Consider the following 72,089-nt stretch of genomic DNA (forward strand, 5'->3'; position numbering starts at 1 on the left):
GAGCTCTTTCCGTGTGCCATTCGGAGTAATTAACCATCATATTATCAAGAAGCTTTGTTGCTTCACCAAGAGTGATGGACATAAAGGTACCTCCAAGCAATTCGAATCCAATAAATTCCGTGAAGAAAAATTTAGTCCTGCATAGAAGGTTTGGATGATCATCCAAGTAGTCAGTCCATGGGTTGGGCAATTTTTAACCAGTAGATTTCATTCTTTCCCAAGCTTGAGCAACATGTTCATTATCTAATTGTTTAAAATTCATTATGCTACTCCTCAAAGATATAATTTTAGCAGGGGGATAATATCTACCAATAAAAGCATCCTTGCATTTAGTCCATGAATCAATACTATTCTTAGGCAGAGATAGCAACCAATCTTTAGCTCTTCCTCTTAATGAGAAAGGGAACAATTTTAATTTTATAATGTCACCATCTACATCTTTATACTTTTGCATTTCACATAGTTCAACAAAATTATTGAGATGGGCAAAGAAGCATCATCGTAACTAACACCGGAAAATTGCTCTCTCATGACAAGATTAAGTAAAGCAGGTTTAATTTCAAAGAATTCTGCTGTAGTAGCAGGTGGAGCAATAGGTGTGCATAAGAAATCATTATTATTTGTGCTAGTGAAGTCACACAACTTAGTATTTTCAGGGTTGGCCATTTTAGCAATAGTAAATAAAGCAAACTAGATAAAGTAAATGCAAGTAAACTAATTTTTTTGTGTTTTCGATATAGCAAACAAGACAGTAAATAAAGTAAAGCTAGCAACTAATTTTTTTGTGTTTTGATATAAGTGCAGCAAACAAAGTAGTAAATAAAATAAAGCAAGACAAAAACAAAGTAAAGAGATTGAGAAGTGGAGACTCCCCTTGCGACGTGTCTTGATCTCCCCGGCAACGGCGCCGTAAAATATGCTTGATGGCGTGTATTTCACACGTTCGTTGGGCAACCCCAAGAGGAAGGTATGATGCGCACAGCAGCAAGTTTTCCCTCGAAAGAAACCAAGGTTTATCGAACCAGGAGGAGCCAAGAAGCACGTTGAAGGTTGATGGCGGCGGGATGTAGTGCGGCGCAACACCGGAGATTCCGGCGCCAACGTGGAACCCGCACAACACAACCAAAGTACTTTGCCCCAACGAAACAAGTGAGGTTGTCAATCTCACCGGCTTGCTGTAACAAAGGATTAACCGTATTGTGTGGAAGATGATTGTTTGCAGAGAAAACAAGTAAAACAAGTATTGCAGCAGATTTGTATTTCAGCATTAAAGAATGGACCGGGGTCCACAGCTCACTAGAGGTGTCTCTCCCATAAGATAAAAGCATGTTGGGTGAACAAATTACAGTCGGGCAATTGACAAATAGAGAGGGCATAACAATGCACATACATGACATGATAAGTATAGTGAGATTTAATTGGGCATTACGACAAAGTACATAGACCGCCATCCAACCGCATCTATGCCTAAAAAGTCCACCTTCAGAGTTATCATCCGAACCCCTCCAGCATTAAGTTGCTAAACAACAGTACAATTGCATTAAGTATGGTGCGTAATGTAATCAACAACTACATCCTCGGACATAGCGCCAATGTTTTATCCCTAGTGGCAACAAGACAACACAACCTTAGAACTTTCTCGTCACCGTCCCGTGTGTCAATGCGGCATGAACCCACTATCGAGCATAAGTACTCCCTCTTGGAGTTAAAAGTAAAAACTTGGCCGTAGCCTCTACTAGAAACGGAGAGCATGCAAGATCATAAACAACACATGTATAATAACTTGATAATTAACATGACATAGTATTCTCTATCCATCGGATCCCGACAAACACAACATATAGAATTACGTATAGATGATCTTGATCATGTTAGGCAGCTCACAAGATCCAACAATGATAGCACAATGAGGAGAAGACAACCATCTAGCTACTGCTATGGACCCATAGTCCAGGGGTAGACTACTCACTCATCACTCCGGAGGCGACCATGGCGGTGTAGAGTCCTCCGGAGATGATTCCCCTCTCCGGCAGGGTGCCGGAGGCGATCTCCTCGGATCCCCCGAGATGGGATCGGCGGCGACGGCGTCTCGGCAAGGTTTTCCGTATCGTGGCTCTCGGCATCGGGGGTTTCGTCACGGAGGCTATTTGTAGGCGGAAGGGTAGGTCAAGAGGCGGCACGGGGCCCCACACCACAGGGCCGCGCGGCCAAGGGGGGGCCGCGCCGCCCTATGGTGTGGCCCCTCCGTGGCCCCTCTTCGTCTCTCCTTCGGACTCCTGGAAGCTTCGTGAGAAAATAGGCCCCTGGGCTTTGATTTCGTCCAATTCCGAGAATATTTCGTTACTAGGATTTCCGAAACCAAAAACAGCAGTAAAACAAGAATCGGCACTTCGGCATCTTGTTAATAGGTTAGTTCCAGAAAATGCACAAATATGACATAAAGTGTGCATAAAACATGTAGGTATCATCAATAATATGGCATAGAACATAAGAAATTATCGATACGTCAGAGACGTATCACTCCTCGCGCCATATCCCCTGTTGTTGCTCTTCCTTTTTCTTCGTACCGGCTTCCCTCTGTGAAATTGTTGACGAATAATTCAGCTAAAAATGTGATAATTACTACATTGAAGGTAAAAATGGAACCAACCGTCAGTGATACTAGTAGGAGACTTGTGAGAGACATTGAGGAAGGAAATTCGTTGCTTTGGGAGAAGCTAACTCATATGGATCTGAAGTTGAAGAAGAGGAAAAAAAGAAAGATAGCAATGAAGAAGGCATATTTGGAGGATCTTAGAAGTAGAGATAGGAGAGAGCTCATTTTGGTGTCAATCTTAGTTACTTGCTTCTTATTTTTTAGTGTTTGTGTTGTGATGCTCAAGCAGTGAGTGTGTGAGTGAAAATGTATCCACTGCTCAAGCAGTTTTCAGTTTTTAGCATGACAATGTATCATGTTGGTACTATTTGAGCAATGAAAATGGATATTGAATATATGTGCTTCCAGTGTTTTAGTTCTAGTATGTTTTGTTGTTCAGTTGCATATGTTGTTCAGTGATCTGAAGCATGTTTAACACCAACACGGCGGCGCCGCCCATTTATGGTCGCCGGCGTCAACTCCTGCACGGCGGCGCCGCCCATTTGTGGTCGCCGGCGACATGTACACTTTTTAAGCTTATTTTAACAGCATTTTGGCAGCATTTTGGCAGATAAAATATAAATCACAAACATGAGAAAATATGTAATCTTAACAGCAACATAAATAGATCCAAAAAATAGAATTTAACACTACATTGTCACCAGCTGGGCATTAGAAGCATCTCTTCAGTGCATTACAATTTGGAATGGAGAACTAGAGGTACATTGCATTACAAATTGGAATGGAGGTCTAGAGGGACAAGAAGTTGTTGAAATCAAGTGGCTCCTCTCCAATGTTCATATCCTCATTGCATTGGTCATTTAAATCTGGTACTGAATTGGGTTGTCTGTCATCTCCAAATAGCATGTAGTACACACTTCCAGGTCCAGTTCTGTAACCTGTTCTCTGAATGTTACCTGTTGCTGCATCATCATTTTGGCCTGCAGTTCCACTTGTACTAGCATTTGCAGCTCTTTTCTTTCCTACATTTTTTGTAGATTTAGCTGGTCCTAGTGTTCTCCCCCTTCCTCTGCCTCTTGCAGTCTCTGCACTTATCCCTGCCCTTCCTCTGCCTCTTGCAGTCTCAGCACTTCTCCCTACCCTTCCTCTACCTCTTGCAGTCTCAGCACTTGTCCCTGCCCTTCCTCTCGCCTCTTGCACTGTCAGCCATTCTTGCTCTCCCTTCTATAATTGTAGTAGTCATTCTTGCAGCTCCTTGTGGCATGCTCTCTCTTGCAGCTGATGGCGTGTATTTCACACGTTCGTTGGGCAACCCCAAGAGGAAGGTATGATGCGCACAGCAGCAAGTTTTCCCTCAGAAAGAAACCAAGGTTTATCGAACCAGGAGGAGCCAAGAAGCACGTTGAAGGTTGATGGCGGCGGGATGTAGTGCGGCGCAACACCACAGATTCCGGCGCCAACGTGGAACCTGCACAACACAACCAAAGTACTTTGCCCCAACGAAACAGTGAGGTTGTCAATCTCACCGGCTTGCCGTAACAAAGGATTAACCGTATTGTGTGGAAGATGATTGTTTGCAGAGAAAACAGTAAAACAAGTATTGAAGCAGATTTGTATTTCAGTATTAAAGAATGGACCGGGGTCCACAGTTCACTAGAGGTGTCTCTCCCATAAGATAAAAGCATGTTGGGTGAACAAATTACAGTCGGGCAATTGACAAATAGAGAGGGCATAACAATGCACATACATGACATGATAAGTATAGTGAGATTTAATTGGGCATTACGACAAAGTACATAGACCGCCATCCAACTGCATCTATGCCTAAAAAGTCCACCTTCAGGTTATCATCCGAACCCCTCCAGTATTAAGTTGCAAACAACAGACAATTGCATTAAGTATGGTGCGTAATGTAATCAACAACTACATCCTCGGACATAGCGCCAATGTTTTATCCCTAGTGGCAACAACACAACACAACCTTAGAACTTTCTGTCACTGTCCCGTGTGTCAATGCAGGCATGAACCCACTATCGAGCATAAGTACTCCCTCTTGGAGTTAAAAGTAAAAACTTGGCCGAGCCTCTACTAGAAACGGAGAGCATGCAAGATCATAAACAACACATGTATAATAACTTGATAATTAACATGACATAGTATTCTCTATCCATCGGATCCCGACAAACACAACATAGAGAATTACGTATAGATGATCTTGATCATGTTAGGCAGCTCACAAGATCCAACAATGAAGCACAATGAGGAGAAGACAACCATCTAGCTACTGCTATGGACCCATAGTCCAGGGGTAGACTACTCACTCATCACTCCGGAGGCGACCATGGCGGTGTAGAGTCCTCCGGGAGATGATTCCCCTCTCCGGCAGGGTGCCGGAGGCGATCTCCCGGATCCCCCGAGATGGGATCGGCGGCGACGGCGGCTCGGCAAGGTTTTCCGTATCGTGGCTCTCGGTACCGGGGGTTTCGTCACGGAGGCTATTTGTAGGCGGAAGGGTAGGTCAAGAGGCGGCACGGGGGCCCCACACCACGGGGCCGCGCGGCCAAGGGGGGCCGCGCCGCCCTATAGTGTGGCCCCTCCGTGGCCCCTCTTCGTCTCTCCTTCGGACTTCCGGAAGCTTCGTGAGAAAATAGGCCCCCGGGCTTTGATTTCGTCCAATTCCGAGAATATTTCGTTACTAGGATTTCTGAAACCAAAAACAGCAGAAAACAACAGAATCGGCACTTCGGCATCTTGTTAATAGGTTAGTTCCAGAAAATGCACGAATATGACATAAAGTGTGCATAAAACATGTAGGTATCATCAATAATATGGCATAGAACATAAGAAATTATCGATACGTTGGAGACGTATCAAGCATCCCCAAGCTTAGTTCTGCTCGTCCCGAGCAGGTAAAACGATAACAAAGATAATTTCTGAAGTGATATGCCATCATAACCTTGATCATACTATTTGTAAACATATGTAGTGGATGCAGCGATCAAAACAATGGTGATGACATGAGTAAACAAGTGAATCATATAGCAAAGACTTTTCATGAATAGCACTTCAAGACAAGTATTAATAAGTCTTGCATAAGAGTTAACTCATAAAGCAATAAATCAAAGTAAAGGTATTGAAGCAACACAAAGGAAGATTAAGTTTCAGCTGGTTGCTTTCAACTTGTAACATGTATATCTCATGGATAATAGTCAACATAGAGTAATATAACAAGTACAATATGCAAGTATGTAAGAATCAATGCACAGTTCACACAAGTGTTTGCTTCTTGAGGTGGAGAGAGATAGGTGAACCGACTCAACATAAAAGTAAAGAGAATGGTCCTTCAAAGAGGAAAGCATCGATTGCTATATTTGTGCTAGAGCTTTTATTTTGAAAACATGAAACAATTTTGTCAACGGTAGTAATAAAGCATATGAGTTATGTACATTATATCTTACAAGTTGCAAGTCTCATGCATAGTATACTAATAGTGCCCGCACCTTGTCCTAATTAACTTGGACTACCGGATCTTTGCAATGCACATGTTTTGACCAAGTGTCACAATGGGGTACCTCCATGCCGCCCGTACAAAGGTCTAAGGAGAAAGCTCGCATTTTGGATTTCTCGCTTTTGATTATTCTCAACTTAGACATCCATACCGGGACAACATGGACAACAGATAATGGACTCCTCTTTAATGCATAAGCATGTGGCAACAATTTTTATTCTCATATGAGATTGAGGATATATGTCCAAACCGAAACTTCCACCATGAATCATGGCTTTAGTTAGCGGCCCAAAGTTCTTCTCTAACAACATGCATGCTCCAACCATGAAGGTGGTAGATCTCTCTTGCTTCGGACAAGACGGACATGCATAGCAACTCACATGATATCCAACAAGGAATAGTTGATGGCGTCCCCGAAACATGGTTATCGCTCAACAAGCAACTTAATAAGAGATAAAGTGCATAAGTACATATTCAATACTACAATAGTTTTTAAGCTATTTGTCCCATGAGCTATATATTGCAAAGGTGAATGATGGAGTTTTAAAGGTAGCACTCAAGCAATTTACTTTGGAATGGCGGATAAATACCATGTAGTAGGTAGGTATGGTGGACACAAATGGCATAGTGGTTGGCTCAAGGATTTTGGATGCATGAGAAGTATTCCCTCTCGATACAAGGTTTAGGCTAGCAAGGCTATTTGAAACAAACACAAGGATGAACGGTACAGCAAAACTCACATAAAAGACATATGGTAAACATTATAAGACTCCATACCGTCTTCCTTGTTGTTCAAAACTCAATACTAGATGTTATCTAGACTCTAGAGAAACCAAATATGCAAACCAAATTAGCAAGCTCTAAGTATTTCTTCATTAATGGGTGCAAAGTATATGATGCAAGAGCTTAAACATGAGCACAACAATTGCCAAGTATCAAATTATCCAAGACATTTTAGAGTTACTACATGTAGCATTTTCCAATTCCAACCATATAACAATTTAACGAAGGAGAAACTTCGCCATGAATACTATGAGTAGAACCTAAGGATGTATTTGTCCATATGCAACAGCGGAGCGTGTCTCTCTCCCATAAAGTGAATGCTAGGATCAATTTTATTCAAACAAAACAAAAACAAAAACAAACCGACGCTCCAAGCAAAGTACATAAGATGTGGCCGAATAAAAATATAGTTTCAGGGGAGGAACCTGATAATGTTGTCGATGAAGAAGGGGATGCCTTGGGCATCCCCAAGCTTAGACGCTTGAGTCTTCTTAATATATACAGGGGTGAACCACCGGGGCATCCCCAAGCTTAGAGCTTTCACTCTCCTTGATCATATTGCATCATACTCCTCTCTTGATCCTTGAAAACTTCCTCCACACCAAACTCGAAACAACTCATTAGAGGGTTAGTGCATAATAAAAATTCACATGTTCAGAGGTGACACAATCATTATTAACACTTCTGGACATTGCATAAAGCTACTGGACATTAATGGATCAAAGAAATTCATCCAACATAGCAAAAGAGGCAATGCGAAATAAAAGACAGAATCTGTCAAAACAGAACAGTCCGTAAAGATGGATTTTATTAGGCCACCAGAATTGCTCAAACGAAAATGCTCAAATTGAATGAAAGTTGCGTACATATCTGAGGATCACTCACGTAAATTGGCATAATTTTCTGAGTTACCTACAGAGAATTAGACCCAGATTCGTGACAGCAAAGAAATCTGTTTCTGCGCAGTAATCCAAATCTAGTACTTACTTTACTATCAAAGACTTTACTTGGCACAACAAAACATAAAACTAAGATAAGGAGAGGTTGCTACAGTAGTAAACAACTTCCAAGACACAAAATAAAAACAAAGTACTGTAGGTAAAAACATGGGTTGTCTCCCATAAGCGCTTTTTTAACGCCTTTCAGCTAGGCGCAGAAAGTGTATCTCAAGTAACATCAAGAGACGAAGCATCAACATCATTACCAGCGGTGTTGGGAGTTTTATCAATTTTATGCCTATAGTAATTCTTTGGTTTAGGCACCTTAGAAACATACATGAATTTTTGCTCCTTACCCACATAAGCTTTCTCATTAAATTTAAGAGAAGAAAAAGTTGAACCCAATTTTCTCATAGCTTCTTCAAGTTTACCAATTCTATGGGTTTGGTTATCATGGATAGCACAAGTTTCTAGAGTAGCAATCCTTTCATTAATTCCTCCTAGGATTTTATCAAGTTTATCAGTATTATCAAGTAATATTTCCAATTTAGTTTCAACGCTACAATTTTTCTCTATGGTTTCCAATTTTTTCATAACATCCTCAAGGGAGGTTTCACTTTTAGTTTCATTAACAGGTGGTGTTCCAAATAAACTCTCAATAACGCAGCTAGCTTCTAAAGCGGGAGCACCTAGGAAGTTACCTCCCGCGAGACAATCAAGAACATATCTATTCCAGCTAGAGATACCAACATAAAAATTCCTGAGTAAAATAGTAGTGGAGTGTTTCTTAGTGCACCTATTATGGGCATCACTAATTCTATACCAAGCATCTTTTAAACATTCTCCCCCTTGTTGCTTAAATGAACGAACTTCAACTTCGGGATTACTCATTTTAGCGATAGTAAATAAAGCAAACTAGATAAAGTAAATGCAAGTAAACTAATTTTTTTGTGTTTTCAATATAGCGAACAAGACAGTAAATAAAGTAAAGCTAGCAACTAATTTTTTTGTGTTTTGATATAAGTGCAGCAAACAAAGTAGTAAATAAAATAAAGCAAGACAAAAACAAAGTAAAGAGATTGAGAAGTGGAGACTCCCCTTGCAGCGTGTCTTGATCTCCCCGGCAACGGCGCCGGAAAATATGCTTGATGGCGTGTATTTCACACGTTCGTTGGGCAACCCCAAGAGGAAGGTATGATGCGCACAGCAGCAAGTTTTCCCTCGGAAAGAAACCAAGGTTTATCGAACCAGGAGGAGCCAAGAAGCACGTTGAAGGTTGATGGCGGCGGGATGTAGTGCGGCGCAACACCGGAGATTCCGGCGCCAACGTGGAACCCGCACAACACAACCAAAGTACTTTGCCCCAACGAAACAAGTGAGGTTGTCAATCTCACCGGCTTGCTGTAACAAAGGATTAACCGTATTGTGTGGAAGATGATTATTTGCGAGAGAAAACAAGTAAAACAAGTATTGCAAGCAGATTTGTATTTCAGTATTAAAGAATGGACCGGGGTCCACAGTTCAATAGAGGTGTCTCTCCCATAAGATAAAAGCATGTTGGGTGAACAAATTACAGTCGGGCAATTGACAAATAGAGAGGGCATAACAATGCACATACATGACATGATAAGTATAGTGAGATTTAATTGGGCATTACGACAAAGTACATAGACCGCCATCCAACCGCATCTATGCCTAAAAAGTCCACCTTCAGAGTTATCATCCGAACCCCCTCCAGTATTAAGTTGCAAACAACGTGACAATTGCATTAAGTATGGTGCGTAATGTAATCAACAACTACATCCTCGGACATAGCGCCAATGTTTTATCCCTAGTGGCAACAAGCACAACACAACCTTAGAACTTTCGTCACTCGTCCCGGTGTCAATGCAGGCATGAACCCACTATCGAGCATAAGTACTCCCTCTTGGAGTTAAAAGTAAAAACTTGGCCGCAGCCTCTACTAGAAACGGAGAGCATGCAAGATCATAAACAACACATGTATAATAACTTGATAATTAACATGACATAGTATTCTCTATCCATCGGATCCCGACAAACACAACATAGAGTATTACAGATAGATGATCTTGATCATGTTAGGCAGCTCACAAGATCCAACAATGAAGCACAATGAGGAGAAGACAACCATCTAGCTACCGCTATGGACCCATAGTCCAGGGGTAGACTACTCACTCATCACTCCGGAGGCGACCATGGCGGTGTAGAGTCCTCCGGGAGATGATTCCCCTCTCCGGCAGGGTGCCGGAGGCGATCTCCTCGGATCCCCCGAGATGGGATCGGCGGCGACGGCGTCTCGCAAGGTTTTCCGTATCGTGGCTCTCGGTACCGGGGGTTTCGTCACGGAGGCTATTTGTAGGCGGAAGGGTAGGTCAAGAGGCGGCACGGGGGCCCCACACCACAGGGCCGCGCGGCCAAGGGGGGCCGCGCCGCCCTATAGTGTGGCCCCTCCGTGGCCCCTCTTCGTCTCTCCTTCGGACTTCCGGAAGCTTCGTGAGAAAATAGGCCCCCGGGCTTTGATTTCGTCCAATTCCGAGAATATTTCGTTACTAGGATTTCTGAAACCAAAAACAGCAGAAAACAAAGAATCGGCACTTCGGCATCTTGTTAATAGGTTAGTTCCAGAAAATGCACGAATATGACATAAAGTGTGCATAAAACATGTAGGTATCATCAATAATATGGCATAGAACATAAGAAATTATCGATACGTTGGAGACGTATCAGCAGCTACCACAAACTGACTCTCTGGCAATGGTTCTTGCACTACATCAAATGGTGCATGCGCTGCAGCCTACATCAAATGGTGCATTAGCTAACTGAAATAGTGACAATATAGTAATTTTATCTCTGTATAAATGAGCTAACTGAAACATTTACCTCCTGTCTCATCATATACACCATGTGATCACGTGTTACACTTGGGTCTAGCATTTCATCAGGTGTTTGTGGGAATAGATTATGTGCACAATAACAGAATTTGTTTACATGTATAGAAAGCAGAGAAAGCATAGAAGACAAGCAAGTGAGTGTGTCATTACTAGGTGTGTGTCATGAATAATGTAAGATCAGGAATGTTGTGGTACTAACCTGCAATATCTCAGGCATATCAAAATCCTGATCTTCTCCAATGATACCATTATGTTGATCTTCAACAAGGCTTTGCATAAACTTCATGTGACCCTTCTTGTTGTGACCAGGTCGACCACAGATAGAGCAGTGGATCTGCCCTCCAGCTTTGGTAAACACTATCTTTCCCTTAACAAGTTTCTCTTCTGGTGCTTTTCTTCTATTTTTCTTTGGCCGTCCCATAACCTTTGTGATCAGAGGGGGGAGTACTGCAGGTGCATTCACTTTAGGCCAGAAAATTCTTCCTCTAAGTGGTGCTAAATTGAATCCATATGCTCTGTTGTATGCTTCCACTGTGTAGAAGGGTGCACCAAATTGTCTGGTGTCATTCTATCTAACCTGCAACGGGCAATTGCATGATGGCATGGGATGCCTGTTAGCTGCCACCTGTTGCAATCACAAGTTTTTAGTGACAGGATAACACAATAGCTTCTCTCTAGCTCATGTGCTAGCACTGAGAACTTGTGATCTCCACCTAGACTGACAATGCAATTCAAACTCCACTCTTCTAACTTGTCCAGCTTCTTTTTAATTTTTGGGCAAATTCTTCCATGCCACTTAGCACCATCTCTCTGCTTGGATAGATTTTTGTTCATTGCTTTGTACAACAACATTTCAAGCATAGACAAAACAAGATTTTCCCTACATGGCAAGATGTAACTGTTGAACACCTCTGAATGGTTGTTCAGTAACATGTCACATTTGCAAAAATCAGAGAAGAATGCCTTAATCCATGACTTGGGATCCAATGCTTCAACCCACATATATTCCTCCTTGTTGTCAGCATTCATCTTCTCCATGCTTTTCTCCCACTTTGGAATACTAGTCGACCTAGCAATAGCCCATAAGTTGTTTTTAGTGTCTCTCCTCTGTGACCAGCCTTTTGGAAGTTTTGTCTCAAATGCCTAACACAAAATCGGTGCTCTACCTCAGGAAACACCATTTCCACAGCCAGGATCAGACCCTTCTGCCTATCACTCATGATTGTCCAATGAGATGTGTTGGTGATATTTAGATCATCTTTCAATGTCTGTAGAAACCATTCCCATGCACTCTTGCATTCTACCTCAACCATGCCCATTGCAATGGGGAAGATGCAGTCATTAGGATCTATGGCAACAGCAGTTAGAAACACTCCTTTGTATCTTGTCTTTATGTGACATCCATCTACACAAATCAGTGGCCTACATCCTGCAAGAAAACCCCTGTTGCAGGCATCATATGACCAATACATTGTTGCTAGATGCTCCTTAACCTCATCAGTCCGTGGCACAGTAACTTTATTTGTGGACAAGAAAAAGGTAGAGCCAGGATTAGACATCTTCAGTTCCTCACCATATTCCCTCAGTTGAGCAAATTGAGCTTCTTCATTGCCATGAATTTCCAGTAGGGATGCCTTCCTTGCTCTTCCTAGCTTCCATCTGGCAGGCAATATATGATATTCACGCTGAACTTTGGTTGCAAATGTAGTTAGATCCATCTTCTGATTGTCCCTAAATTCTTGAATGAACTGCTTGGCAAGAAAAGCAGCAGTCAGAACTCTCATTTCATAAAACTTTTCACATCTATGGTTGCCTTCATATTGAGTTATCACAAACCCACCACTCCTCCTCAAATCAAATCCAACTCTCATGTACCAGGGGCAATCCAAATCACAAACAGCATGCAGTCTAGTTCTATCATTCTTGATCCTCCTAATCTTCACTCTTTCCCTGACAATGTATGCATTTAGTGCTTGTCTTGCCTCCTCTATGTTTGCAAATTGCAATCCTCTCTTCAGGATGGGCCTATCCATGTCAACTTCTGGATTAAAAGCATTCATCTTGGCTAGTAACAGGTCCCTTTCTCCTTGTTGCAGATTCAAGTCAGTGTCATCCAAGTGTTGCTTCATCTTCATTATCATCAATTGGAATCCTCTCATTGTTGTCATTAACATCTATGTCAACATTGTCCAGAAACAAGTCATCATCCCCATACTGTGCATCATAGTCACTGTCACACCAATCACTCCCACTGGAACTATCTGAATCAGCAACATGTGATTGGTCACACTCTTTCCCAGGTTCATGTGCAACAACAATTGATGTAGATTGTGCTGCCACTGATCCTTGACCACCATCAGTTCTTGCTTGCCTAGCAGCAACTGGCTCATGTACTGCAAATGCAGGTCTGGTGAGGATAATGTCAGATCTTATGATGCTCACCCAATTGCTGTGATCAACAAAGATAGCCAGACTCTTATCAAGTGCAGTAGCTCTTCTCATTTCGATGCAGTGAGATTCAGTGACAAGTGGCATCAATCCTTCATACAAACTCTTCCTAGGGTACATCCAGTACACATGAACCTTCTCATCCCTCATACATTCAAGGTATGAAAGGATTTCAACCACTTTTGCATTGGACCACTCATCAATCAACAGGTTGTCGAAGACTGAGATTGAGTCATTCAGATACTCCAAATTTACACCAAATCCAAAGAAACTACCTTGGTGGCTAACTTCAACGAAAACAGGTTTGGTCCAAGCAGTGGATCAGTCACTGCAATGCAAAACAAGGCACTAAATAGACTCAGAACATGCAGTAACAGTAAAAGACACCAAATTCAGAATTAAGGATTTCTAAAACGTGTGTAAATCTTGAACTTTTTTGCTCTAAGAGACGTCACGAACTCACAGTAACATAAAGAACACCTCAAACCAACGATCAAACAACTATATCATCAGATTGAACGCAAACAGTAGCCGCTTTTCCGCGAAACAGGGCAAAATCAAACAGACGATTTAGCCTAAGATTTGACAAAATAGCTCGCACAGTAGAACGAGTCGTTGATTTCGGCTGGATTCCGCGCGAAAATTTGGATCAATAGGACCTTGATTTGGCCCTCCACATGAACACCACGGCGGCGAGCAACGACGAACACAGAGCGGAGGAGAGGAAGGAGACGAAGGAAGGGTCCGTACCGTACGCGGGCGGGTCATCCATCCAGAGCCGCTCGCGAATCCCCGGCGGCGGCGGCTCCATTGACGGCGACCAGAATTCGCCGCGGCGCGAGTGGAGCGGTGTGGCAGTTCTTCTCCTCTACGAACAGGACGAACTGCACGAGCGAGCCGGCTTAATTGAAGGAGCAGAGGGAAGCGAGCGGGATGACGGATTGGTGCAGCGAATAAAGTGAGGGGGTTTTCTGCAAAATGTTCAACGTGACAAATAACCACCCGCGTGGCGCGGATTTCGCCTGGCTGGCAGCGACTCGGACTCCACGTAGGCTCAATCCGCATCTGAGGACCTGGACGTCACATCAAACGCAAGTTGTAGGACTGCAATACCACGTTCTACAAAATGTAGGACCAAAGCTTCACATGGAGGACAAATTATTGGACTTCAGGTGTATTTGTCTCTTTGATTTCGTCGGTATGTTTCAAAAATAATTTTTACAGAGGGCACTCTTTGGACACAACGATTTGCACATTAATACCTGACACAGAACGCCACGGGTAACAGAATGCTGCAATACTTCTGTTCCTCTGCAACACCGACACGAACGCCGGATGATTAGTGAACAATCTGTACCACATACCGCATGTATATGCGGCCCGGCCAGCTGGTGCCGTCCGTCGTCACGCTTGCAAATTGTGGAAGCCGCTGAGAGCTTCTTGGAGGTGCATGACGGCGCTGTTGTAGTTGACGAAGCCCATGAGCCAGAACTCGTGGTTCTCCACGGACACGAGCTGGATGAACTTCTCGGCTGGCTTGAGGTTGCTGGCCGACGGGGTTGCCGCCCTCAGCCGGTGCAGAGGGATCGCCACCTGCAACGTCGGCGCCATCAGTCGGCAGTTAATTTGGACGGCACAAGACAAGCGGACAAGTACGTGTGACGCAGAAACTGAGATTCGGAATGGGATATAGCGTACCTTGTAGTAGCTCCACTCCGCCCTGTCGCCGGCGGCGGGCTGGTACGAGAGCGGGGTGTCGCTGCAGAAGGCGACCCTGGCGGTGGAGAGGTACATGACCCCCATGACGGGCCCGGCGGAGGTGGAGAGGTAGCATGCGTAGGACTTGCGGAGCTGCTCGTCCGGCGGCGCGCTGAATGCCTGGCGGAAGATCCTGTCGTGGCCGCCCTCCGCCAGCACCTTGGTCCCCTGCGCGATCCTCCCCACCGCCGCCTCCGTGATGCTAGGCGCCGTCCGAACTGCAGATGGAGCGATCACAGGGTTACAACTTAGCTAAACGAAGAGCATGTATATATGTTCTGATGATCGGTGCTGATGTTTGGGGAAGAAGTGCTCACGGTGCTGCCATGTGTTGCGCGACAGGTCCTCGGCCTTCCTGGTCGCCTCGCCGACCTTGCGCCCCCACACCGACAGCGCGTCCTTCACCGTCTCCTTTCTGCCTGCGGAACAACAGGGTCGTTTCCATCAGCGAGGGGACATCGAGGGGGCAATTCAGGTGAACTTTGCCACGCCGGGCACACGCACTCTTCTGCGCCGGCGGCGGCATCGCGTAGGGGTTGGCCTCCGTCGCCATGGGCGACCACGTCCGCCCCGCCGCCTGTTGCATGGGTGAATTCGCAGCACACCTTCTTCTCGGAGCCCGGACCTTGGAATAATGCAGTCCTCTTCGCGGCCGCTGCCGCCTACTGGTACCTCGCGAGTGTCGTCGAAGTGGGTTGGTTGCTTCTGCTCGACGGCTAGCAGCTCGCAGCTGCCATGATATAATCTACGGATCGGGATGATGACCGGGTCACCTACCTGCTGCCGTCTTCGTGACGCTTCGGTTGCACCGACTCCTGCGGTCAATTGTTTATCACGCGTAGGCGTAGGGTGCGGCGGTGGGAGGAGCAGCTCGTGCTGGAGTTGTTTGTCGGGAGGAAAGTCCGGCATGCCGTGGCGGGCGGAGCGGGACGGAGATTTGCCGTGGACGGAGACTTCGGAGCGGAGGGGCCGGAGGAATTTTTGGGCCAAGCGTACGTTTCCACGTGACGGACGCAGCTGCGCCGGACCGGGCCGGAACGGCCGGGTCTCCTGGTTTTCAAAGATTGACGCCGGCCGAGGGAATCTGGGAATGGTGTGCGTCGCGGACGACAAGGCCCCGGCCGTGTTCGCGGCGTTGTGCTTGCTCACGCTACTGCTTCTCCTTGGCTAATAAAACCATAAGTTTTTCTTTTTTGTCTTCATAGACTTGTCTTGCTATAATGCTAATCCATTATATATACTGCAATCTAAGTAGGGTGTTTTATTGTCACTGTCAGACTTATCAGGACGTTCTTTTGTTATCTTCGTTGGTGATACTGATACCGACCTGCTTGGCACCCCTCGACCATCCCAATATGTTCTTCCTCGAAATAGGATTTCGCCCAGCGGTATTAATATAACAACCACACGACATAACTGAAAGGTTCCTGCTGGTGAAAACAACAACAAACAAGTTCAAGAGAAACAAAAGAGGAAGCAAGAGAAACTAATGCCCAAATCAACAAAAGCGATGATGGAACGTCCTCCGAAGAAGTCCAACCACGCTCATATGCTGCCTAATTGCCGGCTACCAAGCAACACCTTCAAGAAGAAATGTGACGATAACGACGCTTTTGCTCGGACTGGTCGTATGATTTCTCTAGGTACACGGAAGGGAGTGGGAAAGGGGTACACCCGACACCCTTCAAGAAGGAACGACGGCGCATGTAGGCGTCACCGTGTTGGCACGCAATGTTCTTTGAGCCACTAGAATCCCCTTGCCACCATGGTGCACGGGCAGTTTGTACAAGGGGTGGTCCTTTCTAGCGCTGCTCCTACCTGCGATATCTCTTTTTTTTGTTTTCATAGCACAATAATAATTTGCATTTTAGTTTTTAAGTAAAATTTGTAATTTAGTTGGACTGGTTTCACGGTGAAATAGAACGACCGAGCACACGAATGCAATGGCCCACGGATTAGTTTAGTAGCTCAACAAGGAACTGGGCTCAAAATTAATCTATGACCCAAAAAGGAAACGGTAAGGCATTCTATTTGATGCCCAATCAGGCAGTCGAATAGAAATGTAGCGTCCACGCATGGCCACTGGTGGGCTAGCCCACTAAACTTCGGACTTTTTTGTTTTCCTTTTTATATTTTCGCAGTTTTTTTTTTCTCTCTATTTCTCTCTTTTAAGTTTACATATTTATTCATTTATTATGACATTTCACTTAGTTTATTCTATTAACTTTCGCTTGTCATTTTCCTATTTCATTTTTGTTTATTGCTATTTTCACTTCCCCCTCCCCCCATTCTTTATATAAAATATGTCAATATATTGACATTGTGTGCTCTAACATGCATGATCAACTTTTTTAGACACGTGAGAATTTCCATTAATATATGTGAGCAATATCTATATGGTAGATGATCATTATTTCTAAAAGGACATGAATTTGATTTTATGCAAATGCTTCTTATTTATACATTTGTTAATTAATAAGAATACAATTTTTCCATGTGATACAAAAACATTTATTGTGGAAAATATATTTTCAGATACAAGAACATTTGTTTCGATATGCATGAGAAATTATTTTTTGTACTTTGATAATTATTATTAAAAGGTAGAGAGTAAATAATCAATTTGAAGATTCTGCTAAAACAATTTCACATGTAAACAGAACACGTAAAAATGGCATCAAGCCTCCCTTAAGCAATAAACCAGAGTTGTGTTTGCTAAGCTTCAAGTTCCTATGATTTTCTTCCCCTTTTTCATGTTACATAAATATGTATATTGTTTAATTGTATATGACTTCTTCGTGGATAAGCATACTCATGTTAGAAAACAAGTGAGTACAACAATACAACGGATACTTTCACCATTCTTTCAATATAATTAGGATATGGGGGAGCAAAAAAATGACTAAATCAAGAAATATAAAATGAATAGCTCAGCTAGATTTGTCTCTTGAATGTGGTGTGCAATTGTGAAAACCTAAATTTAGTTAGATCATCTTCGTTTTTTATGTTTTAGCTAACCGGCGATGGCAGAGTTTGACAAAAACTGCAGAGGGGCGAAACACAATATATGAGAGTTTTGCGTTTGGCCTCCTATTTGGCACAACGCAAAATAACAGTCCCCAACAATGAACCAAAGTTGTGTTGCAACTCATATTTTCATGATCCTGTTTGTATATTATGATTTCGAGGAGAAAACTAACACACTGACTAAATCAGGAAATTTAAAATAAAAGGTTAAGCTAGGGCTCCATTTGTAATTCAGTCCATATTTTCAAAATTATAACTTTAGTTCGGTCATCTTGGTTTTATGCTTTGGTTAACCCCTACGAAGCTCGGCTAACGATGCATTTCGGTTTTTTGGGATTTAATAACATAGAGAAAACAACTGTATTTTGGATTATTTGAAACATTCTGGTCAAACTCAACCTTTATTTAAAAAACAATATTACAGAAAATTTGAAAAATCAAATCCCACAACGGGATAGAACCACCTTGTAACTAGCAGGTTATAGTTTTGCCCAACAGTGCCAATGTTGTTGCAAGTTTCACTAAATCGCCGCAATTTTTGAGGACTTCAAGGTCCCCAGCCCCGAGCCGGTCGCCGGTACCCATAATCTGCATGCGTCAAGTAGCAACGTCCAACAGTGATCAAACGACATCGTTTGACTGCGCCGGCGACATGCATGACTCGATTCGTACGTTGCTTTCTGGGGACAGGCCGAAGTACTCCAGAGCGCGGCTGTGTATTCATCTGAAGCTGCTTGATTGGGGAGGTGCTATACACCGACCGGGGTCGGTGCGGATGGGGTGCCGCACCCCCGACCCGGCCGTTCTGTAGTGGGCCGCGGCCCATCAGGTAAGTTCTTTTTTGTTTTTCTTATTCTCCTTCTCTTTTCTGTTTATATATTTTCGTTATTTAAAAAGCAGAAATATTTTTGAATCCATTTCTTTTAAAATCCGAAAGGTTTAATTTTTATGACTTTTTTTAAAATTATTTTATTAGAAAATAAAAAATAAAAACAATTTTTAGAATTTTAACATTTTTCAAATTTGAACATTTTTTGAGATTGAACATTTTTAAAATTTTAATTTTCTTTAAAATTTGAACATTTTACGAACACAAACATATTTTAAATTGGAACATATTTTGATATGAACATTTTTCAAATACGAACAATTTTTTCACTTTGAACATTTTTAGATTTGAACATTTTTTAAGTTTGAACATTTTTTAGTTTGAACAATTTTAAAGTTTGAACAGTTTTCAAAATTTAACATTTTTTAAAATTGCACGTTTTATGAATTTGAGAAAAATGAAAAATGAAACAAAAAACAGGAAAAAGAAACAGAAAAGAAAAGAGAAAGAATAAACAGAAAACGGGAAAAAGAAGGGAAAAGGCCAAAATGGGTCGGGCCCTATACCCGACCAGGGGTGTGCGGCATGCCCGTACACACCGACCTGGTCGATGTATAGGATTTGTCTCTTGATTGAACCTATTGTAGTCAGTGGCGGGCCTTGTGGGTGGGGGCAAAACTGCTAAGCAAACATTTTGGGCTAAAAAATGGGCCTATATAGTATTTTCTGGCCTAAAATTGTCAAACATGAAGTTGTATTAAGCGAAGAAAAATGGAAAAAGGAGGAGGCCTAAATATTTGCTTGGTGCACCGGCCAATGGCTCTCTATCCCGGCGAATGTGTACATGGCCGTCCGCGAGAAGAGGCCACCAATAACCCGTTTGTCGAGATCCTGCGCCTGGAGACGGACGGTAAGGATTTTGGCAGTGTCTAGGCGCAACTGCTCGCTGTTGTTTGAGTTCTTCCTCGTCGGTTTGTGTGCCTCCTCGACAAATCCAGCGACTTTGATAGCACCATGGGCAACATCAGCATCAATCATGGTGATGTTGCCGCTGGAGCAACCTTTTTGATCGCGATGTACGTCTCGTATGTTGCACTAGTACTTGTTTCATGTCCAGATTTGCAAGATGTGCTTAATCTGATGTGAACGGTTAGTTAGGCATGTATGATGTTGCTTTTGATAATCAAACTCACTCGGATATTACATACTACCTCCATACCGGATTAATGGACAATTACGCACTCCGAGAAATAAGTTTGACTACAAATTTGATCAACAAAATATGAGATATATGCCACAAAAATTATACCTTTGGATTCATATTCAAAAAATATTTCCAATAATATAATTTTTGTGATATATATCTTATATTTTGTTGACCATATTAGTAGTCAAACGTGTTTCTCGAAGTGCGTATTTGTCCATTAATCCGGTATGGAGGGAGTAGTAATCTAAAACTAATCTCACCTAATTATGACTCGTATTTATTTAGATTTGGATGTATCTATAGAATAAAACGCATTTATATATATTTATAAATCTTAATTAGGAGAGTATCCTTTTGCCCAACACACTGGAGATGTCCTTGCATGTTTCACCAAGTTGCCGCAGTTGTCGAGGCTCTCGTCACGCTCCCTGACCCTAGCCCCAATTTGCCGGTCCCCGAAATTTGCATGCGCCAAGTTGTAACGTCCCACGGTGATCGAACGATGGTTTGACCGGAACGGCGACACGCATGCCCCTCGCCGTACCGTGGCATCTTGGACACGACCCCGATGCAATCCACATACGTACATTCTCCGCGACGGCCCTACCCTTCTGCCGGATGACCCGCCGGTCTGCCCCCCGCTAGCCCTAGCCAGCCCGGACCGCCACCGGCGAACAGTACCAGTAGCTGCGCGCGCGCTTGCGCCGTGGCGGGGACGACGCGTCCAAGACGAGAAGGCATGATGCAGGCTGCATGCACCCGACGAACGACGGCGACTAGTCTCGGCGCGCGATCGAGCGATCCCATCTCGGCCTGCCTGCAGGGTTTTACGCTTTTTACTGGCGTAGTCTTTGGCCGGGCATGCATGGCATGGCGTTGGCCGGCCTGGTAGCTAAACTAGACTTGCCGCCGTGCCGCTGCAGCCAGGATCGAGGTGAAACGCAATTACTTACGGTTGGGGACGCAGAGCCTGGAGCTGGCTCGGCATGGCGCGCGTGGCGTGCGTTGATTCCCTGCCCACTAGAGTAAAAATCGCTCGATTAATTTGGCAACTTGGCGTTGGCATCTGCTGTGCTCGCTTTCGATCGCCCCTTCCTAGTTCTAGCTCTCTCTTCTCTTCAGTTCTGGCTGTGATCTGATGTGCGTGCCCTATGTCCTGTTCCTTTTGGTGCAGAAATTCACCGCCAAAGCGGATGGATCAGCTGTCGCAGCCGTCCACGCCTCGAGATCGAGGCCGGCACCGCATGAGAGAATAACTTTGTGGCCGGTCCATGCACGCAGCTCTCGTGTTCGTGGGGCATCCGTCCGGCCGTGCACCCACCCACGGACCATGCAAGCAAATTATGCGGCAGGAACACGAACCACCAGCAAGGCAGCAAGCGAGTAGTAATGGAGAAATGATATCTTCGGTGTGGTTGGATCGGCGCGTATACTGCACTCTCGTGAAGGAATTCATCATCTTGTCCCTGCGTGAGTTGTCTACCAAACTGGCAGATGATTCCGGCACCGTACTTTCGATACAAAAACTTATCTCAGGTCTGTCTGAAACAGCCAAGTTTATGTATTCGTCCGAGGCTTGACCGAGGGTTAGGTGACGCGAAACGGAGATCAGAACCTTATACAATGCCGACCAAGGCCATAAATACAAGCATGTGATGGCCTCTAAGTGGAGCTCCATAGGGTTTTGCTGACATAAGCCTCGATCACGCGAGCCAGAATGCAGACATGCTATTTTGCCGTGCATATATATGGGCCGACTTTGGATTGTAGCAAGGTCATAAATACAAGCATCTGATAGCCTTTAAGTGGAGCTCCATGGGGTTTTGCCTGATATTTAGCCTCACGCGTGCCAGAACCGGTCAAGATCGAATCTCGTGCAAACGTGATGTTTTGCCGTGCATATCTATGGACATGAACGGCTTTGGATCATAGCACGGTCATGTGATTGCAAACAAATCTCTAAAAACTACAAAATCGTTAAAATTTGAGTGATAGACGTGATATGACAAAATCTTCCCGTGCGGCTTAGATGCTCTACTCACCGTCCCGGACTCTGCCTCCCCTCCAAACCCAATCAGCATTGAAAGCGGCGGGTCTGCTTCTTCCAACGTGCATTGGGGGCTCAGGGGATGCCCGACACAAAATCGGTTATTCGGCACTTCCGTGCTCCTGGGACATTCTTTCCGAGACACACTGTGGCCACTAGATCGGGAATCGCAAATTCTTTGCACCACTCAAGGGGTCCATCTTGCCTCCCTGTGGGCCCTTCGCGCCACCCCATTATACTGTGCGATCACTGACCATTATGGAGATAATGTTACATGAAGAGAACCAAAGAGCACACACATTGAAGGATAGTCTATTCCCGTTACAACATTAAAACTCGCAAATCCCGCAACTACATTCATGTTCGCCCAAAATAATTTGTAGAATTAGGTTGATTTGAACTAACTACAATTATACTAAACTTTTGTACATGTTTATAATTTTTTCATATTGCGCTATTAATTACTATATTTAGCATATTATTTTTTTAGCATGTAAACATATAGCAATGCTTATGCTTATTGGCAAATATAATATTTGTGTTTTTGATGCATAGTTGCAACGTAAGTCACAAAAAATATATTGTAGTTGCGCTATTTTTTTTTTGTTTCCGACACTTCCCTCTTAAGAATATAATGAAATGCAACCCCCTTATGGAAACAAATAGAGGGAAAAAACACCTTCCTCCTTAAATTGATTTTAAAAATATATGAATGTTATATTGTATATGTATATTTTACTGCGAGTGTTCTTCTCTATTTTATTATTTTTAAATGTATTAACAGAGATATCAAATCATACGGTCTAAAAAATATCCAAATAGAGGATGGTAGAGTATGATGAGGTAACAAAGTTTATAGAAACTTTTACAATACAATTGACTTCTAGCATGATTGGGATAATCCTTAAAGTGTTGGAGCTATGGATGGCATGGGTTCTAGAGACGCACTTTGTCTTTCTTCAATGTTGGAGCGACCCAACCCTCCTCTCATATATTGGTTGGTTTCTCTCTCGTTCGACGATAGTGGTGGTGTAGTGCTTCATGGGGCATCTTCCATGCTTCTTCGGTAGCTTGTGGAGTCTTTCCGCCCCTTTTGGAGTAGGCCACATCGGATGTGGCTTGCTCGTTGGAGACGGTTGAGGGCACATCGCGACGGGTTTTTTCTTTAGTGATATGTGCCTTGTTGTATTTGCGTGTTTTGTGTGGTTTTCGATCCTAGGGCTCCTTTCTCTTTGTATCTGGTTTTCGCCTAGTTTTCCTATCAATCAGACAACACTACTTCCTCTAATTGTAATGCAACGCTCCTATCAAGATAAAAAGAACTCAGTAAGTTCCAGATTAGAATATGACAAAGCGCAGCATTCCCGCTTCAAGTGGGCACCGAACAGCATCGATCTCCCTCATATTGTTTAACCGTGGTGCTTTCATGGATGTATTGCACTATTAGTAGTTAAGTGTCTCTGCCTAGAACATAATGACAAGCAACGTAGAATCAAACATAGCAATGGGTTACCTGAAAAGGAACCAATTCAAACAGTTTTATATTTGCAGTTTGGCGCGGAAGAAGCTTTTACTCCACGAATGGACCATAAACTCCAACCAACCTAATTCTTTAGGCAGATTCTCAACAGCCCTGCACTGTATGGCACTAGCACTATTTTTATGTTTGTGTTCCCGAGGTTTCCCCAGACAGTGTCTCCTCTCTTTATTTCCATGGTCTATATAGACAACTGGTCAAACAGTATTACTGTATTAGGTGGCAGCAACATTATATAGTACCATCGCAAAGCAAGAAACTGATCATAGATGATGTTGATAGTTCATGACCCCTGAGGGGAAAGGAAACCCACTTCCACGTCTTATGGGTTTTGTCCTTGTTTTGTTATTTCGTTTTGCCTCCATTACATCCTGAATTTCAATCATGTCATCATCTTGATTTCAATTATGTCATAATTATGTGCCGCCAAAGTTGTTTGTTTTTCTCTCTTTTTTTTCACAAGGAGATTTTTTTTTTAAGTTTTTTTTTGCATCGCCATAAATTCCAATCATGTCATCGTTATTTTGACGCCAAAATTATTTGTTTTTTCTCTCGCTTTTTTTCACACAATGGGGAATTTCGGGGGAAAATTACAGAACAATGCAAACTAAAACACAGCTAGGTCAGTGCCTGCTAGTTGGAGCTCGCTGCTAGTTCTTGCCACTGTCACCTCGCCATCAGTCTTTATTTCGGTCATCTCGCTCGGCTCAGCTTTGCCTTTGTACAAAACATTTGCTCTTTTGACAACGCCGTTGTGGCTCCTCTCTTTATTTCATCAGTTTTTCCTCAGTCGTCATGTCGAAACGTCCCGCTTTCGATCCTTTTTTCACGCTCTTTAATTTTTTTCATACGGCGTCAAAAGCTCCCACATCCATCGCAATCCATCACGAACCATTTGACTTTCCCACCGAGAGTCGAGATAGATGACCAGTGCGCACAGAGTTGCTATCATTGTCGTAATCATCTGCTGATCTTCCTCCTCTTGCTGCTAACCGGGGAGCTGTCGAACGCACCAGAGCTTTCAAGCGACGACTCAGACGACGCAGCGGTCGCTGTACTTGAGCCATCACTGGCGCAGCTGAGGCAGCCAGCGTCGAGCACGCCGGTGGGGCTCCGCGGCGCAGACAGGGAAAAGCTCAGGGTCGCTGTTTTGGGTGGTGCCAGCGGCAGCACAGTGGCGCTGCCTATCGGCGCCATGGCCAGGATAGCTTCATGGCAGCACAGCACCCTCTCCTGCAGCCACAAAGAAACAAACCATTATTATGAGAAGTAGCTCGCGCTGCTGCGGTGTAAATGCAGCTCACGCGTTCCCTGCATGGTGTCTGGAGCAAGTACGCGAGGTCACAGGCCATGGCTTCTTCTGCATGTCTAACGCTCAAAGCCTCAAACTGCGCTGCGCCGCAGTAAATGAGAGACGCTCCTAGTGCAGCATGCGAAGACAAGACTAGGGAAAGCTGCGTGAACGTCGTGCGCGGCTCACCTTGTCTACGTGGTTGCAGCAGATGTCCACGGCGTGGTGGTCTCCTCCGGCCACGGTGGCGGCGACCGTCACCGCGATCTCCGACGGCCTGAACTCCAGGCACCCTGTTCCTGCAAATGGGGTGAACCGATCCACGATGTTTAGATTTACCAACGTTGTCAATGCTTCGATCTCTGGCAGAAATAGAGTGGTTGCATGCACACCTCTGGAAATGCAGAGGATGAGCTCCGCGGCCTGCCGGACGGCGCGGCTCGACGGGGGCGCATTGCCGCCGTTGAGCTGGTGGAGGAAGTAGTCGATGTAGGAGAAGGGGGTGACGGCCTGCATCCGCCATTTGAGCGTGCTCAGCACCAGCAGCTCCATCCTCTGGATCGTCTTCGGTTCGAAAACGTACCGTGCGTCCCCGACCTGATCGAACCAACCCAACACTGGTTGTCATGACGAGATCGCAGACCAAATGGGCACAGCGTGCAACGATCGGGGATCTAATTACTGCAGGTGTGCGATGTAATCTTTCTCACCTGCAGGTCTAGAGACTGAGGCACTGAAGTCTCCTCCATCTTGGCGGCCAGGGACAGGCACGCCACCGATAGCAGCTGCGTCATCCAAGCCTTGCCTTCCTGGAAACACGAGCAGCACATGAATCCTTCACTTCAACATTGCAATGGCGTACATCGCAGATATGTCTCAAGGTGCAAGACACAGTACAGTAGGATGGATTCTTACGGGAAGGTGGTAGAGCGAGAGGAAGCGGTCCAGGTAGTTGATGGCCAAGCAGGCAGTGACTGGGCCGAAGCTGTAGTAGGCGTGAACCTGTCGAGACATCATCAAGTTCAGGACACTGGGGATTACTCGCTAGATCGAGTACTGCGAACAGAACCAAAACAGAGGAGGAAACACAGCTGGTGCACGCTAATTAACCATCGTCAGGAGCAAGAACCCACCTTCCAAATCCAGTCGACGGCGTCGGTGCGCACGCGGAGGTCGACGCCCCCGGCGCGCAGCCGCTCGGCGTAGTCCTCTCTGGGCATGTGGTCCGCCTCCGTCGTCACCCAGCGGGCCACGCATTCCTCGGACGGCAATGGGAAGTCCACGGTGGACTCGCCGCCGCCGCAGTACGGTGACCCGCTCGTCCTCGCTCCCGCCGCCGCTGCCGACAGCGTATCCTCCTCGTCGCGGAAGCCGAGGACGCTGCTGCTGTCCTCGGCGCAGAGGAGGATAGAGGCGGCCATCTCGTAGCTGGCAGCCATCGATCTCTTCTTGCTCCTGGTAAAGGTCGGTAGATACAGTGTGAGACGATAGTGCGATACTGGGTGCCTTGGTCGCTCTCCTCCGCCTCGTTGCTCTTCCTCTGGTGTGGAGCGGGGTGAGGTAGGCGAGGCGAGGCGTGGAGGAGGAGGAGAGGGCGGATGACGACTCTTTTGTATCTACTCCGGCGTAGGGACAGCGGAGGGTGCTTTGGGCAAGACGTAACGACAGGCAACGGAAGCGGGAAGTGAGGACGCTGACTAGAGAAATGCATGCTCTTTTTTCCATGCCGCTTTCGTCTCCTTTTCTTTCCCAGTCTGTACTTTGAGGCGCGGAAATGCTTTCGTGGACCTTTTTTTTTTCCTGCATGGTTTTCTTATTCTGTTTCTTTCCTACTTCTCTTTCCTTCGTGTTTCTTACCTTACGCGTAAAACAGATTATTAACCACAAGTGTAAAAATAAATAAATTGAAAATATCCTCAGAAAATGAGTTGAGATCACGAGAGGCCGCAAAGGAAAGTAACGGACACGTCTGGTCAGTGCGATGATAGTGCCTAGGTGTGAAAGAGATGACTATCAGCACAATACGAAGATACATATAGACAATGTCCAAGAAAAGAAAAACTTAAAAAGGGAAGAAATGGACAAATGAGATGAAGCGCTAATAAGCCGGCAGTACTGGTGGCCGAAACTTCTTCAGCCTCCAAGCAGAGGCCCCTCTTCAAGCTCGTGGCTGCGTCTCCATTCCTCTCGGTGTCAATTGGTTTTGTCCCCGCCTCCGGCGAGGATAGCCGAGGTAGGAGCTTCAATCTCTCCGGCGAGTGCAAAGGACCCGATTGACTTTTTGTTGTTGTTTTCTTCTATGATCCTTTTTTTGTAAAAGCTAGGGACCGTGTTGTAATTTACCTTAACATGTACCATGTGAAGGTAATATAAGGGTTGTTCTTTCTCCAAAGGGGCGGCGACTCTTTCGAAAAAGGAAAAGTTAATTTAGTTTTCGTGAATCTCGTCACATGACACTTTTCTATGTCTCAGTCAACATGAGTTGACGCCCTGAGAGCTCACGTGTCTTACTTGATATTCAATAGAAGTAGTATCACCAAGCATGCCATAAGCTCATCGTTTAACATAATTAAACCTATACGAAGAAATTGAGATTCTGAGACAACTTGTTTCAGAAGCTCGGTAGGGTCTAGTTTTCATGTTGACGACGAGTGTTTTCCAATGAAATCGTTCTTGGGATATGATCCTCTAATATTGCAATAGGTATTTGTACGGCTATGTCAAGTAGCCTGTAGGAATGCGTAAGAGGTGGATATGCCATAATTTACAAAACCACTCGCCGCAAAAGTCAATCTTTATGTAGGAGTTTCACCGTGTAGGAGTTTCGTCAGTCATGCAGGTAGATTGCGCAAACATAAGTTCTATGATCTAGCCAAAGGATGATGTTGTTCACCCCTTCTTGTCGGTTTATTTATTAATCTTTCCATAAGTGAAATTATTGATGGCTTGGTATCTCAAACAATTATTTGCATTGTGCCTTTGCCACCACATATCAATGCTAATTACTATATATCTTGTTGTAGAGAGGATTTTTGGACTACAGATTTTATTCATAGAGAGGCATTTTTTCTTTTACTCAAATATTGGATCAAAGCGACACGCGCAAAAGTTATTCTCATATGTACATAGTGTTAAAACCTCACGCGGAGAAACACCAAGATCCTCACACAGAGAAACACCAAGAAGCAACAAGAATAGGGATGCAAACAATGCAAAGGATTCAGATCCCTAAGACGATGCGATCAAGTTACCTAACCGAAAGCTGAAAGGATCGTATGGCACCTAGAAAGGGGTGAATAAGTGATTTATCAAATTATAATTATTTTTCCAATTTATGCTTGAAACAAATGTTAATTCTCTAGATATGCAACTATGTGAATTTACCGATATGACAAGATGCAAGCTACCAATATACAATACAAGATACAAGTAGTAAAGCGCGGTAAATGATAGAAGTAACTGAGGTGGAGCACGCGGAGACATGAGGGTATGATTCACATAGTTCCTTCCTTGTAAAGGGAAGTACGTCTACGTTGGATGGGTGTGGTGCCACGAAGGCCTAGCTCAAGCTCCACTAAGCGGTTGCCTTAAGGTCACAAACGTCACCTTTACACAAAGGTTGAGGCACACATCCACAACTCAATTGGAGGCTTTCAACAACTGACCACTGAGATTTTACAACACAAAGCAAGCTCTGAGGGCGACTTCTCACAAAGCTAGGGTTTCACAACATGAATATCTTACAAACAAGTGGGATAGTCAAATCCCTTTGGTGGAAGTGTAGACCTAGGGTTTCTCCCTTGATTCCCAAGAGATCAACAAGTTTGAGTGGCTAGGGAGGGAGATCTTGGAGTTTTGAGCTTTGGAACAATGAAGGAGAGAGAGTAGAAGCCGCCTCCCACTATCGTAGTCGACGATAGCTATGACGATGATGGTCCCGATTGGATCGACAAGATGGTCGTGGATATGGAGGCGGAGGAAGCCGCCAAGAAGGTCGCGGCGGACGACGACGATCCCGGTTGCCGCGACAAGATGGTCACGGAGCTGGAGGCGGAGGAAGCCGCCGAGGAAGCCGCCAAGAAGGCCGCAGAGGATGGCGACATCTCCAATTTTGATGAGGACTTCCGGGATAAACCCTAGATTTTGACGATCCGATGAACTATCTACCTAGTATGAATGTTGATGAACTACCTAGTATGTATGTTCAATGTCAGTGTCAGTGTTAGTTTGAATGAACTACCTAGTATGAATGTTGATGAATCATGTTTGTTGAAGTTTAAATGTGTCTCAAAATTTGAATGTTTTGAGGATTTAAAGGCCGGGGCGCAGACCAGTGACCTCTGTTTTGAGGGTTAGTTTGAGAGCACTGGTCTGCGCCGGCTGTTTTGGATCTTCAAATCGCAAATTCTCGATCCTCAAACTGCTTTTAAGGGTTACATGTTTGAGAGCATTGCTAGTCATGCTTTAGAGCGATATTCACTCATCATTTGTCATTCAGGGACTTGCACAAAATGGTACGTTGTCCTTGATCTGCGAGGCAGCACTCCCGCTTCGCTAGAACCGACGTGGCTACAAGTAGAATGTCATCTCTTTGACCGGGAGCTCCGAGACAGATCAAAGCTGGCCCCTGCTTGCGCCACCTGTTGAACGTGTGATCAGAACCGTCGCTGCGCGAGCCATGATCAAATCGCGACACCGTGGTACTGATAACCGTATCGGCCGATGTACGCACGCATTCGCCGGACTTCGCCCCGGCCACCTCCGCTCGTCGCACCGATCGAGATCGCCGGTCCCCGATCCGCCGCGCGCGAGCCATCGGATTCCCATTCCCGCGGGAGGAGCCACCGCCCACCGGCCGACCGCCGACCTCACGCGCGCGCGCGCGGCCGAGCCCTGCACGCACGCACGCCGGCTGCAGCTTTATCCTTTAGCGCCTCTCGACGCACGACGAGCCAGCTAGTATATCAGCTAGCCGGCCAGCGCGCCCGCCGCCGGGGTAGCTCTTCCGACCGAGTATGCTATTGCTCGAGCTCCGCACGGCGCGCGCTCCGATAACGGATTCCTAATCCTTGCCGGCAAAGATCCTGTGCGGCTGAAGGCTGGGCCAGACGTAAAGTATCCCGTTGGCTGGGTGACGGTCCAGGTATGGTATACGGCGCGCGCCATCACTACGCAGTCGCTTTTATCTGCGGCGCGCAGAGGGCACATTGACGTTGATCGATGTGCGTGCTCTCATCGAGCTCCTCTCGCTGTCGCTCTATGTACAGTAGGAGTACAATACTACTGCAGTGGGTGGCGAGCAAAGTGAGCAATAGCTGGTGATGATCCACCCATCGATCGATCACAGTGGGTGCCTGCAGCCAAGCCTCCCAGGCCACACAGCAGCAGAGCGTATCGTGCAGTGCAGGCATGGTCCAAAGACGAGGGCTAGAGCCGGCCGGCCGTCGTCGAGATCCGAGCTCTCGAAACGGCCGCCTGACCATTCGAGCGACGCCTTTCGCCGCGTGTTAGTTAACGCCCGGGTTGGCCGGTGACCACTCGCGGCAGCAAGCTGCAGGTGCATATAATACAGGCGGGAAGAAGATGCTGTGTATGGACACGCGAGACAGGAGTCCAAAACAATGGCGCCGGCCATCGCGACGTGAGTGGTGACTAGTCGGGACTCCATGACGACGCGGGTCCTGGGATGGTTGACACTTCACAAGCCCGTACCGCTGTCCGAATCACTCGCACGTCGCACCTTTCACTTCTGCGGGACGTGCTGGCCGCGACCGCACAAGTCGGTGCCTCGATCGAGTTCTCTGCAGCACCATGACGACTTGCCCATATCTCCATCATGGCCGTTCGCCGTGCATATTGGTAAGGGTGGCACGATTCTTACAGCTAGCATATCTCGGTTTAGATAGCACCAAAACCCGGATGATTTTGGTGCGTATTCGGGCTTGGGCCGAACAAGATCCCGGCAATAATATGCCGGTCCGGAAAATTATATCCAAGGTACCTGATTATGGCCTATCTGACCGCTATATACCGGGTCGAAGGGCGAAATCGGGGTCGAACCCTTCCATTCCCCCCACAAAGCGCATCCACCTCTAAATCTCCCGTCATTCATCACCTTCGTCGAGTAACTACGGCTGCACCATCAAATAATGTATAGGTGAACTCCTCTCTCCGAGGTCGTGGGGTGCCGGCGGCGCCGCAACAAGACCACGAGGGTTCTATATCCCCGGCACAATGAGAAGCCCGCATCCCCGTCATCGACATTCGTGAGTAAGGCGCACACCAAGCTCGTCTTCATTGTGAGCTGGAGTCCACGTACACCGCGCGGATGCGCCGTGACGCGTACATGTCCATGGCCCGCGCCCGTATCAATCGGAGCTGAGTGCCTTAAGGTGGAGTGCTCGGGGGATGGCTGCACCTCGTGGGCCGCAATGGCCCGCGACCGTATCAATCGGAGCTGAGTGCCCTAAGGTGGAGTGCTCGGGGGTGGCCGCACCTCGTGGACCGCCAACCCTGGAGTACACGGTGCAACTCTCGCTGTCCTTTGGAGATGAGGTGGAGAAGGAGGCGGCGAAGAACATAGCAGCGGAGGAGGTTGCGTAGGAGGAGGCCGTCACGTCAAAACAGCCCGAGCAGCAAGTGCTCAACCAGGCGCTAGCATGACATGAAGTGAGGAGCGATTCCGCAACCAAGTCGTAGCCTACGATGTCGACCAGCTCGAGGTGTGCCTCTTCGCGTCCGAGCAGCATATGTCCAACCGCACAGCATGGCGCGTCGAGGCGGTGTTGCATGCGTACTTTGAGGAATCCCCCTACTCCGACGAGGACGAGTGAGGCGGTAGTGACTCCGCGTTCCGACGTATGGTCAAGTCTCGTCGACACAACGACTGCGCTTTAGTGAAGCGTCGCCACCTTTTGCTCCCAGCTAGTGCTATCGTCATGTCTCGTGATGTAGATAAGCGCCTCAGACGCCGCGATTTAGCGAAGCACAAGCACCTTTCGGTTACCGACGAACATCTGTTACGGAATGTCTAAGTCTAGATTTAGTTAATTTAATTTAATTATGAACTAAAAATGATGGACCTGGGTTGCGGAAAATCTCGCGTGGAAAACATTCTAGCGAGCTCACATATTTTTCAAAATTCGGATATAAATTGCGGCATCTATTCTGCCCTCAGATGCGTGAACCGGATAACTGTTATCTAACACTCCGGATACCAGTTATCCAGGTTCGCTTAATAAGAGATCTGCTAGAGTTAATCTTAGTCAACCGAGAACTAAGCTAGGTATTAATGAGTTGACGTCATCAAATTTTAATTGCAACACAAGTTGCATCTCCACGAATCACAAGCAATCCACCAGTCTGAACAAGTTGCAACCTATGTTGCAACTCATAACTAGCATGGATCAAAATGCATTCTAACAATCTTGATATGTTTTTCTCACTTGCAACCTCCATTTGCAAATAAAAAGTCTCAGATACAACTTATTTTAGCACGAATCAAGAATGCAAATCCTGTAGTTTCGAAGTTGACCGAGAACTCGTTCGGACTAAGAATTGTAGTACCTGAAACCTTATCATGGAATCTCTAGCAAAACCACCATGTAGTTTTTGTAGTACAAGGGTGATCTTGCTAGATCAGATCAGATCAGAGGACGTACCTGAAAACCTTATCATGGAATCTCTAGCAAAACCACCAATTGAGTGTCTGGGAAATGTTTGACAAAATTTCCCACCACGGTGTGGTGGCTGTGCATTCATTCCTTTGTCTAACACATGCATATGATACTCTTGATTTGGTTAGGTAAGAAGTGTACTTTAATTTCTTTCAGTTGTGAGTTTTCAGGTTGAGCTATCCCATCATCTTAGTTTGCATCACTCTAGTAATCACTGGATGCCTCAGATTTATACTTCAAATACTAAATTGTACTAGTGTTCATCAATCCCTAGTAACAAAGACAAGCAAAGAGGCATGTTCTGCTTCATCGGTTCGCTCGCAAAGATGTTTGTATATTGAAACTTATACTGTGACCGTCGATCGGAAGTCAGAAGAGAAGATTACAAGGCAGTAAAAACAACGCAAAATGGCAGGCTCGCCCACGGAGTCCAGCGCTACTATTGGCTTTTCTTATTTGACCGGTCTGCCTTGCTTCCCCAAGCTCGAGGCGCTGGGCTATGCAGAGCAGGTAGTACACAGTAATCGAGGTTAATGCATTGCTGGTCCGAACGGGAATCGTCGGTACGTTCCTAGTTTCTTCGTTAAGATCACCGAGGCGAGGTTAATCGCTAGTGCTACCGTCCAAGTCTGGAGATGACGAGATGGGACTTTTACCTTTGGTTGTTCCGTTTGGGCGGTCTCGTTATACTACCGTGACTTGATCAAGGTGATTTATCGACATTGCTATATTGCACTACTATGAAATAAAAATGAATCTATAGGGTAATGAAGTCGACAGACCGATCTGGCACAGGGGCGTGTGTCAACTGCCAATTAAGGACTATGAAGTCGACAGACCGATCTGGCGGCCATCCACGCTGAAGCATTCAAATTTGTAGCATCACCGTATATAGATTAACCCAGTCCTACATATCTCAATCGTCCGGGTCGTCATCTTTTATGCAGTACCCTGATCTTGCGGGAAATTGCACATGCATCCACGGTGATCGACGGCTCATGTAGCGTCGATCAGCTGAACGCAGAATTAGACACGGGGCATATGTGTATGTAGGGATTAAGATGCACCCAACTACTCCATTCGTGGAGATGAGGCGGAGAAGGAGGCGGCGAAGAACATAGCAGTGGAGAAGGTTGCGGAGGAGGAGGTTGTCGCTTCAAAACCTGCAACGGATCCCGAGCAGCAAGTGCTTAACTGGACGCTGGCATGACATGAAGTGAGGAGCCATTCCGCAACCAAATCGTAGCCTAGGATGTCAACCAGCTCGAGGTGCACCTCTTCGCGTCCGAGCAGCATGCGTCCAACCGCGCGGCGTGGCGCGTCGAGGCGGTACATTGAGGAACCCCCTACTCTGACGAGGACAGAGTGAGGCGGTAGTGACTCCGCGTTCCGACGCATGGTCAAGTCTCGTCGACGCAACGACTGCGCTTTAGTGAAGGGTCGCCACCTTTTGCTCCCAGCTATTGCTATCACCATGTCTCGCGATGTAGATAAGCGCCTTAGACGCCGCGATTTAGCGAAGCACCAGCACCTTTTGGTCACCGGCGAACATCTGTTACGGAATGTCTAGGTCTAGATTTAGTTAATGTAATTTAATTATGAACTAAAAATGACGGACTTGGGTTGCGGAAAATCTCACGTGAAAAACATTCTAGCGAGCTCGCATTTTTTTCAAAATTCGGATATAAATTGCGGCATCTATTCTGCCCCTCAGATGCGTGAACCGGATAAACTGCTATCTAACACTTTGGATACCCAAACGTCTTATCTAACACTCCTATGTTCACTCATTTTTATTTGTATCTAGTCTATTTTTACTTTTATTTCTATCTAGTTTATTTTTAGTGTGTATGTTCACTCCTTTTAATTTATATCTAGTCTACTTTAATAACATCTAAAACATCTTATATTAGTGCACGGAGGAAATATATATACTACAGGTAGGGGAAATACAAAGGAGCTCTCGGGTGCAACGCACCCCCATACTTGGAAAAATTTTTAAAAAAAAGTTTTTAAAAATTTAATTTTTTTTGGAAATCAAAGATGATCAGGTATTGTACCTGAAAGAAAATATTTTCCTAGGAAATTACTTTTATTGTATCCTGGGTAAAAAAAACAAACTCGAAATGACCCATGACCAGGTACTATTCACTTTATTTTTGTCATAATTTTGTCTTTTTTGCCCTGGAGTCCATGGAAATCATTTCGTGTCCAAACATTTTTTTTACGAATATAAACTTGATCATCTTTTATTTCCAGGAAGATTCAAAAAAAATTGACTTTTTTAAATTATTATAATTTTTTTGGCCTATGGGGGTGCATTGCACCCGAGAGCCATAAGTCCGTTTCGCTACAGGTAGTATCTATGTGCCATATATAGACTTTTCCTCTACATGGGTACGATAGATTGAAGAGACGACGACTAGCTGCTAGCCTTCGTCTAGCAGTCCAATGCAGCTGCATCGATCAACCATGAATGATCGTCAGCCTTTCTTGAGCGAGTATGGTTGCTTGGAGTCCATCTGGCCCGTATCCTACGATAGAAATTGGGTCGTTTGCATGGTTGGCTGGACTTTTGATGTTGTTGCATAAGACGGTTTTAAGACACCTTCGGTCGAATCGGCCATTTTCACTTACTCTGTTCTCAGCTCTAGCTTGCAAGCGTGGAAAAGAAGAGAGAAACGTGCGTCCTTTTGGAAACACGCACTATAAATCGCCTCACCCCCACTTCTTTCCCTCACTCTTCCTTTTCCACTTTTACCTTCAACCTGTCACATCCGAATTCGACGGTTGCACTATCGTCACCGAATTCACCGCATCGCAGCGAGGAGCGGGACTAGACGACGAGACGACACCGACCACGACGTAGGCCGCAATCCGCAGTGGGAACGAGACCTACACTGTGAGTACCAACGCTGTTGGTTCCAATAGATGTCGGCGCAATCCGCCGTCGAGCACCGCCTCATCAGCCTTTTTATAAACTTACGGCGCTCCACTCTTGCTTCTTGGGTCTAGCTAGTCACGTTTCAGTCTCCTTGGTTTCTTACATGGTTAATTAATTACTCGTTGGAAGCCGGGGTTTGGCGTATATTGTAGTCGACAATGCTAGCCCAGGACAGAAGAAAGTTTCTCCCGAGTCCCAACTCCAAAGTCTGGATGAAGCCTCGAGGAGAACGTACATTTCCATGTCATTTTCTCATGGATCAGATACACACCGGTGGGATGACTTTTTATTTTTGTTTTTGTCATGCAGCGTCTGGAGCTGTGCTAGCGATCACGCAGGATTCCGCGTACTATGCGGGACGATGAGATGGGCGCCTGGCTGGACGCTGGTGGAGTAATCGCTCGTTGGCAGCGCTAGCAGCTGCAACGGGGAAAAAAAATCTTTTTTTCCCTGCAACGGTGACTTCCGCCGCCGTGAGTACCGGTGAAACACGCACGTTAGCCGGTGTGCGACACGGGGGCAGGGGCACACGGTCCCCCGCTGTAGCGTGATACATTTTTTTTTGAAAGGGAGGCAAAAGCTTTGCTCCAATCTATTAATTAAGAAGATAGATGCCCAATTAATTAACAGAAAATCGGGCGAAAAACCGTTACAACGATACTAACAACCATAACTGCCGGCAACACCAGCAACACCTACACCACAACCAAACTACTCCTACCGTGATGTCAACGGCGTTTCTTGAACTGGGCCAAAGTTACATCATTTTGTCTTTACGGTGAAATTCGTCCTGTTTTGTTATTCGTATACACCTGAATAATTAGTTCAACATATCTTAAAAAAAATATTCAACTTGTTTAAATGTGGACTATTTTTCATTTTTCAAGGCATTCGTATATTTTTCATAAAATGAACCTTTCTTTCACATTCATGAACATTTTATTAATACACTGATTTTGTTTTGTTATATGTGCATATTTGTTTTCATGTTTTTGAGATGAATATTTTCATAATTACTACGCTGCTACTATAAATTTATGAAGTAAATATATTTTCAAAATTAATGAGAAAAAAGAACAAAACAATAATATACTGAGCCCGACCATGTCTAGCCCAGCTGAAGAGTGCTTGCAGCAAACTCACTCTTCGACAAACCAAATATAGTCCTAGTTTTATCATGTAATACAATAATCATCATGTGTAAACTAGTATTGGTCATCAACCCACGGGTAGGCAGGGATTTGAAAAAATACTAAGTTATACTAAACTTCCATACTTATTTGAAACTTAGTTTAGCTTGCTGCAGGTCTAATGAGTATAATTTTTAAATTTTTTTTTTGAACTAGATCTCCCACTAGAAAATAGTCAAGTGCATCGCACTAACTGGTCAAGGCTGTCTCGCTGACCGATATGTCCCACAACGATGAGGTGTATCCTTACAAATTATTTGATTATATACATGGTCCACAGGCACTCACACACGTCTAACCAACACTCATCGTTTTATCTGAACCGTACCAGCTTATCTTGCACGGTGGACATTTGAATTGTTCAGTGGGCGCAGCGCGTGGTGGCTGCGCTTGCGCCGATGAGAACATGATGATGCCAATCGATACTGGACTTGTGTGTGGTGGCTGACGAGGACATGATAATGTCAGTCGATACTGGACTTGAGCATCGTGGTTGCATCGTATGTTATCTCGATCTTCGGGTCTGTTTTTCGAGGTCTGTTAATAAATAACAGTTCAATTGTTGATCTTGATCAGAAATATTTGAGGTTTTCGGCTTAGGACGGCATAGAGCCAAGTGGTTCCGTGATGACCATTGGAACTACATAGATGAGACTTACTACACGCTCTACACCACAGAAATGAATTTCTAGGTAGGCTAGAGAAGTGTTTGTCAACTGTCAAGTGCTACGTGGTTGACAGATCTCTGACGGTCATCCACCAAAGCATAGAGTGGGGCATTCAAATTTGTAGCAGCGCGGGAAGATCTAGCCCTCATCACCATAGATCTCAGTCGTCCGGTCGTGCGGGTCGTGATCTATTACCCTTTTGTTTGAATATCCCTAATGTATCCTACAGCAAATCTCACGCGGTCAGTTTGCAAACTCCACATGCGCATTCAAGGTGATCCGCAGGTTGCACTGCATTGATCAGCTATATATATACAACATTAGACACAGGGAATATGTGTATGCAGAGGTCAAGATGCACGCAGTTAATATTTTCTCTGAATGGAGTGCCACATAGACATATGGATGCACGTAGTATAATTTCTCTAGATGGAGTGCCACACATAGACATATGTGAAGTGCTATACTATACTTTCCTCAAGATGGTTGTTGCCATCGATCGAAGAGACAAAGACTGACTAGCTAGTGCTACTCCTGAAAAATAGTCCACATTTAAACAAGTTGAATATTTTTTAAAAAAACACAAAAAATAGTTTCTACATAGGTCCTTCAGATCGTACTTAGGAATCAACATAATAAACTAGAAATAAAATAATAACTATGTAAGAAACTATTTTTCTGTGTTTTTGATATAAAGACAACTATAAAAGTAAACTAATGTTTTTTATATTTTTGATATAATTAAAGAAAATAAAAAATAAAGGAAACTAAGCAAACTATAACAAAGTAAAGAGATTGGAGATGAGAGACTCCCCTTGCAGAAATCCTCTTTCTCCCCGGCAACGGCGCGAGAAAAAGAGTTTGATGGTTCTTATCGTTACGCCGACTTCAAACTGTTGGGGAACCCCAAGAGGAAGGTATGATGAGCACAGTAGCAAGTTTTCCCTCAGTAAGAAACTAAGGTTTAATCGACCAATAGAAGAAAGGCGTGACTTCTGAAGGTGTTGCTAGCTGACTAGTGACAGGATGCACTACCGGCGTCAGCAACAACGTGGAACCTGCACACAACACAACCAAAAAACTTTGCCCCAACTTATAGTGAAGTTATCAATCTGACCGGTTTGTTGAACACAAAGGATTAGACGTATCGAGTGGAAAGAGATGTTTGCGGAAAGTACACAGAACATGAATTGCAGTAGAATTTATAGTAAAGGAAATAGGACCGGGGTCCATAGTTCACTAGAGGTGTCTCTCCATATAGATAAATAGCATGTTGGGTGAACAAATTACAGCTGGCAATTGATAGAATATCGACCATACATGACAAGATGATTACTATGAGATTTGATATGAGCATTACAACATAATACATAGACTGTAATCCAACTGCGTCTATGACTAATAATCCACCTTCGGGTTATCGTCCGAATCCCTTGCAGTATTAAGTTGCAAGCAACAGACTATCGCATGAAGCAATGTGTGAAAGTAAACAATAGGATTACCCTCGGATAAAACATTGTTGTTTTCTCCCTAGTAGCAACAACACATCTACAATCTTAGAAGTTAATGTCACTCTCCCAGGAAACTAGAGGCATGAACCTACTATCGAGCATAAATACTCCCTCCTGAAGTCACAAGTGTCCACTTGGCCAGAGTTTCTACTAGTAACGAAGAGCATGCAAGATCAGAAATAACATACGACATGAATATATAATCAATCTCAAGATAGTATACAATATTCATCGGATCCCAGCAAACGCAACATATATGATTACATAACGATGATCTTGATCATGTAGGGCAGCTCACAAGATCTATACATGAAGCACAAAGTAGAGAACAAAACCATCTAGCTACCACTATATGGACCCATAGTCCAGGGATGAACTACTGACGCATCACTTCGGAGGCGGGCATGGCCATGTAGATGCCTCCGGCGATGATTTCCCCCTCCGGCGGGGTACCGGAAAGAGCTTCAGAATCCCCCGAGATGGGTTTTGCGATGGCGGCCGCGGCGGAACTTTTCGTGGATGGAGTTTTCCCGAGAAGATGTATAAATAGGCGGATGATTTAGGTCGGTGGGGTGCCTGGGGAGGCCACACCCCCCTTGGCGCGGGCCAAGGCCAGGCCGCGCCAAGGGTAGGTCTGGCCGCCCCGTGGCACTTCCTCGACCCCCCTCTGAACTTCGTCTTCGTTTCGTTAAAATATTGACTTCGACTTTTGTTTCGTCCGATTCCGAGAATATTTACTGTACAACTTTTCTGAAATACAAAAATAACAGAAAACAGGGAACTGGCACTATGGCATCTTGTTAATAGGTTAGTGCAATAAATCATGTAAAAGTGCAACGAAGTGTAAGCAAATCATATATGAATTGGTGTAAAACAAGCATGGAGCATCAAAATTTATAGATATGTTTGAGACATATCACCCAGACAAAGCTTCTCCTCACCACATTCAAATATAGTGACCTTACCATCACACAAGAGCTCAAACAAAGGCATAAGAACAACACATAGTTGTACACAACGAACAAAGTACTTAGTACCTAATCCTAGCATCAGAGTACTAAGACACCTACTTAAACCCGGGGGCAGACTATCCAGGTCCAAAAGCAATGTTCAACAGCCTCTACAGACCAACATTACAGTCACATATGCACAAAAGCAAGTGTTCAACAGCCTCCTAGAGGCCAGCACTACTACTAACGGCGACGATTAGACAGCAGTGATGCGTGCAGTTGACACACGTCCGTTGGGAACCCCAAGAGGAAGGTGTGATGCGTACAGTAGCAAGTTTTCCCTCAGAAAGAAACCAAGATTTATCGAACCAGTAGGAGCCAAGAAGCACGTTGAAGGTTGATGGCGGCGGAGTGTAGTGCGGCGCAACACCAGGGATTCCGGCGCCAACGTGGAATCTGCACAACAAAATCAAAGTACTTTGCCCCAACGTAACAGTGAGGTTGTCAATCTCACCGGCTTGCTGTAAACAAAGGATTAAACGTATTGTGTGGAAGATGATGATTGCTTGCGAAGAACAGTAAAGAACAATTGCAGTAGATTGTATTTCAGATGTAAAGAATTGGACCGGGGTCCACAGTTCACTAGTGGTGTCTCTCCCATAAGATAAACGGATGTTGGGTGAACAAATTACAGTTGGGCAATTGACAAATAAAGAAGGCATAACAATGCACATACATATATCATGATGAGTACTATGAGATTTAATCGAGGCATTACGACAAAGTACATAGACCGCTATCCAGCATGCATCTATGCCTAAAAAGTCCACCTTCGGGTTATCATCCGAACCCCTTTCGGTATTAAGTTGCAAACAACAGACAATTGCATTAAGTATGGTGCGTAATGTAATCAACACAAATATCCTTAGACAAAGCATCGATGTTTTATCCCTAGTGGCAACATCACATCCACAACCTTAGAACTTTACGTCACCTGTCCCGGATTTAATGGAGGCATGAACCCACTATCGAGCATAAATACTCCCTCTTGGAGTCACAAGTATCAACTTGGCCAGAGCCTCTACTAGCAATGGAGAGCATGCAAGAACATAAATAACATATATGATAGATTGATAATCAACTTGACATAGTATTCAATATTCATCGGATCCCAACAAACACAACATGTAGCATTACAAATAGATGATCTTGATCATGATAGGCAGCTCACAAGATCTAACATGATAGCACAATGAGGAGAAGACAACCATCTAGCTACTCGCTATGGACCCATAGTCCAGGGGTGGACTACTCACACATCGATCCGGAGGCGATCATGGCGATGAAGCGACCTCCGGGAGATGATTCCCCTCTCCGGCAGGGTGCCGGAGGCGATCTCCTGAATCCCCGAGATGGGATTGGCGGCGGCGGCGTCTGCGGAAGGTTTTCCGTATCGTGGTTCTCGATGCGGGGGTTTCGCGACGAAGGCTTTAAGTAGGCGGAAGGGCAGGTCAAGGGGCGTCACGGGGGACCCACACAACAGGCTGGCGCGGCCAGGGCCTGGGCCGCGCCGCCCTGGCGTGTCGTCGACCCGTGGCCCCACTTCGTTTCATCTTCGGACTTCTGGAAGCTTCGTGGAAAAATAGGACCCTGGGCGTTGATTTCATCCAATTCCGAGAATATTTCCTTACTAGGATTTCTGAAACCAAAAACAGCAGAAAAAAACAACTGGCTCTTCGGCATCTCGTCAATAGGTTAGTGCCGGAAAATGCATAATAATGACATATAATGTGTATAAAACATGTGAGTATCATCATAAAAGTAGCATGGAACATAAGAAATTATAGATACGTTTGAGACGTATCAAGCATCCCCAAGCTTAGTTCCTACTCGTCCTCGAGTAGGTAAACGATAACAAAGATAATTTCTGAAGTGACATGCTATCATAATTTTGATCAATACTATTGTAAAGCATATGAGATGAATGCAGCGATTCGAAGCAATGGTGAAGATAATGAGTAAACAAATGAATCATATAGCAAAGACTTTTCATGAATAATACTTTCAAGACAAGCATCAATAAGACTTGCATAAGAGTTACTCATAAAGCAATAAATTCAAAGTAAAGGCATTGAAGCAACACAAAGGAAGATATAAGTTTCAGCAGTTGCTTTCAACTTCAACATATATATCTCATGGATAATTGTCAACATAAAGCAATATAACAAGTGCAATAAGTAAACATGTAAGAATCAATGCACAGAGTTGATACAAGTGTTTGCTTCTAAGATAGAAAGAATAGGTAAACTGACTCAACAATAAAGTAGAAGATAGGCCCTTCGCAGAGGGAAGCATGGATTACTATATTTGTGCTAGAGCTTTTCATTTTGAAAACAAGAAACAATTTTGTCAACGGTAGTAATAAAGCATATGTGTTATGTATAAGACATCCTATAAGTTGCAAGCCTCATGCATAGTATACCAATAGTGCTCGCACCTTGTCCTAATTAGCTTGGATTAACATGGATTATCATTGCATAGCATATGTTCCAACTAAGTGTCACAAAGGGGTACCTCTATGCCGCCTGTACAAAGGTCTAAGGAGAAAGCTCGCATTGGATTTTCTCGCTTTTGATTATTCTCAACTTAGACATCCATACCGGGACAACATAGACAACAGATAACGGACTCCTCTTTAATGCATAAGCATTCAACAACAGTTAATATTCTCATAAGAGATTGAGGATTGATTGTCCAAACTGAAACTTCCACCATGAATCATGGCTTTAGTTAGCGGCCCAATGTTCTTCTCTAACAGTATGCATACTCAAACCATTTGATCATGAAAATCTCCCTTACTTCAGACAAGACGAACATGCATAGCAACTCACATGATATTCAACAAAGGTAAAAGTTGATGGCGTCCCCAGAAACATGGTTACCGCTCAACAAGCAACTTATTAAGAAATAAGACACATAAGTACATATTCTTCACCACAATAGTTTTTAAGGCTATTTTCCTCATGAGCTATATATTGCAAATACAAAGAATAGAAATTTTAAAGGTAGCACTCAGTAATTTACTTTGGAATGGCGGAGAAATACCATGTAGTAGGTAGGTATGGTGGACACAAATGGCATAGTTATTGGCTCAAGGATTTGGATGCATGAGAAGAATTCCTCTCAATACAAGGCTAGGCTAGCAAGGTTGTTTGAAGCAAACTCAAGTATAAAACGGTGCAGCAAATCTCACATATGAACATATTGTAACTATTATAAGACTTTACATTGTCTCCTTGTTGTTCAAACACCTCAACCAGAAAATATCTAGACTCTAGAGATCAATCATGCAAACCAAATTTTAACAAGCTCTATGTAGTTATTCATCAATGGGTACAAGGTACATGATGCAAGAGCTTAAACAAGATCTATATGAGCACAACAATTGAAAAGTATCAAATTATTCAAGACATTATACCATTTACCACATGCGGCATTTTCCGTTTCCAACCATATAACAATGAATGAAGTAGTTCAACTTTCGCAATGAACATTAAAGATAAAGCTAAGAACACATGTGTTCATACGAAATAGCGGAGCGTGTCTCTCTCCCAAACAAAGAATGCTAGGATCCGATTTTATTCAAACAAAAACAAAAACAAAAACAAACAGACGCTCCAAGTAAAGCACATAAGATGTGACGGAATAAAAATATAGTTTTACTAGAGGAACTCGATAAGTTGTCGATGAAGAAGGGATGCCTTGGGCATCCCCAAGCTTAGACGCTTGGGTCTTCTTAAAATATGCAGGGATGAACCACGGGGCATCCCCAAGCTTATACTTTTCACTCTTCTTGATCATATTGTATCATCCTCCTCTCTTGACCCTTGAAAACTTCCTCCACACCAAACTCAAAACAAACTCATTAGAGGGTCAGTGCATAATTCATATATTCAGAGGTGACATAATCATTCTTAACACTTCTGGACATTGCACAAAGCTACTGAAAGTTAATGGAACAAAGAAATCCATCAAACATAGCAAAACAGGCAATACGAAATAAAAGGCAGAATCTGTCAAAACGTAACGATCCGTAAAGACGAATTTTTAAGAGGCACCAGACTTGCTCGGATGAAAATGCCCAAATTGAATGAAAGTTGCGTACATATCTGCGGATCACACACGTAAATTGGCAGAGTTTTATAAATTTTCTACGAGACTACTGCTCAAATTCGTGACAGCAAGAAATCTGTTCCTGCGCAGTAATCCTAATCTAGTATTGACTTTACTATCAAAGACTTTACTTGGCACAACAATGCAATAAAATAAAGATAAGGAGAGGTTGCTACAGTAGTAACAACTTCCAAGACTCAAATATAAAACAAAAGTGCAGAAGTAAAATAATGGGTTGTCTCCCATAAGCGCTTTTCTTTAACGCCTTTCGGCTAGGCGCGAAAGTGTGTATCAAGTATTATCAAGAGATGAAGCATCAACGGAGGGGTTGGGAGTTTTCTCAACTATGCATTTTATCTTATCTATGTGAGTTTCGGAGGCTCCCTTTTCATTATTCTTAGGTTTGCTATCCTCGTCAAACAAATTTTCAGGAACAAGCCAACCATAGTTATTTTCTAGAGCGTCATTCATTCCTAGGAGCTTACAAGGTATTGTTGTCTTAATCTCCCCACCATCATTAACATTATTAGTGTACCTTATTCTATCCATGTCCATCTTTTCAAGGGTACTAGCAAAGTTGGTATAAGAGCCAAGCATCTTATATTTAATAAAGACCTTTCTAGCCTCTCTTGCTACACCATCAAATTCTTTAAGAAGGGTTTCTAAGACAAAATCTTTCTTTTCCCCTTCCTCCATATCACAGAGTGTGAGAAACATGTGTTGAATTATGGGATTGAGATTAACAAATTTAGTTTCCAACATGTGTACTAAAGAAGCAACAGCAATTTCATAAGTAGGAGCAAGTTCTACCAAGTGTCTATCTTCAAAATATTCAGCTGTACTAACATGAGTGAAAAAATCTTCTATATTATCTCTTCCAATTATCGACCCTCGTCCCACCGGTATGTCTTTTAGAGTGTACTTAGGAGGAAACATGATGAAATAAACGAAAGGTAAATAAAGTAAATGCAAGTAACTAATTTTTTTTTGTGTTTTTAATATAGAGAACAAGACAGTAAATAAATTAAAGCTAGCAACTAATTTTTTTGTGTTTTTGATATAGAGAGCAAACAAAGCAGTAAATAAAGTAAAACAAAGCAAGACAAAAACAAAGTAAAGAGATTGGATGTGGGAGACTCCCCTTGCAGCGTGTCTTGATCTCCCCGGCAACGGCGCCAGAAAAAGAGCTTGATGCGTGCAGTTGACACACGTCCGTTGGAAACCCCAAGAGGAAGGTGTGATGCGTACAGTAGCAAGTTTTCTCTCAGAAAGAAACCAAGGTTTATCGAACCAGTAGGAGCCAAGAAGCACGTTGAAGGTTGATGGCGGAGGAGTGTAGTGCGGCGCAACACCAGGGATTCCGGCGCCAACGTGGAACCTGCACAACACAATCAAAGTACTTTGCCCCAACGTAACGATGAGGTTGTCAATCTCACCGGCTTGCTGTAAACAAAGGATTAAACGTATTGTGTGGAAGATGATGATTGTTTGCGAAGAACAGTAAAGAAAAATTGCAGTAGATTGTATTTCAGATATAAAGAATTGGACCGGGGTCCACAGTTCACTAGTGGTGTCTCTCCCATAAGATAAACAGATGTTGGGTGAACAAATTACAGTTGGGCAATTGACAAATAAAGAAGGCATAACAATGCACATACATATATCACGATGAGTACTATGAGATTTAATCAGGGCATTACGACAAAGTACATAGACCGCTATCCAGCATGCATCTATGCCTAAAAAGTCCATCTTCGATCAGGTTATCATCCGAACCCCTTCCAGTATTAAGTTGCAAACAACCGACAATTGCATTAAGTATGGTGCGTAATGTAATCAACACAAATATCCTTAGACAAAGCATCGATCTTTTATCCCTAGTGGCAACAGCACATCCACAACCTTAGAACTTTCTATTACTGTCCCAGATTTAATGGAGGCATGAACCCACTATCGAGCATAAATACTCCCTCTTGGAGTCACAAGTATCAACTTGGCCAGAGCCTCTACTAGAAACGGAGAGCATGCAAGAACATAAATAACATATATGATAGATTGATAATCAACTTGACATAGTATTCAATATTCATCGGATCCCAACAAACACATCATGTAGCATTACAAATAGATGATCTTGATCATGATAGGCAGCTCACAAGATCTAACATGATAGCACAATGAGGAGAAGACAACCATCTAGCTACTGCTATGGACCCATAGTTCAGGGGTGGACTACTCACACATCGATCCGGAGGCGATCATGGCGATGAAGAGACCTCCGGGAGATGATTCCCCTCTCCGACAGGGTGCCGGAGGCGATCTCCTGAATCCTCCGAGATGGGATTGGCGGCGGCGGCGTCTCTGGAAGGTTTTCCGTATCGTGGTTCTCGGTACTGGGGGTTTCGCGACGAAGGCTTTAAGTAGGCGGAAGGGCAGGTCAAGGGGCGTCACGGGGGACCCACACAACAGGCAGGCGCGGCCAGGGCCTGGGCCGCGCCGCCCTGGCGTGTCATCGCCCCGTGGCCCCACTTCGTTTCATCTTCGGACTTCTGGAAGCTTCGTGGAAAAATAGGACCCTGGGCATTGATTTCGTCCAATTCCAAGAATATTTCCTTACTAGGATTTGTGAAACCAAAAACAGCAGAAAACAGCAACTGGCTCTTCGGCATCTCGTCAATAGGTTAGTGCCGGAAAATGCATGATAATGACATATAATGTGTATAAAACATGTGAGTATCATCATAAAAGTAGCATGGAACATAAGAAATTATAGATACGTTTGAGACGTATCAAGCAGCAGAGACATGGATCAAGCACCCGCACCTTAACAGCGAGGATTGGCAGAAGGGCCCACACGATGCCTCTTGTAGCTGAAGATTCTGGAGCACGAAGTCTCCTTCCTGAAGACATTGACCTTGAAGCCGTCGTCCTTAGGGGTGAAGACGATCGTATCATCGACGCAAAGGGCAAGCCTAGCGGCGAACTCGCTCCAGGACTTGATGAAGCCGACACGTTGCGCCGTCCGCTAGAGCTGCATCTTCCACCCGCAGCGCTCACCCATGTACAAACACACCTTCACCACCAGGCCATTGTTCTTCAGCTTGTACTTGGTGATCAGGTGCTGCTCCATGTATGGCGGCACGACGAGGGCAAGGAGGTCCGGGCTGTCCAGCTGCACGAAGAACGCCGGCACTCACTGCCTGGGAGCGTGCCCCAGGTCAGAAGGACGACCGGCGTGAACCCTTGGCGCGGTGATTTGTCGGTGCGCTTCCATGAACCCTTCATTGGGGTTGCGAAGTTGCACCCGGACGGCTATGTTCCTTGCGTCCAGTATGGGCCCTTCCGAGAAGGTTTCCAGGAAGAGCCAGTTCTGCAGATGCAATGACAATGCAAAGTGTTAGCCATACTTGCGTTGTTAGCACCAGAGACAGTGATCAACTCCATGATGGCCATGACAATCACAAGATCGTCATGCCAATGCCAATGTCAAGCATTGTCATGGACATGACATTGTCAAGTCCATGATGGAGCATGGCAATGTCAAGCAATGTCATGGACTTGACATTGTCAAGTCCACCATGAAGCATGCCAATGTCAAGATCCATCATGGGGCATGCCAATGACAAGTGCATTATGTCTGGCATGCCAATGTCAAGCAATGTCATGGAGTTGACATTATCAAGTCCATGATGGAGCTTGCCAATGTCAAGCTCCATCATGGACTTGACATTGTCAAGTCCCTCATGGAGCTTGCCAATGTCAAGCAATGTCATGCACATGATAATGTCAAGTCCCTCATGGAGCTTGAGCTTGGCATGGCCCATGACATGCAAGGCTTAACACTTCACATGCATCGCACATTGACATGAATCCTATGTACATGCACATCAATCGGAGCAGCTGGACAACTATCTAATCTACAATGTCATCCAATCGATCTACAATAGCATGTACCAGATGAGGAAGCGATTGAGAGTATTTACGATAAGGTGGACTGAAAGCGGCCCCGTGGGAGGAGGAGGATGCGAACCGGCGCCGGCATGTCCTCGAAGAGTTCGCACTACAAATCCAGGTGGAGGAGGAGGCGGAGCCGGAGCAGCGATCGGCTGGTAAGGCGTCGGTGCTGCGGTCGTGAAACGGGGTGCCGATGGAGCTGTCGGCTCCTAACGCGCACGTGGTCGTCTGAACGGCGGTGGCGTGAAGCGCGGCGTGCCATTCAGAGCAGTCGGACGCGGCATACCCCATGGCATCGACGCGTCCATCTCCCTGCTTGAGCCCGGTGCACCTGCCGCCATTGTCGCCGCCCTCGCCGATGGAAACCCCAGGGTGCAGGGGTGAAAATCCCCCGGAGTCGAGGGATCCACCGATGGAATCCCAGCAACGTGAAGAGCGCAGACGGCCGCACTGCAAGTTTCCATGCCGGCCTGGTCACGACCGGCGACGACCGATTCAACACTGGTACGCAACCAACATCGATCTGCGTCGCCAAAACGCGGCCGCCGGCCTCGTACTTGCGAACGGTTGGAACTCGTCACCGTCGGCTGGACGACTGGATCTATCGGCGTTGGTGCGTAAGGAAGCGCAGAAGACGAGGAGGACACGGGCGGCGGTTGATGCGACAACGCTGTGAGTGTTAGTAAGAGAGTTGAATGGGGAGAGAGAAGGAGCGAACCGGTGACTGGAAGTGAGGAGCGTGAGCCAAGACAACGCGGTGTCTTGCGCGCTTCTCCACGCGTATAACCGTTGCAAGAGGGTGTGCAAAATCGCACGACAACAGGACATGTCCACTGAAAACTACCGATTCGGACGTTCCTCCAGAGGCTATCCGATGAGTGCTTTGAGAGCCGGTTGGACCACCACCGTGGAGGGGCTTTCAGGCAACCAAACTGACCGATTTCTGTTGGGCGGATGCGGGGCCAGGGGCGCCCATACTAAGGGCATCTCCAACGCGGTGACCCATCCCGCGCCCGCGCGTCCGGATGGGTCCAGCCGGACAAAAATGCGGCCCAACGCGGGGACGCACCGCAAAAGCGGATGGCCACAGCGTCCGGAACGACGCAACCCGGCCCAAATCTGGGCCGGGTTTGCGTGGCCGCGGGGCACGCGGCGTCCTCGCGTGTCCGCCTGGTCCGCATGGCTGGCCCAGCTGTCGGTGCCCCAGTCCTATTAAATGTGGACTGGGGGAGGGGACTGTCCCTATCCAGACCCCACTCTCCACTCCGGCTACACGCACGCGCGGGCTAGAGCTTCCGCGCCGCCATGGCCCCGAAGCGCGAGTTCCTCCTGCCCGCGAACGACCACGAGGCCGGCAGCAGCCGGCCAGTCGCGCCGGCGGCGTTCGCCATGGGGCCGCCGGCTCCTCCCAGACGCGACCGGATCTACGTCACCGTAGCGGTCGCGCAGATGTTCTGGGAGGCCGGCGTCCCAATGCCGTGGGGGGACGTGCACCTCCCCACGGCTGGCACCTGAGCCCAGATCGGGTTCCGGTGCCGCCCATCCCGGGCTCCGGCCGTGCCCGCGTCGCGGAGATCCGGAGGCACCGCGCGTAGCTGCCGGAGGACCTCCAGGAGGACCCCGCGTACGGCGACGCAAGTCCCAACTGGGACTTGTGGTTCGAGGTGGAGCACGGTGCGCGCCGGCACACGTGCTTCACGTCCGCGACGACGCGGCCTCGCGCGCTGCCGCGCACACCTGCTAGGCGGGCTGCCCGCCGCCCCGGCGGGCTCTACATCGACGAGCCCCAGCCCCAACACCAGCCCCAGCCCCAGCCCCAGGAGGAGGAGGACGACCCGGAGCTGCAGGCGTCGCTCGCGGCGTCCCGCGAGCAGCGCGACCTCGACGAGCTGGCCAAATGGCCGCACCTCGCCGAGACGTTGCACGCCTCCGCGCTGGAGGAGAAGGCCAGGAAGGCCCAGGAGGACGCCCAGGCGGAGGCGTGGGCCTTCCTCGAGATGGCGCGCCGGCAGGAGGAGGCCACGCGTCAGACGGCGCTCCGGGAGGAGGAGGAGAGCCGGGCCGCGCTCCTGGCGGAGGAGGAGCGCCGGGCCGCGCTCGGCTAGAGGCGGAGTTGCAGGCTGCAGTGGAGGAGCAGCTCTGGAAGGAGTCCGCGCGGAGGGCACAGCTACGCAGGCCGGCGAGCCCTCCGAACCCGCACTCCGCCTGGGAAAGGGCGCAGTGGTCGCCCTGGCCGGAGTCCCCGGCGCCCTCCGGCGTTTCGAGCCGGAACAGCGCGTCGCCGCCGGGGGGCGTCGTCCTCATCCACGGCGACAACGACGAGTACTACTGGGAGTAGTACTGCCGGCGGCCACCATGCTCGCAAACCCTGGCTAGGGTTTGCTTTTTTTTAGTTTAAAACCCATATAGGGCTTTCTTTTGTGTAAAAATTGCCCAAAATAGGGCTAAGTTTAATTAACCACTTGTTTAAATTTATTTTTGGTTGTTTTCTTTTTTCATTTTTATTTTTATTTTTTTATTACATATGCGATGCGTCCGCGCGTTGGGCGCAGCGAGCGACCCAAATGGACACACGGACGCGGGCCGCTGTCCGGGTGTCCGCTCGGCCACCCAAAAACGGACGGCCCAACGCATCCGTTTGGGTCGCTCGGGTGGAGATGCCCTAGCCAACGCGCCCTGTGCGAAATAGTTGCCGGTGATGATCGCTCGATGGATCGATCGATCACACATCAGGGTGGCTGCAGCGAAGATCCGATCACACATCCGTTGGCTTCTGTTCCACCTTCATGCGTATCATGCATGGTCCAAAGAGGAAGATTGTCCATCACAGGTAATATCCCTCCTCGTCTTAATGAAACTCAGATTGCTCTTATACCAAAAAAGCTTGTTTGCCATGTTCCTTCAGACTTTAGACCAATCAGCCTTTGCAATGTTGTTTATAAAATAATTGCAAAATCTTTGGCGAATAGATTAAAACCACACTTACCAGATTACATCCATCCCTCGCAACAGGCTTTTATTGAAGGTAGGCGTATTAGCAATAATATTATTGTAGCTCAGGAAATCGCTCACTCCTTCTCTCTTAATTCTTGGGATGGAATTGACTTCATGCTTAAAATTGATTTAGCCAAAGCTTTCGATAGACTAGAATGGCATTTCATTGTGTCGGCTCTCGCACGCAAAGGGCTCCATGTCCATTTTATTAATTTAATCTATGCTTGCATATCTTCTCCAACTTTTTCAGTTATTATTAATGGCCAATCCTTTGCCCAATTCAAAAGTAGCAGAGGCATAAGGCAAGGATGCCCTTTGTCTCCTTCTCTTTTTGTTCTTGCAGTGAATGAGCTTTCACTCACACTACAGGACGAGTTGCAGGTAAATCATCTCTCTGGCATTTCTCTCGGGACCGAATTCCCCCCTATTCACTCTCTTATGTTTGCGGATGATCTGTTAGTCTGTGGAAAAGCTAATGTGCAGGAGGCTACTACTATATCCCATATTTTAGCACAATTCTGTCAACAATCAGGGCAACTTCCAAACTGGAACAAATCAGGTATAATGTTTAGTAAAAAAGTTAACTTGCAGGTTAGACAAAGCATTAAGCAAATATTTCCAGTCCCAGACATCGACAAAAACACTATTCATTTGGGGCACCCTCTCATGCTTCCAGCAAAAGATAGATCAGCAGCTTACAACTTTGTCTATGATAAATTCAAATCAAAACTGAGTGCTTACAAAGCCAATAGATTATCACATGCAGCAAGACTAACTCTCATAAAATCTGTCTTTTCCTCTATCCCTGTTTACTATATGTCTAATATTCTTTTTTCAAAGAAGTTCCTAGCAAAAATCATAGCTATCATTAGGAATTTCTGGTGGACAGGTATTAAGGAGGAACAAACTACAAGAACCATGTGTCTTAGGGCATGGGCAGACATTTGTGTAGAGAAGAAAATGGGAGGACTTGGTGTTAGAAATATGCAGGCCTTAAATCAAGGACTGATTCTTTCGGCGGCATGGAGATTAGCAAAAGACCCCCAAAGCCACCTAGCTCTCATCCTTAAGGCAAAGTATCACAATGGCACATCTATTTGGAGAGCAACATCAAATGTTGCAAAATCGGCGTTTTGGGCAGCAATTCTCAAGGTGAGACCTCTCTTAATTTCAGCCTCTTTTAATCAGATTGTGGATGGAAGTAGTTCTATTTGGAGTTCCCCTTGGTTCTCCATGTGGCAAAATATTTATGACAATCTTATAATCCAACAACCCCCCTTTGTTTATCCTGCCACGGTCAAGGATCTTTGGATCCCTAACCAGAAAATGTGGAATACAGATTTAATAAAATCTCTGTTCACACCTGAAACTGCTGCTGCTATTATTGAGACTCCCATTGTGAATATTGATGGGCAAGATACTCTTGTTTGGAAACTAACCCCTTCGGGCGTATGGTCCTCTAAAAGCGCTTACAAACACTGTTTTAACAATCTTTCTTTGCCTGCTAATCAAAGACCAAAAGTTGTGCCTCCACCTATTGTAAATCTTCTTAATCGGGTATGGCAAGCAAAGCAAATGGCTCCAAGGGTGCGGACTTTTGCTTGGCGGCTGTCTGCGTCGAGCTCTTCCCACAGGTAAGAGAGCTAGCAAATTTTCAAAGCACATCGGACAAGAGTGCTGCGGATGTGGTGTTGTGGAGGACGAGATGCACATGTTTTTTCTTTGCACTTTTTCAAAAGCGGCCTGGTTTTCTAATCCTTGGTTTATCGAACCGAGATACTAGCTCAAAATCATGGATCGGTCTCCCAGATGATCCAAGCTTTACTCTCCTCGGGTCATCCTCATATTAATATTCCTAATTTATACACATTCTTGTGGTGTCTTTGGAAGGCTAGGAATGATGCACTTTTTAATAGAAAATCTACTAATCCTCGCCAAGTTTATCCTGCTGCAAATGCAATCTTGCAGGGATCTAGACTTGAAAAAAATATCTCCAAACAAGAGCATCAACGGATCAACTTGCCAGAACAACGAATGGAACCACAACAAGATCCTTATTCTCTTGCAGGTAACATTATCTGTTGCGATGCGGCATGCAAGAGTACAGACAATCAAGATCCAACTCCGGCTGGAATAGGCATCACCATTCAACTCGAAGGAAATCATCATTGCAAGCAAATACACATTGCAGCCTTGTCTCCACCAGCTCACTCTCCTCTTCAGGCAGAAGCTTTTGGATTATTGTTACCATTAAAGGTGGCAGACTTGCTCAACATACATGATCCCCATGTCTTCACAGATTGCTCCACCCTGGCATCAGCAGCAAAAGCCACCTCGATTCTCCGTGCTCCAGGTCATTGGGTCATCAGACCAACCTTGGCTGAAATCCAAGCAACGGGCGTCTTTCACTCAAGCAGGATAGCTCATATTAACAGATGCTATAATGTGAAGGCTCATCATCAAGCTAGACTAGGTCTCAGACTGAGTTCTTCTTCTCTAGCATTTAGATGTCTCTCCTCTAGCGCAGGACAATGCTTATTCAGAGATGTATTCTCCACGTATAGTGTGAATCCTTTCACACTTCTTTCTGTAAAATGTTGCTGATATGAATAAAAAGTTTTAATGTTCAAAAAAAAAAAGAGGAAGATTGTCGGAAATGGCCGTCGAGATCCGAGCTCTCGAAATGGCTGCCTGACCATTTGAGGGGCACCTTTCGCGGCATGTTATTTAACGCCGGGGCTGGTGACCACTCGCGGCAGCGCGAAGCTAGGTGCAGGCGCATATAAGGGCATCCACAATGTTGCTATTGCCAAATCTGATACGATGGTGAATTTGGCTTTGGTGTGAAATATAGCAATAGCTCCACAATGTAGTGGTTCCAAATATTTATAACATGGGTCCCGCCATCAAGCTAAAACAACACATAAAGCCAATATGGAACTACTCTCACAATGTAGGAAACTAGTTCCAAATGCCAAAAGTGAAATTTGGCATCGGAGCACCTACTTGCTCCGGTTCCTTGTTTTTCTGATTTTGGAACTACCTCTACAATGTATGGAACTAGTTCGAAAAGCCAAAAATCAAATATGGAACCACTTTTGGCTACACGTTGTGGATGCTCTAATACAGGCGGGAAGAGGATGATGCGTATGGACACACGAAACGTATAGGAGTCCAAAACAATGGCGCGACGTGAGCGGTGACTAGTCGGGACTCCAGTACGACGCGGGTCGTCGGACGGCTGACAGTTCACAAGCCCTTACCGCTGTCCGAATCACTCACTCACTCGCACCTTTCACTTCTGCGGGACGTGCTGGCCGGTGGCCGCGACCGCACAAGTCGGTGCCTCGATCGAGTTTTTCTGCAGCCACGACGACCTGCAAGTGTCTCCATCATGCATGGGAGATCAGAGCTTATCATGGCCGCCAGACAACCGATCGCTAGTAAAACCACCAACTAAGTGTCTGCCGATAACTGACAATATACGCATGTGGTTCTCTTGATCAAACCGTTGCAGCAGGCAGAAGTTCCCAGCGGGTGGAACAGGACGGAAGCTCAGCTCGCAGTTCCCTTTCTTTCAGTTTCATGTTTCAGATTTTAGAAGGTTAATAGAACTGTCGACCTCATCAGCTTAATTCACATCACGGTGCTGATTACTGGATGCCTCAGACTTCGGCTTCAAATACTAAACTGTATGTATTCATCAATCCCTAGTAACCAAGACAAGCAGAAGAGGCATGTTCTGCAGCATCGGTTCTCGTAAATTAAGATGTTTATAGATAAACTTACTACTACTAGCTCCGTTTATCTACAGCATCCTGCGGGGATCGTCGATCAGAAGTCAGAAGAGAAGATTACAAGGCAGTAAAAACAACGCAAATGGCAGGGTCACTGCTGTCCCATTGGCTTTTCTTATTTGACCGCTCTGCCTAGCTTCCCCAAACTCGAGGCACTAATCTGATGAGGCAGGCAGTAGCTACACATAAACCGAGGTTAATGCATTGCTGGTCCGAACAACGGAATCGTCGGCACGTTCCTAGCCTCTTCGTTCAGATCACCAAGGCGAGGTTAAGGAAATAGTTTGGGTCCGTCCAAGGCTGGCGATGACGAGACGGAGCTTTTACCTTTGGCTGTTTCTCTTTGGGCGCTCTCATCATAGTATATCGTCCGTGACTTGATCAAGGTGATTAGTCGACGTTTGTGTATTGCACTGCTACACACTCTACGCTACGGAAATGAGTCTCTAGGTAAGCTAGATCGACAAGTGCGTGTCAACTGTCAAGCGCTACGAAGTCGACAGATCTCCGACGGCCATCCACCCCACCGAAGCATAGCTCGGACCATTCAAATTTGTAGCGGCGGGAAGATCTACTCATCATCACAGCGAATTAGGTCTACTAGATCTCGGTCGTCCGGGTCGTCATCTTTTATGCATCCTGCAGCGAATCGCACGCGGTCTGTTTGCTGACTCCACGATGATCGATGGCTCGCATTGCATCGATCGGCTGCACATATGCAGCATTAGACACGGGGAATATCTATATGCAGGGATCAAGATGAAAACAACTACTCCTCACTACGGGAAAATCAGGCGCTGCCGTGCAGCCAAACTTTGCCGTGAGCTGCTGCACGGCAAAGATTTCTTTGCCGTGCGTAGCAAGAAGAGCGCACGGCAACCCAAAAGTGCACGGCAAAGTATGAAAGCAGCGCACGGCAAAGAAACAAAGCACGGCAAAGAAAGATATGGCGCACGGCAAAGAATTTTCTCACGGCAAAGAATGGGAGCAGACGCACGGCAAAGATTGTAGCACGGCAAAGTCCCCGCAAGCCGCACGGCAAAGAAACAGCTCACGGCAAAGGCCTGAGCACTGCCGTGCAGCCAAACTTTGCCGTGCGGACAGATAAGTTGCACGGCAAAGGGTCCTTTTCCGTGCGCTTCTCCCTTTGCCGTGCGCCAATATACTTTTTTTTTGTTTTTCTAACTATTTTATTTCATCTACTACTTATATTTATTTTGTTAATTAGTTTTTCTTTTTGATGACTATTTATTACACTATGTGAAATACAAAATTACTCTCCATGCTCATCCCCCACATATATCGGGGTTCGGGTGCTCCGGCGGCCGTCCCCCTCCTTCCCCCCAAAACAGCGGGACGGCGGGTCTACCCCCTAGATTTCTCCGCGCGACGTTCCACCAATATACCTTTTCATAGGTTTAGGTTTGTTTAGTCCATGGACATATGGAAAACCATGTGTGGTACCCTTTGGCACAGTCTAGCCCCCGATATACCCGCGGCGGGACACTTCACCTTACACGTCCAGGAATCTGTTAAGTGTTATCGCCCGAAGGTGAGGAATGTCAGACCGGGGATCCATGCCATGCACCATTTGGTGAATTACACCTAGCATCACACTTTGAAACATAGAATAGGTCCACATGCAAGGTTTGGTGGGGTTCCGGTGCTCCGGCGGTCGTTCTCCCCCTCCTCCCCCAAAACAACGGAACGTGTGCCCCGGCGGGTCTACCCCCTAGATTTCTCCGCGCGAGGGTGCACCAATGTAACTTTTCATTCTTTTAGGTTTGTTTAGTACATTTACACATGGAGAACCAAAGATTGGGACCCTTTGGCACATATACCGGCAGCTAGAGCCATTATCACACGATCGACGGTGTGCCCGGTCTCTTGGTTAGGGTTAGGTGTAGGGTTAGGGCTAGGGTTTAGGGGCTAGGGCTAGGGTTTAGGTTAAAGGGTAAGTATTTATGGTTAGGTATAGGTTTAGGGTTTAGGGTTAGGGTTAGGGTTTATGATGCATGGTTCTGCGGCTCCGGCGTCGTGGTTTAGGGATTTAGAGGGGTTTAGGGCTCGAAGCCTCCCCAGTTTAGGGTTTTGGGTTTAGGGGAGCTACTTTTGCACCATTACACCTTGCATCACACTTTGACACATATCATAGGTCCACATGCAAGGTTTGGTGGGGTTCCGGTGCTCCGGCGGTCGTTATCCCCCTCCTCCCCCAAAACAGCGGAACGCGTGCCCCGGCGGGTCTACCCCCTAGATTTCTCCGCGCGAGGGTGCACCAATGTAACTTTTCATTCCTTTAGGTTTGTTTATTACATATACACATGGAGAACCAAGATTGGGACCCTTTGGCACATATACCCGCAGCTAGAGCCATTATCACACGATCGACGGTGTGCTCGATCTCTTGGTTAGGGTTAGGTGTAGGGTTAGGGCTAGGGTTTAGGGGCTAGGGCTAGGGTTTAGGTTAAAGGGTAAGTATTTATTGTTAGGTATAGGTTTAGGGTTTAGGGTTAGGGTTAGGGTTTATGATGCATGGTTCTGCATCTCCGGCGTCGTGGTTTAGGGATTTAGAGGGGTTTAGGGCTCGAAGCCTTCCCAGTTTAGGGTTTAGGGTTTAGGGGAGCTACTTTTGCACCATTAGACCTTGCACCACACTTTGACACATAGAATAGGTCCACATGCAAGGTTTGGTGGGGTTCCGGTGCTCCGGCGGTCGTTATCCCCCTCCTCCCCCAAAACAGCAGAACGCGTGCCCGGCGGGTCTACCCCTAGATTTCTCCCGCGAGGGTGCACCAATGTAACTTTTCATTCTTTTAGGTTTGTTTAGTACATATACACATGGAGAACCAAAGATTGGGACCCTTTGGCACATATACCAGCAGCTAGAGCCATTATCACACGATCGACGGTGTGCACTGGTCTCTTGGTTAGGGTTAGGTGTAGGGTTAGGGCTAGGGTTTAGGGGCTAGGGCTAGGGTTTAGGTTAAAGGGTAAGTATTTATGGTTAGGTATAGGTTTAGGGTTTAGGGTTAGGGTTAGGGTTTATGATGCATGGTTCTGCAGCTCCGGCGTCGTGGTTTAGGGATTTAGAGGGGTTTAGGGCTCGAAGCCTCCCCAGTTTAGGGTTTAGGGTTTAGGGGAGCTACTTTTGCACCATTACACCTTGCACCACACTTTGAAACATATCATAGGTCCACATGCAAGGTTTGGTGGGGTTCCGGTGCTCCGGCGGCCGTCCCCCTCCTTCCCCCCCAAACGAGCGGGACGGCGGGTCTACCCCCTAGATTTCTCCGCGCGAGGTTCCACCAATATACCTTTTCATAGGTTTAGGTTTGTTTAGTCCATGGACATATGGAAAACCATGTGTGGTACCCTTTGGCACAGTCTAGCCCCCGATATACCCGCGGCGGGACACTTCACCGTACACGTCCAGGAATTTGTTAAGTGTTATCGCCCGAAGGTGAGGAATGTCAGACCGGGGATCCATGCCATGCACCATTTGGTGAATTACACCTAGCATCACACTTTGACACATATCATAGGTCCACATGCAAGGTTTGGTGGGGTTCCGGTGCTCCGGCGGTCGTTATCCCCCTCCTCCCCCAAAACGGCGGAACGTGTGCCCCGGCGGGTCTACCCCCTAGATTTCTCCGCGCGAGGGTGCACCAATGTAACTTTTCATTCTTTTAGGTTTGTTTAGTACATTTACACATGGAGAACCAAATATTGGGACCCTTTGGCACATATACCAGCAGCTAGAGCCATTATCACACGATCGACGGTGTGCTCGGTCTCTTGGTTAGGGTTAGGTGTAGGGTTAGGGCTAGGGTTTAGGGGCTAGGGCTAGGGTTTAGGTTAAAGGGTAAGTATTTATTGTTAGGTATAGGTTTAGGGTTTAGGGTTAGGGTTAGGGTTTATGATGCATGGTTCTGCATGGTTCTGCAGATTTGTGCTAGGGAGTTAGACACTAAAGTGATTGAGAAGCTGGATGAAGAGGCACCCGTGTTGCTTTGCGATCTGGAGAAGATCTTTCCTCCAGGGTTTTTTAATCCGATGCAACACATGATCCTGCACCTCGCGGAGGAGTGCTTAAAGGGGGGCCGGATTGGGGTCGTTGGCAGTTTGGTCCCGAGAGAGAAACACAAAAGCTTCGTCAAATGACCGGCAATAAATGCAAGATCGAAGCATCCATAGCCGAGGCGATCCTGAACGTGGAGGTGGCAAACTTCACCACTAAGCACTATGATCCCAACATTCCCACAAAGCACAACCCGGTCCTCCGTTACAATGCCGCCAACAATGAAGAAGTACCCAAGCTTAGCATCTTCGTGGGGCTTGGTGGCAAGTCAAGTGGCTCGAAGCCGTACGAACGGACCTACATGAGCGGACCTTGATCCACTCGTATGTCTTAAACACCATGGTCGAAGTGAAGCCGTACATCGAGTAAGTGCGAACCATTTAATTATTCGCAAACATTCACTCGTATGTTCGTGGCTAACTCTTCCTCTTTTCATCGGTATAGGAAATTCAAGGCTATACATTGGAAGAATACCCACAGGGAGCCTACCCCGGAAGAATCCAAGCAAATTTTCGATAAGGGAGGCGGTTTCGGTTTCAGTAGCTGGTTTTGTAATTTGGTACTATTCTATCCAAATTAGCTAGCACTTCCGACATTTATCGGTCATTTCTCGTTCTAAACTTCTTGTGCTAAACTTGTAGGCAAGAGCTGACAAAGAGATGAAGTCAGAGCTAAGAAAAATTGCTAGGGGCTTTGACCATTCCGTAGAAGCGTTCAACTCCTATGACGTGAACGGGTATCGCTTCCAGACCCATCAATACACAACAAGCCGGCCCAACGCAAAGACAATAAATAGTGGGGTGGTATGTCAAGGTGATGATGGGCTCCATTACTATGGAAGAGTCGAGGGTATATACGAGCTGAATTACGGGTTTCACAAAGGGCTAAATCCCGTCGTCTTCAAATGCCATTGGTTTGACCCACGTCGGGTGAGACGGGATCCTGAAATTGGGTTGGTCGAAGTTGAAAGGAACTCCGTTTATAAGGGAGAGGATGTGTACATCTTGGCAACCCGGGCCTTTCAAGTATTCTATCTCCCGTACGCGTGCGAAAACCCGACAAAACGTCTACATGGATGGGATGTTGTGATGACGGTGCCTTCACGCAATAGGCCGCCCCCGCCAAACAAGGACGATTACCGCCGCGTAGACCCCGCAGCAAGGAGTGTCGAGTTTTATCAGGAAGAAGGGCTCCCCGGCCATTTCACAATCGGCTTGCCGACTATCGATGACATGGTCGTAGACGATGAACAAGAAGACGCGGGCATGGATGGAGACAATTGATGGCGTGTATTTCACACGTTCGTTGGGCAACCCCAAGAGGAAGGTATGATGAGCACAGCAGCAAGTTTTCCCTCAGAAAGAAACCAAGGTTTATCGAACCAGGAGGAGCCAAGAAGCACGTTGAAGGTTGATGGCGGCGGGATGTAGTGCGGCGCAACACCGGGGATTCCGGCGCCAACGTGGAACCTGCACAACACAACCAAACTACTTTGCCCCAACGAAACGAGTGAGGTTGTCAATCTCACCGGCTTCGCTGTAACAAAGGATTAACCGTATTGTGTGGAAGATGATTGTTTGCGAGAGAAAACGAGTAAAAACAAGTATTGCGAGTAGATTGTATTTCGGTAAAGAGAATTGGACCGGGGTCCACGAGTTCACTAGAGGTGTCTCTCCCATAAGACGAACGAGCATGTTGGGTGAACAAATTACGGTTGGGCAATTGACAAATAAAGAGAGCATGACAATGCACATACATATCATGATGAGTATAGTGAGATTTAATTGGGCATTACGACAAAGTACATAGACCGCCATCCAACTGCATCTATGCCTAAAAAGTCCACCTTCGAGTTATCATCCGAACCCCCTCCGGTATTAAGTTGCAAGCAACGAGACAATTGCATTAAGTATGGTGCGTAATGTAATCAACAACTACATCCTTAGACATAGCATCAATGTTTTATCCCTAGTGGCAACGAGCACAACACAACCTTAGAACTTTCCGTCACTGTCCCGGGTGTCAATGCGGGCATGAACCCACTATCGAGCATAAGTACTCCCTCTTGGAGTTAAAAGCATCTACTTGGCCGGAGCATCTACTAGTAACGGAGAGCATGCAAGATCATAAACAACACATAAGCATAACTTTGATAATCAACATAACAAGTATTCTCTATTCATCGGATCCCAACAAACGCAACATATAGAATTACATATAGATGATCTTGATCATGATAGGCAGCTCACAAGATCCGACAATGATAGCACAATGGGGAGAAGACAACCATCTAGCTACTGCTATGGACCCATAGTCCAGGGGTAGGCTACTCACTCATCACTCCGGAGGCGACCATGGCGGTGTAGAGTCCTCCGGGAGATGATTCCCCTCTCCGGCAGGGTGCCGGAGGCGATCTCCGAGATCCCCCGAGATGGGATCGGCGGCGACGGCGTCTCGGTAATGTTTTCCGTATCGTGGCTCTCGGTGCGGGGGTTTCGTCACGGAGGCTATTTGTAGGCGGAAGGGCAAGTCCAGAGGCAGCACGGGGGGCCCACACCACGGGGCCGCGCGGCCAAGGGGGGGCCGCGCCGCCCTAGGGTTTGGCTCCCCGTGGCCCCTCTTCGTCTCGTCTTCGGTCTTCCGGAAGCTTCGTGAGAAAATAGGCCTCCGGGCTTTTATTTCGTCCAATTCCGAGAATATTTCTTTACTAGGATTTCGAAACCAAAAACAGCAGAAAACAGACAAGCGGCACTTCGGCATCTTGTTAATAGGTTAGTTCCGAGAAAATGCACGAATATGATATAAAGTGTGCATAAAACATGTAGATAACATCAATAATGTGGCATGGAACACAAGAAATTATCGATACGTTGGAGACGTATCGGCATCCCTAAGCTTAGTTCGCTCGTCCCGAGCGAGTAAAACGATAACAAAGATAATTTACGGAGTGACATGCCATCATAAACTTGATCATACTATTTGTAAAGCATATGAAGTGAATGCAGCGATCAAAACAATGTGTATGACATGAGTAAACAAGTGAATCATAAAGCAAAGACTTTTCATGAATAGCACTTCAAGACAAGCATCAATAAGTCTTGCATAAGAGTTAACTCATAAAGCAGTAATTCGAAGTAAAGGTATTGAAGCAACACAAAAGAAGATTAAGTTTCAGCGGTTGCTTTCAACTTGTAACATGTATATCTCATGGATATTGTCAACATAGAGTAATATAATAAGTGCAATAAGCGAATATGTAGGAATCAATGCACAGTTCACACAAGTGTTTGCTTCTTGAGGTGGAGAGAAATAGGTGAGCCGACTCAACATTGAAAGTAAAAGAATGGTCCTCATAGAGGAAAAGCATCGATTGCTATATTTGTGCTAGAGCTTTGATTTTGAAAACATGAAACAATTTTGTCAACGGTAGTAATAAAGCATATGCATCATGTAAATTATATCTTATAAGTTGCAAGCCTCATGCATAGTGTACTAATAGTGCCCGCACCTTGTCCTAATTAGCTTGGACTACCGGATTATCACCGCAATACATATGCTTTAACCAAGTATCACAAAGGGGTACCTCTATGCCGCCTGTACAAAGGTCTAAGGAGAAAGCTCGCATTTGGATTTCTCGCTTTTGATTATTCTCAACTTAGACATCCATACCGGGATAACATAGACAACAGATAATGGACTCCTCTTTTAATGCTTTAAGCATTCAACAACAATTAATTCTTTTCTCATTAGAGATTTGAGGATGTTTGTCCAAAACTGAAACTTCCACCATGGAACATGGCTTTAGTTAGCGGCCCAATGTTCTTCTCTCACAATATGCATGCTCAAACCATTCAACTCGGTGTAGATCGCCTTTACTTCGGACAAGACGAACATGCATAGCAACTCACATGAAATTCAACAATGAGTTGATGGCGTTCCCCCAGTAAACATGGTTATCGCACAACAAGCAACTTAATAAGAGATAAAGTGCATAATTACATATTCAATACCACAATAGTTTTTAAGCTATTTGTCCCATGAGCTATATATTGCAAAGGTGAATGATGGAATTTTAAAGGTAGTACTCAAGCAATTTACTTTGGAATGGCTGGAAAATACCATGTAGTAGGTAGGTATGGTGGACACAAATGGCATAGTGGTTGGCTCAAGTATTTTGGATGCATGAGAAGTATTCCCTCTCGATACAAGGTTTAGGCTAGCAAGGCTTGTTAGAAACAAACACAAGGATGAACGGTACAGCAAAACTCACATAAAAGACATATTGAAAGCATTATAAGACTCTACACCGTCTTCCTTGTTGTTCAAACTCAATACTAGAAATTATCTAGACCTTAGAGAAACCAAATATGCAAACCAAATTTTAGCATGCTCTATGTATTTCTTCATTAATGGGTGCAAAGCATATGATGCAAGAGCTTAAACATGAGCACAACAATTGCCAAGTATCACATTACCCAAGACATTTATAGCAATTACTACATGTATCATTTTCCAATTCCAACCATATAACAATTTAACGAAGGAGAAACTTCGCCATGAATACTATGAGTAGAAACCAAGGACATATTTGTCCATATGCTACAGCGGAGCGTGTATCTCTCCCATGAAGTGAATGCTAGGATCCATTTTATTCAAACAAAACAAAAACAAAAACAAACCGACGCTCCAAGAAAAAGCACATAAGATGTGGCCGAATAAAAATGTAGTTTCGGGGGAGGAACCTGATAATTTGTCGATGAAGAAGGGGATGCCTTGGGCATCCCCAAGCTTAGACGCTTGAGTCTTCTTGATATATGCAGGGGTGAACCACCGGGTGCATCCCCAAGCTTAGAGCTTTCACTCTTCTTGATCATGTTGCATCATACTCCTCTCTTGACCCTTGAAAACTTCCTCCACACCAAACTCGAAACAACTCATTAGAGGGTTAGTGCACAATATAAATTGACATATTCAGAGGTGACACAATCATTCTTAACACTTCTGGACATTGCATAATGCTACTGGACATTAGTGGATCAAAGAAATTCATCCAACATAGCGAAAGAGGCAATGCGAAATAAAAGGCAGAATCTGTCAAAACAGAACAGTTCGTATTGACGAATTTTAAAATGGCACCAGACTTGCTCAAATGAAAATGCTCAAATTGATTGAAAGTTGCGTACATATCTGAGGATCATGCACGTAAATTGGCATAATTTTCTGAGCTTCCTGCAGGGCAGTGGGCTCAGATTCGTGACAGCAAAGAAATCTGGAACTGCGCAGTAATCCAAATCTAGTACTTACTTTTCTATCAACGGCTTAACTTGGCACAACAAAACTCAAAACTAAGATAAGGAGAGGTTGCTACAGTAGTAAACAACTTCCAAGACACAAAAAAAAACAAAGTACTGTAGGTAAAAACATGGGTTGTCTCCCATAAGCGCTTTCTTTAACGCCTTTCAGCTAGGCGCAGAAAGTGTGTATCAAGTAACATCGAGAGATGAAGCATCAACATCATAATTTGTTCTAATGATAGAATCATAAGGTACCTTCATTATCTTTCTAGGGAAGTGTTCCATACCTTTCTTGAGAGGAAATTGATATTTTATATTACCTTCCCTCATATCAATAATAGCACCAACAGTTCGAAGAAAAGGTCTTCCCAATATAATTGGACAAGATGCATTGCATTCAATATCCAAGACAACAAAATCAACGGGAACAAGATTATTGTTAACGGTAATGCGAACATTATCAACTTTACCCAAAGGTTTCTTTGTAGAATGATCAGCAAGATTAACATCCAAATAACAATTTTTCAGCGGTGGCAAGTCAAGCATATTATAAATTTTCTTTGGCATAACAGAAATACTTGCACCAAGATCACATAAAGCATTACAATCAAAATCTTTAACCTTCATTTTAATGATGGGCTCCCAACCATCTTCTAGCTTTTTAGGAATAGAGGCTTCGCGCTCTAGTTTCTCTTCTCTAGCTTTTATGAGAGCATTTGTAATATGATGCGTGAAAGCCAAATTTATAGCACTAGCATTTGGACTTTTAGCAAGTTTTTGCAAGAACTTTATAACTTCAGAGATGTGGCAATCATCAAAATTCAAACCATTATAATCTAAAGCAATGGGATCATCATCCCCAATGTTGGAAAAAATTTCAACGAGCTTTATCACGAGCAATTTCAGCAGTTTTAGCGAGTTTCAGCAGTTTTTCGCGCTTTGCATTAGAAGTGGAAACATTGCTAACACCAATTCTTTTATTAGTATGAGTAGGAGGTGCAGCAACATGTGTAGCATTAGCATTACTAGTGGTGGTAATAGTCCAAACTTTAGCTATATTCTTCTCTTTAGCTAGTTTTTCATTTTCTTCTCTATCCCACCTAGCACGCAGATTCAGCCATTAATCTTATATTCTCATTAATTCTAACTTGAATGGCATTTGCTGTAGTAGCAATCTTATTATGATGATTCTCATTAGGCAAAACTTTTGATTTCAAAAGATCAACATCGACGACAAGACTATCGACTTTAGAAGCAAGTATATCAATTTTCCCAAGCTTTTCTTCAACAGATTTGTTAAAAGCAGTTTGTGTACCAATAAATTCTTTAAGCATGGCTTCAAGTCCAGGGGTGAGTTCCTATTATTGTTGTAAGAATTTCCATAAGAATTACCATAGCCGTTGCCATTATTATAAGGATATGGCCTATAGTTGTTACTAGAATTGTTCCGGTAAGCATTGTTGTTGAAATTATTATTTTTAATGAAGTTTACATCAACATGTTCTTCTTGTGCAACCAATGAAGCTAACGGAACATTATTAGGATCAATATTAGTCCTATCATTCACAAGCATAGACATAATAACATCAATCTTATCACTCAAGGAAGAGGTTTCTTCGACGGAATTTACCTTCTTACCTTGTGGAGCTCTTTCCGTGTGCCATTCAGAGTAGTTGATCATCATATTATCAAGAAGCTTTGTTGCTTCACCAAGAGTGATGGACATAAAGGTACCTCCAGCAGCTGAATCCAATAAATTCCGTGAAGAAAAATTTAGTCCTGCATAGAAGGTTTGGATGATCATCCAAGTAGTCGATCCATGGGTTGGGCAATTTTTAACCAGAGATTTCATTCTTTCCCAAGCTTGAGCAACATGTTCAGTATCTAATTGTTTAAAATTCATTATGCTACTCCTCAAAGATATAATTTTAGCAGGGGGATAATATCTACCAATAAAAGCATCCTTGCATTTAGTCCATGAATCAATACTATTCTTAGGCGGAGATAGCAACCAATCTTTAGCTCTTCCTCTTAATGAGAAAGGGAACAATTTTAGTTTAATAATATCACCATCTACATCTTTATATTTTTGCATTTCGCATAGTTCAACAAAATTATTAAGATGGGCAGCGAGCATCATCGGAACTAATTCCGAGAAAATTGATTGTTCATGACAAGATTCGATAAAGCGGGTTTAATTTCAAAGAATTCTGCTGTAGTAGCAGGTGGAGCAATAGGTGTGCATAAGAAATCATTATTATTTGTGGTTGTGAAGTCACACAACTTAGTATTTTCAGCGTTGGCCATTTTAGCAACGATAAATAAAGCAAACTAGATAAAGTAAATGCAAGTAAACTAATTTTTTTGTGTTTTCGATATAGCAAACAAGATAGCAAATAAAGTAAAACTAGCAACTAATTTTTTTCGTATTTTGATTTAGTGCAGCAAACAAAGTAGTAAATAAAATAAAGCAAGACAAAAACAAAGTAAAGAGATTGAGAAGTGGAGACTCCCCTTGCGGCGTGTCTTGATCTCCCGGCAACGGCGCCGAGAAAATATGCTTGATGGCGTGTATTTCACACGTTCGTTGGGCAACCCCAAGAGGAAGGTATGATGAGCACAGCAGCAAGTTTTCCCTCGAAAGAAACCAAGGTTTATCGAACCAGGAGGAGCCAAGAAGCACGTTGAAGGTTGATGGCGGCGGGATGTAGTGCGGCGCAACACCGGGGATTCCGGCGCCAACGTGGAACTCGCACAACACAACCAAACTACTTTGCCCCAACGAAACGAGTGAGGTTGTCAATCTCACCAGGCTTGCTTGTAACAAAGGATTAACCGTATTGTGTGGAAGATGATTGTTTGCGAGAGAAAACAGTAAAAACAAGTATTGCAGTAGATTGTATTTCGATAAAGAGAATTGGACCGGGGTCCACAGTTCACTAGAGGTGTCTCTCCCATAAGACGAACGAGCATGTTGGGTGAACAAATTACGGTTGGGCAATTGACAAATAAAGAGAGCATGACAATGCACATACATATCATGATGAGTATAGTGAGATTTAATTGGGCATTACGACAAAGTACATAGACCGCCATCCAACTGCATCTATGCCTAAAAAGTCCACCTTCGAGGTTATCATCCGAACCCCCTCCGAGTATTAAGTTGCAAGCAACGGACAATTGCATTAAGTATGGTGCGTAATGTAATCAACAACTACATCCTTAGACATAGCATCAATGTTTTATCCCTAGTGGCAACGAGCACAACACAACCTTAGAACTTTCCGTCACTTGTCCCGGTGTCAATGCGGGCATGAACCCACTATCGAGCATAAGTACTCCCTCTTGGAGTTAAAAGCATCTACTTGGCCGGAGCATCTACTAGTAACGGAGAGCATGCAAGATCATAAACAACACATAAGCATAACTTTGATAATCAACATAACAAGTATTCTCTATTCATCGGATCCCAACAAACGCAACATATAGAATTACATATAGATGATCTTGATCATGATAGGCAGCTCACAAGATCCGACAATGATAGCACAATGGGGAGAAGACAACCATCTAGCTACTGCTATGGACCCATAGTCCAGGGGTAGGCTACTCACTCATCACTCCGGAGGCGACCATGGCGGTGTAGAGTCCTCCGGGAGATGATTCCCCTCTCCGGCAGGGTGCCGGAGGCGATCTCCGGGATCCCCGAGATGGGATCGGCGGCGACGGCGTCTCGGTAATGTTTTCCGTATCGTGGCTCTCGGTGCGGGGGTTTCGTCACGGAGGCTATTTGTAGGCGGAAGGGCAAGTCGAGAGGCGGCACGGGGGGCCCACACCACAGGGCCGCGCGGCCAAGGGGGGCCGCGCCGCCCTAGGGTTTGGCTCCCCGTGGCCCCTCTTCGTCTCGTCTTCGGTCTTCGGAAGCTTCGTGAGAAAATAGGCCTCCGGGCTTTTATTTCGTCCAATTCCGAGAATATTTCTTTACTAGGATTTCTGAAACCAAAAACAGCAGAAAACAGCAACTGGCACTTCGGCATCTTGTTAATAGGTTAGTTCCAGAAAATGCACGAATATGATATAAAGTGTGCATAAAACATGTAGATAACATCAATAATGTGGCATGGAACACAAGAAATTATCGATACGTTGGAGACGTATCAACAATGCAGAAGATGAAGCTGAGGATGTCTGTGCCCCGGAAGACCTGAGTTTGCTCGAGGCGTTCAAAGCAGGGATTGACCTCGATGCAGATGGACCACCTCCAGGTTTCATTGATGATTATTGGTTCGCCGAGCCTGATGACGATGAGGAGACACGCGGTCCAATCACGGATGGCGACACAAGCTACTGATCTATGTAGTAGTAATTGTGAGGCACTCCTATTTGTAATAACTCCGTGTAATAGAGATTGTCTAGCTAGGTTATTTGTAAGAACTCCGTGCTATGTTTGAGAGAACTCTATGGTAGCTATTTGTTGCTTCCACTAATTAATGTTCATCCTTTTGCATTACTTGTTGCTTTCATTAATGTTCATCTACTTATATTTCGTTGCTTTCACTAATATTTATCTCTTTGCAATATTGCGTACTAATAAACCCCTCTCTTCATTTGTGTTGGCGGGTGATTGAAGCATGGCGCCAAAAAAAAGGGGTGGCGGTCTTAAAAAGAAGCTCAAGGACTTGGTAGGTGTAGGGACTTCGAGGCGGGGCCGAGCTACTACCCCCTCCTAGCCCCCTCCCGTCGCTCCCACAGGGCGGCCGCGTAGGAAGAATGCGACGCGGGTACTCACTCCTAGTCCTAGCCCCCCTCCCGCAGCCGATGATGATGATGAGGAGGAGGACCAGGAGCACCACGGGGGTGGGGAGGACCAGGAGGAGGAGGGGGGTGGGGAGGACCAGGAGGAGGAGGGGGTGGGGAGGACCAGGAGGAGGAGGGGGACGAGGAGGACCTCTCGGAGGATGAGGGGTTGGGGAACTTAGTGTTCGATCCTGATCCAAACCTAGAGTGGTGTGAGCCGGAGGATTACCAGTACGTTCCAGCTGTGGAGAGGCCGAGGCCACGTGATAGGAAGCCATATCGGCGTGGGATAACACAGCTCCCTCGCCGAAGAGCCGGCGCTACGAGCACGTTGTTCTTGTGCCCTATGGAAGGAGGTACATGTTAATTTTTGGCACTTCGTTATCGCAATTTTGTCATTATCAAAATTATTATCACATACATATTGATGTTGTCGTTTCATGGTGCAGCTCGTTCCAGTTTGAAGACCCGACGCAGAGACCGCCACGTGGGTACTCGAACATCCTTGGGGGCCTACTTAGATTTTATTTCCCCGGGATAGTCGATCTCCCTACCGGTGGGCTGCGATGTAGCTTGGAGGTGGGCGCACTACAGCCTCGCGGAAGATCCTCTTGGCCGCGGCACCGCGGCGGATTTGGTTGTTGCCAAATTCCGGGTACGTGACTTTTGACTTCTTACCATTCATACACTCTCCTTGGTTCACAATAATTGCACTAATGCCCCTTGTTTTACCTATGTTGCGAAATTCTTCAAGAGGGCCGAGGGCAAGGAGAATGCGTGCGATGATGTCCTACACCAGCTTGCAAGGAAGAGGGTGACCGGCATGCACTACGAGGCACGTGTTCAATGCGTCCGCGATCGGCACGCCGACCGCTTCGTCCACATGAGTAAGGAGGACGCTCGCGACACGCTCATGCAGCCGTGGCGGTACTTGCGGGTATTTGCATTTATGTGTTATTGATTTCTTTATCGCCATGTAGTTTATTTTACCATAATGGGTTTATCTTGTGCATGTAGAACCCTCCTCGGTACGTCGGCAACGACGATAGGTGCTTTCGTGCGATGGTCATGTGGTGGACATGCCCCCGGTACCTCAAGAAGCACGAGGAGGGCAAGAAGAAGCGGGCGGAGATGCGAGGTGGATCGCATATCCAAGGCAGCATCCCCATCTCTCTTCACCTGCGAAGGAGGTGAGCAAATTAATGGTTCCTTCATTCTTTGAATTCATGTTATATATTTGTTAACTCTCCAAGGGTGTGTCACTTCACTCAATTACATGTTCTCTTTTGCGGAAGTCGGGACGGGAGCGAAGCCTAACATCTTTGCCGTGCTAAAGAAGATGAAGCAAAGGAAGACGCCTGATCCTGAGACGGGGTCCGTGTGGGTTAACCCGCAATCCGAGACCCGAGTGCACGTCGTATGTCTCCAAGTTCAAGCGAAGTACGGCGAGGAGGCCAATCCGGAGGCCGAGGACTTTGACCCCGAGGTCGCGGTGCTTGCGGGAGAAGGCTTGAAGCATGGCCGCCTATGGTTTGGTGACGGGTGCGTCGACCCAGCGAGGGTTCCCTCTCTCCGCCGGATCCGTCGTGGTCGTAAGAGCGGCCAGCCCGAGGTAGAGCCCGGCCACGGGCTTCGGATCTAGGCTGTCGAGCGGTTACGGGTATGTTCTTCCTCGGGTCTCTACATTTCCTTTACATGCTTTCCATTGAAATGTTAATGACATCGCGGCAACACAACGTAGGAGGAGATGGCAGCGAAGGAGCAGGGCGGCCCAGGAGCACGCACGGAACATGGAGCGGACGATTCTGGAGTACCGAGCAGCAGCAGACACGGATGATGCAGCGGATGCAACAGAGCATCGGCAGATGATGCAGCGACGACAGAGCACGGATGAGCTGGCCGATGAGCCATACGGCTCGTCTACTCCACCGGGAGTCTTCCTCCTCCACCTTACTCCATGTGGATGCCGCCACCGCCCACTCGGACCCGGGGACACCTATCACCGTCAACAACATGAACATCATCCGGAGCATGAACCGCGGTGAGTCCTCTTGTGCCCAACCCGCTACTTGTTCAAGTGTTCAATATGCAAATGCAAATGTTCATTCCATCAACATGCTTATAGATTATATGTCACAAGGCAATGACGATGAGGCCGGCGGAAGCGGAGGAGGACAAGGTTGATGGCATGGTCTTCGTGCACTCGTCGTCGTTGTAATGCATTGTTCGCACTTGTTATGGATTGTAATAATTGACATTGCTATGCATGAACTATGTGGACTCTATGTAACGGATTGTATGCATGAACTATGTGTGCTCGATGTATTTGTGGTGTTGTTGATGTGTTTGGTGATCTTATGTTGATATATATGTTATATATGCTATATTTGTGAAATGCAATATTTGAAATGCGGGGATAATTGAAAAATAGCAAAAAAATGAAAAAATCAGGCCCCTTTGCCGTGTGTGTGCACACGGCAAAGGACATTTGGTCTCTTTGCCGTGCGCACACGCACGGCAAAGGGGCCACGTGTCGCCCAACCGTGCTCCTGGGAGCTCCTGGGGGGCGTGCCTGCATGGGGCTTTCCCGTGCGTGGCAGAGCAAGGCCGCACGGCAAAGCTTCGCACGGCAAAGAATTTTGCGCACGGCAACGCATGGCGCACGGCAAAGAAGCAGGGCGCACGGCAAAGAAACGGCGCACGGAAGCGACGGTGACGCACGGCAAAGATGCCTCTCACGGCAGCGCTCGCAGCGCACGGCAGAGATGACGACGCACGGCAAAGGGCGTTGCCGTGCAATCCGTCCATGCGCACGGCAAAGGCGGCTTTGCCGTCGAAGACGTTGCCGTGCAAACTTTGCCGTGCGTGCACGCACGGCAAAGGCTTTGCCGTGCGTACAGGCCTCTTTGCCGTGCAAAGCCTCGCACGGCAACGCCTGGTTCTCCCGTAGTGCCTATATGCAACATTAGATTCTTTTGCAGATATATATAGATGCACCGCTATGATTCGTTCGTGGTCTGCGCTACAGATAGTGGAGAACCGAAACCTCTTTACGAAGGTATGTACATTGTTGAATGATACGACGAGGAATTTTTTTTTCTATATGGTGGCAGCATAATTTACGGATGGGCCACCAGTTTCTTCTTAGACGTTCTACAATTGTTCATGATTGATATGTA

The 72,089-nt window shown here is 45.7% G+C and overlaps 2 protein-coding genes across 2 annotated transcripts; both read right to left on the reverse strand.

Annotated features, from left to right (window-relative positions):
* Positions 1-14,589: 14,589 nt before the first annotated feature.
* On the reverse strand, positions 14,590-15,529 carry LOC124658374 (GLABRA2 expression modulator-like). Its single transcript, XM_047196723.1, has 4 exons — positions 15,444-15,529; positions 15,261-15,358; positions 14,884-15,161; positions 14,590-14,778 (listed from the first exon to the last, which is right to left on the reverse strand). Exons 1-4 carry the CDS (start codon positions 15,527-15,529, stop codon positions 14,590-14,592), a joined length of 651 nt encoding a protein of 216 aa, XP_047052679.1.
* A 9,021-nt stretch (positions 15,530-24,550) lies between these two features.
* Positions 24,551-26,320, reverse strand: LOC124651233 (cyclin-D4-1-like). Its single transcript, XM_047190353.1, has 6 exons — positions 26,015-26,320; positions 25,797-25,883; positions 25,592-25,690; positions 25,274-25,478; positions 25,071-25,180; positions 24,551-24,823 (listed from the first exon to the last, which is right to left on the reverse strand). Exons 1-6 carry the CDS (start codon positions 26,318-26,320, stop codon positions 24,551-24,553), a joined length of 1,080 nt encoding a protein of 359 aa, XP_047046309.1.
* Positions 26,321-72,089: the final 45,769 nt, after the last annotated feature.

This window comes from Lolium rigidum, chromosome 5, assembly GCF_022539505.1.
Source record: "Lolium rigidum isolate FL_2022 chromosome 5, APGP_CSIRO_Lrig_0.1, whole genome shotgun sequence".
NCBI classification, from domain to species: Eukaryota; Viridiplantae; Streptophyta; class Magnoliopsida; order Poales; family Poaceae; genus Lolium; species Lolium rigidum.

Bases quoted from the DNA above. Each gene is read 5' to 3' on its own strand.
- LOC124658374 (XM_047196723.1), bottom strand. From the start codon at position 15,529: ATGCAACAGGCGGCGGGGCGGACGTGGTCGCCCATGGCGACGGAGGCC. The intron at 15,162-15,260 runs GTGAGCACTTCT...CTCCATCTGCAG, and splicing joins GCGCAACACATGGCAGCACC to TTCGGACGGCGCCTAGCATC. The intron at 14,779-14,883 runs GTACGCTATATC...CCGACGTTGCAG, and splicing joins CGGAGTGGAGCTACTACAAG to GTGGCGATCCCTCTGCACCG.
- LOC124651233 (XM_047190353.1), bottom strand. From the start codon at position 26,320: ATGGCTGCCAGCTACGAGATGGCCGCCTCTATCCTCCTCTGCGCCGAG. The intron at 25,884-26,014 runs GTGGGTTCTTGC...ATGTCTCGACAG, and splicing joins CCGTCGACTGGATTTGGAAG to GTTCACGCCTACTACAGCTT. The intron at 24,824-25,070 runs GTGAGCCGCGCA...TTGTGGCTGCAG, and splicing joins GCTGCAACCACGTAGACAAG to GAGAGGGTGCTGTGCTGCCA.